The sequence below is a fragment of the Nakaseomyces glabratus genome, chromosome J (assembly GCF_010111755.1).
Source record: "Nakaseomyces glabratus chromosome J, complete sequence".
Taxonomy (NCBI): Eukaryota; Fungi; Ascomycota; class Saccharomycetes; order Saccharomycetales; family Saccharomycetaceae; genus Nakaseomyces; species Nakaseomyces glabratus.
In genome coordinates, this window is record NC_088960.1 from 1178048 (window position 1) to 1247563 (window position 69516).

The 69516-nt window shown below is 37.5% G+C and overlaps 15 protein-coding genes across 15 annotated transcripts; 7 read left to right on the forward strand and 8 right to left on the reverse strand.

The window, feature by feature from the left end:
* Positions 1–2231: 2231 nt before the first annotated feature.
* On the forward strand, positions 2232–4466 carry GVI51_J11473 (DNA topoisomerase 1; the record flags this gene model as incomplete). Its single annotated transcript, XM_448220.1, has 1 exon — positions 2232–4466. One exon carries the CDS (start codon positions 2232–2234, stop codon positions 4464–4466), a length of 2235 nt encoding a protein of 744 aa, XP_448220.1.
* An 872-nt stretch (positions 4467–5338) lies between these two features.
* On the forward strand, positions 5339–5818 carry MIX17 (Mix17p; the record flags this gene model as incomplete). The annotated part of the gene is made up of 1 exon (XM_448221.1): positions 5339–5818. One exon carries the CDS (start codon positions 5339–5341, stop codon positions 5816–5818), a length of 480 nt encoding a protein of 159 aa, XP_448221.1.
* A 928-nt stretch (positions 5819–6746) lies between these two features.
* Positions 6747–8276, forward strand: MVP1 (Mvp1p; the record flags this gene model as incomplete). Its single annotated transcript, XM_448222.1, has 1 exon — positions 6747–8276. One exon carries the CDS (start codon positions 6747–6749, stop codon positions 8274–8276), a length of 1530 nt encoding a protein of 509 aa, XP_448222.1.
* Positions 8277–8860: 584 nt separating this feature from the next.
* On the forward strand, positions 8861–9871 carry TAF4 (Taf4p; the record flags this gene model as incomplete). Its single annotated transcript, XM_448223.1, has 1 exon — positions 8861–9871. One exon carries the CDS (start codon positions 8861–8863, stop codon positions 9869–9871), a length of 1011 nt encoding a protein of 336 aa, XP_448223.1.
* Positions 9872–10234: 363 nt separating this feature from the next.
* PLB2 (lysophospholipase) lies at positions 10235–12322 on the reverse strand (the record flags this gene model as incomplete). Its single annotated transcript, XM_448224.1, has 1 exon — positions 10235–12322. One exon carries the CDS (start codon positions 12320–12322, stop codon positions 10235–10237), a length of 2088 nt encoding a protein of 695 aa, XP_448224.1.
* A 1550-nt stretch (positions 12323–13872) lies between these two features.
* PLB1 (lysophospholipase family protein) lies at positions 13873–15852 on the reverse strand (the record flags this gene model as incomplete). Its single annotated transcript, XM_448225.1, has 1 exon — positions 13873–15852. The coding sequence occupies one exon, from the start codon at positions 15850–15852 to the stop codon at positions 13873–13875; it is 1980 nt and encodes a 659-aa protein (XP_448225.1).
* Positions 15853–17365: 1513 nt separating this feature from the next.
* On the reverse strand, positions 17366–18898 carry RRN11 (Rrn11p; the record flags this gene model as incomplete). The annotated part of the gene is made up of 1 exon (XM_448226.1): positions 17366–18898. One exon carries the CDS (start codon positions 18896–18898, stop codon positions 17366–17368), a length of 1533 nt encoding a protein of 510 aa, XP_448226.1.
* Positions 18899–19275: 377 nt separating this feature from the next.
* On the reverse strand, positions 19276–20091 carry VPS71 (Vps71p; the record flags this gene model as incomplete). The annotated part of the gene is made up of 1 exon (XM_448227.1): positions 19276–20091. One exon carries the CDS (start codon positions 20089–20091, stop codon positions 19276–19278), a length of 816 nt encoding a protein of 271 aa, XP_448227.1.
* Positions 20092–20457: 366 nt separating this feature from the next.
* Positions 20458–22443, reverse strand: CAT2 (carnitine O-acetyltransferase CAT2; the record flags this gene model as incomplete). The annotated part of the gene is made up of 1 exon (XM_448228.1): positions 20458–22443. The coding sequence occupies one exon, from the start codon at positions 22441–22443 to the stop codon at positions 20458–20460; it is 1986 nt and encodes a 661-aa protein (XP_448228.1).
* A 2809-nt stretch (positions 22444–25252) lies between these two features.
* RML2 (mitochondrial 54S ribosomal protein uL2m) lies at positions 25253–26368 on the forward strand (the record flags this gene model as incomplete). Its single annotated transcript, XM_448229.1, has 1 exon — positions 25253–26368. The coding sequence occupies one exon, from the start codon at positions 25253–25255 to the stop codon at positions 26366–26368; it is 1116 nt and encodes a 371-aa protein (XP_448229.1).
* Positions 26369–26622: 254 nt separating this feature from the next.
* On the reverse strand, positions 26623–27411 carry VMA8 (H(+)-transporting V1 sector ATPase subunit D; the record flags this gene model as incomplete). The annotated part of the gene is made up of 1 exon (XM_448230.1): positions 26623–27411. One exon carries the CDS (start codon positions 27409–27411, stop codon positions 26623–26625), a length of 789 nt encoding a protein of 262 aa, XP_448230.1.
* A 676-nt stretch (positions 27412–28087) lies between these two features.
* AWP3a lies at positions 28088–31585 on the reverse strand (the record flags this gene model as incomplete). The annotated part of the gene is made up of 1 exon (XM_002999529.2): positions 28088–31585. The coding sequence occupies one exon, from the start codon at positions 31583–31585 to the stop codon at positions 28088–28090; it is 3498 nt and encodes a 1165-aa protein (XP_002999575.2).
* A 2228-nt stretch (positions 31586–33813) lies between these two features.
* On the reverse strand, positions 33814–37242 carry AWP3b (the record flags this gene model as incomplete). Its single annotated transcript, XM_065626635.1, has 1 exon — positions 33814–37242. The coding sequence occupies one exon, from the start codon at positions 37240–37242 to the stop codon at positions 33814–33816; it is 3429 nt and encodes a 1142-aa protein (XP_065482707.1).
* A 7284-nt stretch (positions 37243–44526) lies between these two features.
* On the forward strand, positions 44527–47403 carry EPA15 (the record flags this gene model as incomplete). Its single annotated transcript, XM_448232.1, has 1 exon — positions 44527–47403. One exon carries the CDS (start codon positions 44527–44529, stop codon positions 47401–47403), a length of 2877 nt encoding a protein of 958 aa, XP_448232.1.
* An 11076-nt stretch (positions 47404–58479) lies between these two features.
* On the forward strand, positions 58480–64815 carry GVI51_J11781 (uncharacterized protein; the record flags this gene model as incomplete). Its single annotated transcript, XM_065626636.1, has 1 exon — positions 58480–64815. One exon carries the CDS (start codon positions 58480–58482, stop codon positions 64813–64815), a length of 6336 nt encoding a protein of 2111 aa, XP_065482708.1.
* Between the last annotated feature and the right edge of the window lie 4701 nt (positions 64816–69516).

Genomic DNA, 69516 nt, shown 5'->3' on the forward strand with positions numbered 1-69516 from the left:
ATGATGGTCAAACCTGAAAAAAAAAAGAATAGTCTCAAGAATTCTTGTTCCTATTTATATGCCAGAAAATTGTCGACTTCAAATGGTAATTGAAGGGCGTGTCTAAAAGAGATTGTAATACTTTGACTTTTTATGTTTTTGTGTCCTCAAAATTCTAAACTCTACTTTATACTTGTGGGTAATTATCGCTTATCAAGTACTAGTCAGTGTAAAGCAGATAGGGACAAACCTTGGGTAGTCTCTTGATCGGTCACAAAAAGCTTGGCTTGTAGTAAAACTTCTTTTGTGTCTATTTTCTAGCACTGGTATGCTTTTTTGATCTAAACCACAAAACTAACAGGAAGAAAAAATACAAAAAAAAAAAGCCTGCTTTCCTGTTATTTACAGATAGGTATAATCGGGTATTGTGGGAAAGGCCGGTGTATGTTCTTGTACTCTCTTGTAAAAGACAGTTTCTCTTCAGATTATTGTTTTTGAAAAGGATCGGCAGAATGCAACAAAAAAAAAAGATAGCACACAATCCTGGTTTATTGATCAATACACTTGCAAAGTAAAAGTATCTTGGTGCGGTTTGCAATGCCTATACCTGTAGTCTCAGAAGTGTATCACAATACTATTCTGGTTGTTTTTCAGTTATATAGAACTAAGGAAAGCTATAAAGCTATCTAAAGTTTTTTTTGTTTTATTTTATTTTATTTTATTTTTGTCTTTGTGGTCGATTATATTTATTCTAACATTCAAGATATAAAAAGAAAATCAATTGCAACAAGCAGTAAAAAAAAGAAAATAATCCCTGTGTTTGCATTCCCATTAGTTATCATTTATCTCTTTTGAGTAAAAATATCAAGTGCCCTTCAAGGATTCAGCACAAGAAGGGGATCAACACAACACAAGAGATACAAAGAATTGATTTCGAAAAGCAAGAGTAAAAGCCTTTGTTGTCACATTTCCTCAATTGAACAAAAAAAGAGACCTATCCCAACTCCTTAGATCAGTAGCCTGATCAGTTGAAAACCCCTACTCAATAGCCAATATGCCAAAGTAGTTGTTAAACTACAATTGACCCGTTGTTAGCACATCGAGAAAAGTTATTTTTTTTTTTTTTTCAGTTCTTTGTTTGTCTTTCGGCTGTTGACAACTTCCCGTTTTTGGAAAAATCTTTAATTTTTTTGTTCCAGTTTTTGCCAATATTTCTATTGCTCTTCGAAGACAAACCATAAGGCCTGAATATTAATATATAATAGTTGTGCTACGGAGGCAAACTTGCAAGGAATGTATTTGCCGTTATATCTCTCTACAAGAAAGATCGGCTACCAGGGACAATATCATGATGTTATATCCTCCTGTTCCTCGATTGCACAACTCCTAGACCCAAACTAAGTTGTTCAAAGGGTTAGCATGAAACTGTAGTCTAAAGATGTTATAGCAAACGTGGGTGTAGCCATTTTATCTGTATCATTATTTAAATCCTTTCTATACTACTTTTTGTTCTTACATTTCGAATTTACATTAGTTGCTTACTTTTTTTACGTATTGGTTGAATTGAAAGCAGATAAGAACATATAGGTAAAAAGAAAAAGTAAACTCGAAAAAAAAAAAATTATACAGAAAGTAAACCTAAATCAAATCAACCCTAAAATGTCAAACACCTGTGCTGTCATTTATGAAACACTTGTTGTTATCCCAACTTGCCCACATCACCTTTCCTAATATATTTATATAATACTCGCCATCCCTTCTTGATCCCCATTGTTTTCGGAAGTATGGCATAGAAAGATACGTAGGTACCTTGAAATTTGTCCATTTTGGTTAAGCTCAAATTGCTGGAAAAAAAAAAAATTCAAAATTTTGATCTGAAAATTTTCTGAGATCATCGAAAGTTGAACAGCTCGTTAAACCCGTATTTAAAGGTAAAGTGGAGCATTGCAGTTTTGAACAGATTTCAGCTAGGGCTTTGACGAGGAAGACGCACGTTGCTATACAGATAGTTGTGCGCTATAAAAATAAGTTGTCTCAGGGTTACGCTTCCTACAAATTATATATCACGCTGAGTTAAGAAAAGCGATCAAGAAAAAAAAAATCTACAACAGAACTTGAGTTGTCAAATAAGGGAGGGAGATCGACGTTATTGTATTTCATTCCAATTACAGAATTTGGACATCCAATTTCCATATATTATAATTAATAGAAAGACTGTAACTTTTGGTGCATAGATTTAAGTACTAGAGAATATGACATCTGATGAGGTTAAGCCTAACAAAGGTAGTGGTGGGGAATACAATGAGGATGCACCATTGTCCCAAACATTAGCACAACCAGTCATATCCGATCCAGTTCCTAAGAAAGATGAGAAAGAGAAGAAACTGAAGAGATCAAGAGAACTTTCATCAACGAGTAAGGAAAAGACCAAAAAAGTGAAAAAGATCAAAACAGAAAAGCCTGCAATTAAGTCGGAAAATGATGAAGATATCGATGAAAAGATGTCTCTTTCACAAGTAGCTGAGTTGAAAAGGGAAAATAGCACTTTTGATGATGAAGAAGAGAAGTACAAATGGTGGGAAAACGAAAAAAATGATGACACTATAAAATGGGTATCATTGAAGCACAATGGTGTTTTATTTCCACCCGAATACGAACCTCTACCTTCTCATGTGAAACTATACTATGATGGTAAACCTGTTGATTTACCCCCTGCAGCTGAAGAAGTTGCTGGTTTTTTTGCAAACTTACTACATACTGATCATGCAAAGAACCCAGTCTTTCAAAAGAACTTTTTCGAAGATTTCTTGCAAGTACTCAAGGAATCTGGCGGCACCAGGAATAAAATAAATATAACAGTTTTTAAGAAATGTGACTTTTCAAAGATGAATCAATACTTTGAGCTGAAGAAAGAGGAGAAAAGAAACATGTCTAGGGAAGAGAAAAAACAAATTAAATTGGAAAAGGATAAATTTGAAGAAAAATTCAAATTCTGTGAACTAGACGGTAGAAAAGAACAAGTCGGAAACTTTAGAGTTGAACCACCTGACCTTTTTAGAGGTCGTGGTGCACATCCTAAAACTGGTAAATTGAAAAGACGTGTATACCCGGAAGATATAATATTGAATTTAAGTAAAGACGCACCGATACCGCCTGCTCCTCAAGGCCATCACTGGGGAGAAATAAGACATGACAATACCGTGCAGTGGTTGGCGATGTGGAAAGAAAATATATTTGGTTCTTTTAAATATGTTAGATTGGCAGCCAATTCTTCACTTAATGGTCAAAGTGATCTGAAAAAGTTTGAAAAAGCCAGGGAACTGAAGAAGTATATTGGTGATATAAGAAAAGATTATAGAGAAAGTTTTAAAAGCAAGATTATGCTCGAAAGACAAAAAGCAGTGGCTACATACTTTATTGATGTATTTGCCCTTAGAGCAGGTGGGGAAAAGTCAGAAGATGAAGCAGACACAGTAGGCTGCTGTTCATTGAGATTTGAACATGTAACATTAAAACCACCAAATACTGTAATATTTGACTTTCTTGGTAAGGATTCTATTAGATATCACCAAGAGGTCGAGGTCGAAAAGCAGGTGTTTAAGAACTTGAAAATATTTAAAAGACCACCAAAGAAAGATGGCGATGATCTATTTGACAGATTGGATCCGTCTATCTTGAATAAATATCTACAGAACTATATGCCCGGATTAACCGCTAAGGTGTTCCGTACATATAATGCTTCGAAAACAATGCAGGATCAATTGGACTTAATTCCCAATGAAGGTACTGTGGCTGAAAAACTACTTAAGTACAATGCTGCCAATAGAGCAGTTGCCATTTTATGTAACCATCAAAGGTCTGTCACGAAGGGGCATGCTCAGTCTGTTGAGAAGATGAATCAGAAGATTGAGGAGCTCTTGTGGCAAAAGATACGACTCAAGAAAGGTATCCTCCAATTAGAACCATCAAGAGCACAAAAGAACAAGAAGTATTTCAAGGAGATAAATGACATGACTAAAGTCGAACAAGCAACGATACATAAGCGAATTGTTGACAGAGAGAGGGAAAGACTCAAGAAGAAGTTTGAGAGAGATAATGAGAAACTTGTTGCTGAGAAGAAAGATCCATTGCCGAAAACAGAATTGAAGGAATGGCTGAAAAAAGTTGATGATCTGGAGAAACAGTACAAGACAGAATTAAAAACTGGCAAAGTAGAGCTTAAGGCAACCATGCAATCGGTTGAGAAACTAGAGAAACAAGTTGAAAAGCTAGAAGAGCGCATAAAAACTAGCTCAATTCAATTAAAGGACAAAGAAGAGAATTCTCAGGTTTCTCTAGGTACATCTAAGATCAATTATATTGACCCCAGATTATCCGTCGTTTTCTGTAAGAAGTATAACGTTCCAATAGAGAAAATTTTTACGAAGACTCTAAGGGAAAAATTTGCTTGGGCCATTGAATCTGCTGATGAGAATTGGAGATTCTGATCATCTATATTTATTCAAGCATAGCTATTGCTTTTGTGTTCCTTATTTTACTTGTTTTTACAAGAAGAAGTTCAAGTTCAAATGCAATACAACAGCATCTAACGATAAGGTCTCGTTGACCTTTTTTTTTTATAGCATATTACCTATTTAATATATCCTAACACGTTGCATAACTTCTCATTTCACTTCCAGATATGAACGCATAACCGCATTGAAGTTACTTTACACCTAGCGATAGCAAACTAACCGCCAGTCTCATCCATAAGACTGTTATTCCTTCAATTAAACATGAATACCTTAATAGGTCACTATCAGAGATCACAGTTCACGGTGTAATAGACTCCGATAACACGGGTAAGGAGGAGCGACAACAGAGTCTGAGGCCTGCGACTGCAACAGGAATTGTTAGGGCCATCCCGGGATGCTGCCACCAAGCACCGAAGAACCGGAGATATCGACTCAGCTCGCAATATTCGCGGATGGGAGAGGAAAACAAGTGGCTCTTACCAGAATTTCTCTGCCAAGCACCATTGCAGAGCTTCCGGAACGTTCTAAACTTTCACTCGCTGATCAACCTGACCAAAGGTCATATCTCACAGTAAAATTATTGTTAATGCGATGTGTGGGTGCACGATAGATTCTTGAGTGGTATGTATGGGTGTTCGCATTTTATTCGCCACAAGCCATATTGTGCGTACCTCAGTGCCATCCATTCTTTCGAAGACATATAAAGCACGCATTGGATTAACAGCTTCCCTAGTAAGAAAAGTAAATATATTAGAGGTAGCGGTAATCCGATTTACAATTACTTGCATAACGAGTACAGAGAAGGATACTATTAACTACAACAAATACTACAAAGAATAATAATAATGGCACGTTCTAGAGGAGGATCAAGACCAGCTGGTAGAAGCAGCGCATTCTCTCGCCCACAACAGAGCCGTTCTGCATCTACCGCTGCTTACCCAGCTGCACCACCTCGTCAGCAACCTGTGGCTCCGGCCAACGCTCATCCGCAAGCTGGTGCTCAACCGCAACAACCAGGTTTGTTTGCGCAGATGGCATCTACTGCAGCTGGTGTAGCTGTTGGTAGTACGATCGGCCACACCTTGGGTGCTGGTATCACTGGTATGTTTTCTGGTTCTGGCTCTTCTGAAGTGAGTGATCAGCAACAGCAACCAATGCAGAATTTTGACGCTGCTGCTCAACAACAACAGCAACAATTTAGAACATGTGATGCCGATGCAAAGAATTTCACACGTTGTTTGGATGAAAATAATGGCAACTTCCAAATTTGCGATTACTACTTACAACAATTGAAGGCATGCCAGGAAGCTGCTCGTCAATACTAGCTGTGCTACATCTATTGCCTCTAGCTTTCGATATTATTTATTCCGATAGAATGGACGAAATTGGCAGTATATTCCTTTTTTGTTACACAATAAATTATCATTTTTGAACATATTCTGAAGAAAAGAAAAGTTTAAATATTCACAGTCAAGCTTATCAATGTAATTCATTTTGAATTTGTTTGTGACCACTTCGTAGTGGCTTCACTTTACGCTCGCGAGAATAATAACTGAAAACATGATCAATTATTTTTAAGGTAGAGATGATCAGTTGAATGCTGTATTCCATATTCAAAAAAATATGAATACGTAACTATCTGTACATATGTGATCAAAGAACTGATGATCGACCGATGCGAGAAAAGGAAATGATGTGATGCCAACTTTATTTCCACTTGACAATAAAATTCAAAACTAAAACTGCTTGCAACCATATATATTTTCTATATCAATACAAAATTTCATAAACTTCGACTCATAAATAACTTTGACATTTATACTCTTTCATTTCGGTGCAACTTCTGGCCGAGTCGATATAATTATGGGACATGGATAATTATGCTTAACAAATGCCAAAGATACCGCAGTATTATTTTCATTGTATTATTGAATAGTGTGCCAGCACAGCAATGTCTATGATAATCAGATTAGGATCAGCTAAGTGCTCCTGGTTCACAAGCGTATGTCTCGACATATTATAAGAAGTCGTACTCACGTGATGAGTTTAACCTTCGTGTGTGTCTGAGGCTGAAAATCTAACTTGTACCTCCCCTACTAATTCTATATGATAGTAATGACTGAATGAAGACTGGATCAGATGTTTACTTGCTTTTTATTAGTATTGCAGTATCCCATCAGGAGTTTATTATTACTTTATTCTTAAGGATTGATTAGAGACATCGGCGAGTCAATAAACTGCGTCACTATTGATATGGATACTTACAGCGGCCAAAACGGTTGGGCTGATACCAGTAATGCATCACCATGGGGTGATACTAATGACACAATGCCTATAGATAACTCGTTAAGTAATTCATTAAGTGGTTTACAATTAAACGAGGATATTAATACAGTAAGAGCCAATTTAACTGAAAGCATATGGGGAACTGAAAGGACAGGTGCTCCAAACAACGTTGAAACAGGATTGGAAGCAAAAGATTCTCTTAACGTGTCAACAAATTTTAACGAGCTGAACACTGCTATTCTTTCACCGACATCTTCTACAAGCAATATCGAAGAGCAGAATTCATTTACAGAATCTCTTGAATCGTGGATAAACGAAGTCAGAAAAACATATAACCCCCAGCAGTTGGATATAATATCAATCGAAGAGATTCCTGAAAGAGAGGGCTTACTTTTCAAGCATGCCAATTACTCAGTGAAACATCTGATCGATCTCCCAAATACTGAACCACCAAAAAATAGAACCGTAGTCAGAAGGTATTCTGACTTTTTATGGTTACAGGAAGTTCTTCTCAAAAGATACCCTTTTAGAATGATTCCTGATCTTCCGCCGAAAAAAATAGGGTCTCAGAATTTGGACCCGGTTTTTCTGAACAAAAGAAGAATTGGCCTGAGCAAGTTCATTAACCTGGTAATGAAACACCCTAAGCTATCAAAAGATGATCTTGTATTAACATTCTTAACAGTACCTACTGATCTTACAAGCTGGAGGAAACAGGTTAGCTATGATACTGCTGATGAATTCACCGATAAGAGAATTTCTAAGGACTTTGTAAAAATTTGGAAGAAGGATCTAGCAGAAATATGGAACAATACTGCCAATTGCATAGATGAGTTGATTGACAAGTGGACTAAAATAAGTATCCTGGTCGATAGACATGAGAAAAGACTTCAGATTATAGCCAATGAACGAAAGATTATGAATGACCTAATACACGATGTTGGGAACCTCACAAAATCTGTGTATCCAATTGATCAAAATCCAACCATATTAGACATTAATAGTGGCATGACGGTAATCAGTAAGCATATAGAAAAAACCAATGAGAACTACAACCAGCAAGCACTGGATACAAAACAAAAAGTTCTACCCAAATTTAGAATGTACACCGACATTTTGCGAGCTTTAAAGAATGTCTTTGAAAGATATAAAATGCTAGCTACTAATAATGTCTCCATGCTACAAAAACATATAGATCTCAATTTACAGAAACTAGAGGATATGAAAGGTAAACCGGATGCTAGTGGACAAGAGTACGATAGAATTAAGACTACAATCAGGAAAGATCGAAAAATCATGTATGAACAAAGCAATAGAGCCTGGTTAATAAGGGAATGTATTCTTGAGGAGTTTACAATATTTCAGGAAACCCAATTTATGATTACAGGCTGTTTTCAGGAATGGGCAAAAGTACAATCAACCTACTCTAGTCTCAACTTAAATGAATGGGAGAATGTAACCAATCATATCCTGGAAATGCCGCTTTCCAGAGAATAGAACACCCAAATTACTAATATCTATACACACAGTTAACCAACGCATTAAACGCAATTCAATTATCGGATATTGTACCTTGTGTAAACAAGCATGCAGTAAAATACTTTGATTTCCCAGTTCATTAGAGTTTTATAATAGCTGACTCATATAGATATGTATTCAAATATACTATGATAATACATTGGCTTTGCAGTGCTCTATTATTACCCGTCATCAATAACGTCAAGTAGGAATCCGTTAAGTACTCTCAGGAAAAAAGTTGGACATACAACAAATTTATAGTTTACAAAATGCTTATACATAAAGCAGTGACAACCAATATTTATAATTGGATTCTTCAAGATACTAAGACACGTTAAGATCTATTTATTCCTTAGTGGACATCAACCTGAATTCACAGAACCAAAACAAATTATCCACTATCTTTGCCAACCGAGCGAACGCCATACCCTTTCTGTTAAAGCAACAACTGTGCCGTTTTTTATAGAATATTGGTAACAAAATAACATTAAATCTACTATAGTTGTAATCTTTTTGAGATAGTAGACTTCACTAACGTGGACGGGATATATACTTGCAGCAATATGAGCTCTCAGAAGAGACCCTCGGAAGAGTCAACTGGCTCAGGTACTAAGAAAGTGAAATTAGAAGAAACTAAAACACCTTCACTCAAATCAGAGGCAAGTAATTTAGCATTACCGAAGATGAATGATAGCTCAAACAATATTAATGCTGTTCCTTTAGCGCTTCCGAAAGGAGGCGACAAGAAGAAGAAAGCTAATAGCAAAACTGCACAATCAGGAAAAAACGGTGGGAAAGAAGATGGAACAGGACAAAAGCAGAAAGCGACAGATCCAAATAAGATGCAAGATGTTTTGATATCTGCTGGTGTTGATCTGAAAGAAGAGGAAGCTTTATTGAGCTCAACCGTCAATGTTTCAAAGACTCAACAGAATGCGGTAGTGATACCTCCTCATCCACCTTTCTTACACCCAGATCAGGTCTCCAATTTTATGAAGAAGGTGGCAAAAACCCAAAACTTTAATTTATCATTTACAAAGAATACGGAGATATTAGATATGATGTCATCAGCATGTGAAAGCTATCTAAGAGATATAATAACCAACACAATAGTGGTTTCAAGGCATAGGAGGAAGGGAGTTAAGGTAAACTATGGAAGGAGAAGTCAAGTCGCGGCGGCTTTAAGATCAATAGCTATAAATCAGAAAAAGGAGGAAGAGAGACGCATGAAAAAGAGAATTGCTCTTGGATTAGAGAAGGAAGACTATGAAAATAAAATGGACTCTGAAGAAACCTTACACAGAGCATCCAACGTTACGGCAACCTTAAGAGCAGGTAGTAAGAAACAGTATGGTTGGTTGACATCATCTATAAATAAACCCGCCTCAATAGGTGTCAAATCTGCTGGTAAGGTAGCAACAGAAATTGCAGCTAGAGGTGAATCAGGATTGAAATTTAGAGAAGCACGTGAAGAACCCGGCATTGTAATGAGAGACCTTTTATTTGCCTTGGAACACCGAAGAATAGGTGTGCACAACATTATATCGAAAGGATATGCTAGAATAAGAGACTAAAACAGAATTAAAGATAGATTTTGTAGATTGGTACTGTGCATATTACATATTATGTCTGTAATAATATTGAAATTAGCATTTGAATGAATTAAGAAAAAAATTACCAATGCCGCCATATGCACACCACTACAAAACTAGAGAAGTCTATCAAGCTTCACAAAAATATCTTAAGATATCGGCGATATATTAAAATGAAAACCAATTTACGGTATGATGTATAATTATAGATATATAAGAATCTAATAATACAATTCAATCAATGAAAGACACTATGTATCTGATTAGAGATCAATTAATACAAAGACCAATGTAATTTAATGAAAAAGAAGGAATTGAAAATGCACGAGTATTAGCGTTAGGTCATTAAATCAACGATGCAACAGCTGCTGCAGCAATTGCAACCATTACTGAGGCTGATTTGGAAAACTCAAGCTTCAATACAGAACCAGCATTCTTCTTAGCAGTAGAAGAAGTGGAAGATCTAGCGGCAGTTGAGGAAACAGTACTATTTGAACTAGAATTGGAAATCAAAGTTCCAGTACTAGTAGCACGGCTCGAAGTAACTAGAGTGGAGTTAGTCTTTGAAGATGAGTTAGACTTAGTACCAGAACCAGTGTTCAACAAGGCACCAATTGGGGAGTCATCAGTTACAGCAGCAATAGCAGAAGAAATAGCAGCTGGATCCTGATTATTTGGTGTTAGAAGCTTTGTTGGTGTGTTGTCAATAGTACCATTCCAACAGTAGTTGGTGAAACACTTGTCACAAATATCCGGTAGAGTTAAGTTCAGAGATTGTTGCTTACGTCTAATGATTGCACAACCAACACATGTAACGTAGTCAGCATCTTCAGTCAAATTATTTCTGGTAGTGGCTTCGAAAGCATTTCTAATCATACCAACACGTTCACTGTAGTTATAGTTTAGTTTAAAGGTGGAAACGTTACTTTCAAAGGAATGATAACTGTTTGGAATGTAAACAATTAAAGGTGGGATATATTCAAGGTCAGTCAAATTGTTGGCGTCACAACCGTAGAAACTTGGCTTACCACCCAGACCTAGGTTAACAAAAGTGGTCATATCAGGGACGTATGGGAAAGCCATACCCTTACCTTGCTTAGAGAATTGACGTTCGTATGTCTTCATCATTGGACCACCGGCAGGATAATTATCACTTGTCTCAGTGTCTACATCAATAGCAAAGATAATATCCAGGTCACGCTCTTGCTTCAAAAGAGGAACAAATGGGATACCTTGAAGATCTTCACCACCATCCACCAAGAACAAAGAATCAGAGTCAACTATGGAAGTAGTATAGTTGCTGTCCACGTATTTGGAACCTTTGAATGGATTTGGAGCATACATGGCAATGTCGTTGTTTTCTTTATCAATACCTTTCACCAATGTGCTGGATAGGGTGTTCAAGTAAGTGTAAGCAACGGCACTATCGTTGCTCATGGTGAACTCGTTGAACAACGAGGATGATGTACCCATGATAAAACTAGCATCGTCGAAACCGTTAATACATCTTTCGGTTTCAGGCTTACCATCAGTGACTTGAGTACCCAAGTATTTGATGTCACTGAAAGCGTTTAAGGATGGATCCCATGAACCAATTTCGAATGGAGTCATTTCAAAAACAGTAGCGTTCAAGTTGATAACGGTGGTACCTGGGTATCTACCATCTGCGACAGAAATTGGCATTGGCATTTCACCATTCATGAAGATTTCGTTGTCTCTTAGAGAGGACCAAGTTAAACCAGCACCAGCGTTTGGCAATGTAGGGAACCAACCGTAAGCCAACGCACGAGACCACAAATCAGTGATGGTAACGTTAAAGCCTGCGTCCCTTTTACCTTGAACCTGAGAACCAATTGCAGTCCATCTGGCCAAGGTCTTCGAGAAATCTTTATCGTATGGATTCAAGAACGAGTTTGTGATATTCCAGATGGCATCGGCCTTGTCACCTTCCTCGAGGATCTGTTGCACTGAGGTGAAGTTGTTGTATGCCAAAGTACCAGTCAGCCAGTTACCACCAGAAAGACCAGCCATATAAGTGGCTGCTTGCAATAGACCACCTAGACCGTGTTCATTAGCACCATCAGTTCTGTTATCCATGGCTGCAAATGCACCAGCACCAACAAACATAGCACGGTAACCACCACCGGCGACAGCAATACCTAATTTTGGAACATTTTCGGTATCATTGAATAGTGCTGAAGTAATTTCAGTAGAGACATTGGCAAAAGCGCGTCTTAGGAAAGTTTGAAGGGCATCTCTGGTAATTGGGTCTCTTTTCTTCAACCATTCCTTCTCTGCTGGACTCAAACCATCAGCAGCATTTCTGATAAAATTAGCGTTATCAGGACAGCTCACATTTTGTGGGGTGTAACTAGCTGCATCGACAGCTGCACCAGCGGCAAGAACAGAGGCAATTAGAACTGACAATTGCATCTTGTATCTCAAGTTTCCCTTTTCACTTCGCAGTAATTAACAACTAACTGACTATGTGAATTCAAAAACAAGACCAGTGACCAAGATGGAAAAAAAATTGAATAAAAGGAATTGAGTTAAGATTTTATTGTTAGTTGGGGAAGTTTTCGAAGCAATAAGTACAAATTCTCTTGATTGACATCTTACATATATATATTTGTGCAATAAATGGAGAGAATACTGTCAAGCACTTACTGAACAAGTTGTATCAAGTAATTGAGTTACTCCAACATATCTTCAATATAAAATGGTTATAACAAACCTCTGTAGGAACTTATAATGTATATCACAGCTTGAACTAGTCAACAAAAAATGTGTTGGAGGTTTCCTTTCTTTTTGAGTACAAAGTTCAAGCTTAAATCAACAAAGACCATCGATATCTCCTCCTAAACTCCTAATGGTAGGCAGTTTTTAAAAATTTCCTCTGGTCTGTAGAACATAGGGCATGCGTTCTACAGCTACAGTTATGTAAAGCAGCACCTTCTGGATTGTAAACACCTTCAAAGCAAGATTCAAAGGAAGATTCCGATATTGCTGTTTGTTTTGTGTAATTTACTTAGACAAAGTGAGGGGGAGACGGGGGGTGGAGAAAGTGAAGACCTTGTTAAGAAACAGATCAATAAAAGCACTGCGATGATCGTAAAAACCTAGGAAAGGCCTCAACAATTGAAAAGAATCTTCGTGTTAGACCCTTCAAACGACCGGATTGCCCGAGTTGTATTTGTCATGACTGCCATGCTTGTACCGTGGGAAAACTTCCACTGGTGTGAGGACGTATTGGGCTGCTGCTGTGACAGAAGAACTTAGCTACCTATAGGTTCTACATACTAAAAAATGACGCGACTTCCGCATTACTTACCAGGGAAACAGGTAAAAAAAAAGAAAATGTAAATATAAAGAAACAAACCTGCGTAGATCAAACTTTTCTGGATGGAGGAAATAAGAGGACCCTCTTGAACGAGAGTTATCTCCTATTGCTGACCTTTCATACTACTGTTAACTAGACTGGAAACACGGAAATTTTGACATAACGATAGTGTGCTTTTTGTTTGTGATAAAAAAAAGTACTGAAAAAAAAAAGTATTTTTGTTGAGTTATTAAACTTTTAGTTGATGTAATTAAACGTCTAAGAATTAAAACTGGTATTATGTTTGATAAATGTTTGGTCTGCTTACGGGCTATTTATTTTGCAATTTAGATAATGCAATGTCACTACGTAATTGTGTATCTCATCTCATTGGTATGCTAAATCAAAAGACGTCGGAACATATACTGGGTAAGAACCCATGATATCACATTCTTTCCATCCTGAGAAGATATTTTATTAGAAGCATCTCCTAAATCTCATATTAAATGATATATATAATAAAAAATAACTGATAGACAATGTCACAGGGAATTCGGGTGTAGTAAGTAGATAATATAGTGCATTCTCCAACCTTCCCTGAAAATAACAAGTTTTTGGTCCTACTGATATTCTTATGATATCATCCCCAAGGGATTAGACTAGCTTAGATCAATTGGAAAACAGCAGTCATTGCAGTTATAATTGCGAATAATGTCTTGGCATTTACATCAACACTAACAGCGGCATTCTTTTTTCTGGAACTGGAAGATGCCGATGCAGCTCCACTGGCATCTTGCTCAGCCATATCAGCTGCAGCAGATCCAGAAGCATTGTCAAAATCGTTTGATGCAGTAACGCCTTTAGCAGGGGTGTTGTCGATAGTACCGTTCCAACAGTAGTTAGTGAAACAAGTCTCACATTCCTTTGGTAAAGTCAAGTTCAAAGCTTGTTGCTTACGTCTCATGATTGCACAACCGATGCAGCCAGCAAAGTTGCTGTCTGCAGTCAGGTTATTCATAGTAGCAGCTTCGAAACCATTACGGATAACACCCAAACGCTCTTTTTCGGAATAGGAAAGCTTGAAGGTAGATGTGTTACCATTGTAAGAATGTCTAGAATTTGGAATATAGACAATTAAAGGAGGAATATATTCCAAATCAGTCATGTTACGAGCATCACAACCGAAAAATGTTGGTTTCTTGTTCAAACCCAGGTTAACAAATGTATCTGTACCTGGAACAGATGGGAACGTAACACCTTGTCCTTGGAAACCAAATTGACGTCTGTAAGTGTGCATCAAGGATGCACCATCTGGCCAATTCTCCTCTGTATCTGCTGAGTTATCCAATGCAAAAACGATGTCTAAATCACGTTCTTGCTGAATTAATGGGACTAGTGGCACGTTCTGACCATCTTCACCACCATCAACCAAAAATAGATATTCAGATTCAGACAGACTCTTCGATCTATTGTTGTTAACATAATCTGCGTCTCTGAAAGGGTTTGGTGCATAGACGGCAATATCATCGTAGTCTTCTGATAGATCCTTTAAGAAATGTGTGGCTAAGTTACGAATAAACTTTGGAATGCTAGTATCATTGATTCTCAATAAAAACTGGTTGAACAAAGTAGAGGATGTACCCATCAAGAAGCCTACGTTATCAAAGCCTGCAATACATTTACCTTCTTCAGCAGGTTTACCATCAGAAACTTTGGTCCCTAGATACTGAACATCAGTAAAAGCGCTCAATGAAGGATCCCAAGAGCCCAATTCGAAAGGACTATACTCAAAAACGGTAGAGTTAAGATCTATGACTGCTGTACCTGGATATCTACCGTCAGCAACTGAGATTGGCATAGGCATTTCAGCGTTTTTGAATACATCAGACTCTCTTAGATCAGACCACAAATAAGCTACACCACCACGGTACAAGGTTGGGAAGAATTGGTATGAAAGAGCACGGCCCCAAACATCAGCTAATGAGACGTTGAACCCAGCCTTCTGCTTATCTTCGACAGCATCAGAGATGTGGTCCCATCTTGAACCGGTCTTGAAAATATTGATACCACCTGGTGAGACAATGGAGTGTGAGATATCCCAGATAGCACTGTCGTTATCTTGAGAGTCGACAATGTCCTGAACTGAGGTCCAATTATTCCATGATAGGGTTGTAGTTAACCAATTACCACCGGATAGACCTGCCAGATATGTGGCAGCTTGTAATAAGCCACCTAGACCGTGCTCATTAGCACCATCAGTTCTGTTGTCCATAGCTGAAACCATACCAGCGCCGGACAACATGGCACGATAACCACCACCAGAAGCCGCAATACCAATTTTTGGTATGTTGGATGAATTAGTGCTAAATAATTGATCTATTAGGTTGGAAGCGGAAGAGTTTGATGTGAAATTACTAGTTACACGCTTCAAGAAACTTTCTAGAGCTTCTCTAGTGTTCACATCTCTCTTTTTCAACCAATCAATTTCTGATTGAGAAAGACCAGTAGCATTTCTTAATAAATTTATATCATTTGGGCATGTAACATTTGCCGGCACATAACTGTTGGTTGGGGACCAAGCTTCAACACCTCCATTGAAGGCTGCGAGCAAGGAAACAGTAACTACCAAGTCTTGCAACTGCATAGTTATTTTGATACTTTAGTATTTGCTCGCTTGTATTAAAAAAAAAAAAGTAATCAAGTTAAATAAAATTTAGAAAGTCGACTATAATATATAAGGACTTATGTGCCAGAAAAATAAATTTATGCTCATAGTAATAAACTAACGATCAATATTGTATTATATATAATCGCATTAAATATAGGAGCTAAACATTCCTCTTTGAAAATCCCTCTTTCCCTAAATTACCATTGTTAGTATACTCAGAGGAGATGAAAAGAAAAATGATTATGAGGAGGCTTCATGCATTTACTTATTTAAAAAGTACTTCTGATATGATAAATACTAGGATAAAGAAAAGGGTTAATTTGAAATTGGCTTGTACTTTCAAGTAAGAAAGTTCCGGGCGAAGTGGCTCAATAACAGTAAATTTTCGCTGGGCCTTGATTATCACATCATCGTATGGTAGGTAAATAAATGTCGTAAAAATAAGTGTATAAACAGAATGAGGAGAGACAAAAAGTGCAATAATTAAAGAACAGGCATAGTAAAAAAATTGAGGGAGGGTGATGAGGTGGAGAAGCCCTTCTCAGGTTTTAACGTAGACGACGGAAAGGTTGACACTTAAAAAAATTACGAATCGCCGGGCCCCGAAACTCCCTCTTAAAGTTTTACAACTAAAGGAGGCATCCTTGATGGAAAATTGCTATCCTTTCATCTATTTACTTGTCCAGTTAGTAAAATTATTTATGTATTTCAAATTAATTCACTCCGTGGAATAATGGATCCAAACTATACACTGGGCAGTAAAACAGCATTATAGTTCCCTGATATGTTCAGTGATAATTCACGCCCTAACTTACAAATTAGAAGCGGGATAGTACATGCAATGGGCAAAGATGTAGATGTTTTTTATATAAGAAACCACAGGGTGGCTGAAAAGTGTCACGAATATGAGAAGGCACTCGCATATTTAAATGGCATATACAAAGCCATTAAGTAAATGTTACAACGACTCTTTCTAAACTCTATTATAGAACAGTTGTCATATAGCACACGCCAATCTCCTTAACAACTTTAATCATTGAAACACTCTATTTCGAATAATTGGCACTATTAAACACATCATAACAGACTTACAACAGACCTATTTAATCATGATGAGGGCTTAAAAAACGCAAGGCAAAGCCTGTTAAGTTGTTAAGTTATTGCCTTTCAGTTTACTCGTCCAGTTCTCATATTGAGAAAATGACGTCATTTTAAAATTTTGCTCTGGAATAGGAGGCGATGGATCCATAGCTTAAAAGATTCATAGGATTTTGCAACCATTATGAGTGAAATAAATATATGGTAACCAGATTTCTATTTTTTACATTATTGAATGGAGCCGGATTTCTATCAGTAAACTTATTATATCAAAATTGATGTTATATTATAATGCAAATATGAGTGCTTTACTCTAAATTATATTTATGTATAAATACAGATATATATGCTACAGCGTGAACGTCAAATAAGAAACAGAGTAATGTGTATATTATTCGCTTGAATCATCGGTACTGTTGTAATTAAATTTTAATGCATCCATGTTCATGGTAGGCTCCCAGTGCGTCTTTATCACTGGATCAATACCTTCCTCAACAAGGTTACCGAGAAAGGAGTTACTTTCATCAATTTGGAAAGGATTCTCCTCGTCATCTTCATTACTATATGAAGTATTATCATATGATTCTTGCAATTTCATATTCTCTGGTTTACTCTCATCTTCATACATACGTTTTTCAAACTCCTCCAATCTACTTTGTATGAACTGCTTTGGGTATTCGAAATTGCCCTTCTGTGAACAATTTTGTAGGTATGTCTTAACATAATGAATATGCTGAGTTACTTGGTTTCTAGCAATATCTCTTCTTGAACCAGATAGTCTTTGACAATTAAACTTCCCAGACAAGTAATCCGCATGTACCATATGGCACATTGAATAGATAAACCAAATTTCTGGGTCATCCAAATATGGTGGAACTAGCACCATTTCAGATATTTTATCAATCAATTCAGTTAATTTATCCATTGCAGATTGCTTTGACCCGTTATCATTTTCTTCTTCATTTGTGTTGACTCCTTTCTCTTCTTCGATAGATATGAGTTCAGTTACTTTTATTAAACAATTCCATAACCATGTCAGAGCATATTTTGGAGTATGTGTTCTTGATCCACTTCTAAAAACTGGTGCCTTTCTATGGCAATGGCTTTGAACAAAATTTTGCTTAGACGAATAAACAGTGCTCATCCATTTTAAAAACTCGAGTGACCTTGTCGTTTGCCCTCTTTCCATTAGAATCCTAGTGCCTAACCCCCAGATGTTTCTTATATCGACTTCTGGAATTCTAATCAGCAATGAAAATGTTCTGTAAGCAATATCCCAATTACCTTGCGAAACACTTGAAAATAATATTTGAGTTAATATTTCAATATGTTTCAGTAGATAACTGTCAATGTCTACCAGCGGCTCTAGCACTTCATATCCTTCACTCTTTATGTCAAAATACCTTTTGTTAACTAACGGCATATGCACAACATTCTTTTCTACTCTTTTTTTGGCAATTCTTTCTACTCTATTAAGACGTGTGTAATGGATATGTGTCTTCTTCAACTCATGTTTCTTTTTCGTATTGACGCTGTTTCCATCATACCAGACTTCAAAACTATGCTCGGGCTTCTCATACTTTCTGTAAAAGAGCTTCTCAAACTTGTTCATATCATTAGCAAATTCATTATCATCTTTTGTGGTATCTTCACCTTCACTGGACGTTTCAGCTTCTGAATCTGAATAGTCTTCTCCAAGTTTCATTTTCTTTTCTTTGATTTGCTCCCGGGAAGGTAGTTGTGATTCTGATTGATCATTCTCAACCGCTGAATTCTCAGGTGTTGGGAGGCTATTAGCCTGCCTTCGTCTTTTACTCCTCCTTTTGGCATGATATTTCCTTGATAAAATATTAATGTATTGGTATCTTACCCTTCTTTCAACATTAAGACGCCTACAGTTGTAGGTGATAGGGACTTCAAACATAGAGTACACAACTGTTTGATCAACAAACACTGCGATAATACCCTATAATATATGGGATAAGGGCTCCAGATACCTGACAGTATGCGTTTCAAGACAAGTTCGAATATTCTTTTAAATAATCAAAGACTAATCTGATTAAGTCGTTTTTGAATTGTTTGCGATGAGCTGTTTACCTTTATTTTTTTCAAAAATTTTTTTTTTTCATCTCATCGCAGCATCAATCATTTCTTTCCTTTTTTAGTTTAGAAAGTTGATCTGTGCAATATAGTGATGCAAAGCACCACATTATGAGTTATAAAGTACAAACCCAAATGTAAAGGTACGAAGAAATGCTCTTCTTTTAGAATATTATTAATTATGTTATCTATTTAATTATGCTATCTACCTGTACAACGTGTTTCATTATGTGTTCTGTAGCAACTTACTGAACAAATTTTGTCACCGCATGCTACACAATTTGATAAACTATCGTACCCTCCACAAATAGAACATATAGTTATCAGCGGTAATACCTTAAAGTATTTCTTATTGTAAACATTATGGAGAATGATGCTTCTATTAACATGATCCAGTGTATCCAAATATGTATGAAGTTTACGCTTCGAAGTCAGCACCTTTCTTAGAATCAACTGTCGATTGGTGGAACTCTTTTTCTTTGCCTGATCCTTTGATTTTGGAGGCTTTGTAGATCTGTAGGACATAAATACGGAGCTGTTAATCTCAAAACGATTGTTTGAAGAGCCTCTCCCTGCTGAGACACTATTATTGGTTTGGTCACCTGCATTAGTAATTGCAGTTGTGACGGAATCAATACGATCTCTTGGGATTCCAGAAACACTACTTAGTAACGTAGGTACATCGCCAATATCTTTTATATTTTCAGTGTCAAGCTCCATAAACCTTCTTTTCGATTGTATAAGTTCAGTCTCGCTAAACTTGTTAGTCTTTTCTGCAGATGATTTGTCCTCATTGCTATTCTCCTTATTTTGGGCAGTATACAGCCGGGCTTCCAAATCAGCCAATGAGTAATTTATACGCTTCGCATTTCTTGAAGAGGTGATTTTATTACTATTCTTCTTCCTCTTCATCGCATTTTGTGATCGTCTCTGCTGTTCCGCATCCAAAGCAGAATAGTAAATGTTCGGATTGTAGGTTCGTGGATCAATTTCCTGCACACTAAACGGTCTCGGCATTATAGGTTGGTCTTTATCTATAAATTTATTTTCCTTTGGCTACAAATGTATTCGACTTGGTTGGTGAAAGCATAGTTATAGTCTAATATTCTATAGTTCCTCTTCATCTCATATTTACATAATGGCTAAACAACGAAGGGTATTGTGGTCCGTGCGACGTAATAAGGAATTGAACGTGTGATCAATATTACGACTATTTAGTATAATACCAACACAGCAGTAACTTTGATAATCCATAAAGTGGTAATTATGCCATTCAATGTTTTTAATGCAATAGAATTCAATTATAAAGTATACACAAAGTTTTAAACATAAATCATTTTAGCGTTACATTTGCTGCTCAGCTGTTGACATCAACTATATATATTACAACTTAGCTTTAATAGTGGAAGTAGGAGATCTGTTCAAGGTATCGGCAATCTCATCCGCAGCTTCACTTAAATAATAATGTAATTTATCAACAGAGAGCATACTCTTTTCAGGCTTAGTAACGATATTAATGTGCATCCAGTCCTTATTTAGCATATAAGCAAGGCCTACACCATTGTCATTGACTTGGGACCATCCGTATCCATCAAAGTATTCACAGGATAGTTGTGATGTTGAAACATACCATGTACATGAGTACTTGAAAATAGGATCCTCGAATAATGCAGGAACTTCTTCCCCATTCCTGATCATATTCTTCAAACCAAAAAAGTGACGGTCAATAGTTTGTCCTTCTGCAGCCATTTTCAAATATTGAGCATGGTATTTTGCAGATGCCTTCAATGCTTCGATTCTTTCCTCATCTGAAGCATTGGTCGATTCCCATGTCTTGACAAAATTAGCGGATGGTTCAGAAACTGATCTTCCAGCTTCCGTACGACCTTTAAAGTACTTTCTGGTCGAAGCAGCCTCATACGTTGGAAGTTGTCTTCCCAAGTATTTATAAATAGCTAATTGAATAACTTGGTGAATAAACGCATCAGGGGACATGCCGTTCTTCTTCATGAACTCCTTACCATACCTATTATAATGCCAGACGCGCAAATCGTGTTCCTCAATAACGTCTCTGAATTGAATTTGAGCAGCTTGTACACTTTCTGAAATTCTTGGAGTGATTACAAAAGGTAATAATTTTGGTTGATGGTAGTCGGTCTCACGAACAGGTTCAAATACGGAATTAATAAACTTACTTTGATCAATCTTCCTCAATTGCTGGCAAACAAAAGTATTCAAAAATAATGTTGGAGTACCATCCATCTTAGAATGCTCCGCCAAGAACCCTGAAGTACCATTACCAGTAACAAAAAACTGTAATGGCTTGTCAAAGAACCTATTAAAACCGTCCCCGTGCCAGCAGTTTCTAGACTTTTCTTCTAGAGTAACAGGGCTTTTGTCCAAATCTAGGCAAAGCATAAAAGAAGCACGATGAATAGTTTCGAGTGACTCCTTTGCTAATGGATCTTTGATCAATTCTGCATGAACTTCGCGCCATTGATCTCTTGGTAGTGACGTCAACGAACCAACACCTGAGTTGATAGCAGTGGCATTCTTAGAAAGGGGACCATTAACAATGTTGTACAACTGTTGCCAGATTAGATTGACAGGCAATGGTTTATTAATAGCTTCTGTTTTGCTTTGCTCATCCATATCATTTTCCTTAAAGTGAGTGAAAACTTTATAGAAGTTACCTTTGTAAGTAACAATCATGAAGTTGTTTTCATATACAGAGTAGAACACGTTTGAGTCTTGGGTAGTGTCTGGTATACGAGAGTTGTTAAACATTAACTGGAAACTGTTCATGCAAAATGGTGTTCCCTTGATAATTTCTGGTGGAAGTGATTCATCCTTGATAGATTCAATGAACTTGATGACAGTAGATATTATAGCTGTAGCCTTTAAGAGAGGATCCTTATCAATCTTTGCCAATTCAGCAGGTAACTTGGCATGCGAGTAGAAATAAGACACATAAGGGATGACAGGATCATCATACTGCAGATAGGCTTGGTTATCCCAAAATTCAGACATCCAGTTACGTTTGTCCCTTGCAAAATCTAGCAAACGTTTCTGCAAAACAGAACCAGTACCATTAATGAATTCTTTGCAGAGTGCCTCCTGCGAGCTCAAGTCTTTAACATAAGGTTTAATGGACTGCAAATAAGTGTTTATGGTCTGCTCTAATTCAGGAACGGGCAATGGAGGTAATTGCTCTTGTGTACTGAAAGTTTCACCTTTGAAATTCTGTCTCTTATTTTGATAGTGAGAATTCGGGAATTGTGCTAGATACACTTCGCCATTCTTAGTTTCAAATGGGAACCGCTTCAATGACGACATTAGTCTCTTAATGGTTACCAATCTAAAACTCATACTCTAAATGGTTAAAAATAGCAAACTTTGACCGTATTTCTTGAATATCTTGTTTCTATATCGTAACTTTTGTTTGTGCCAACTGCCTCTTTTCTCCTGTATGTTGTATATTCAGAACAGTTCGATTAGTTGGTGTTCTTAGAAGCAAATATCTTAAATACGTTCACAGTTTCACAAAAAAAAAATAAAATTCTTAAAAAGCTTCAAAATCAATCTCGACCAAAGTGTTTATAGAAGCTAGGTGAATCTGCTGGTTGTGTCTATGATACAATGCCTAGAAATGAAGAATCGTTGATATCTAAACCTATTGTTTATATACAAGTATTACTACGATTATGGATTTACAGAGCATGCATCTTTTGCACTATCTGACCCGTATTTAAATGAATAAACACCGAGTCTTCCAAGAAGGATAGATGAAAACGTAGGTCTCATAGCTTAGCATTGGTTAATGACCCTTTCGTGGTGTTTCTAGTCATAACTCCACATGTCTCGATGGTACAAATGTTTGGCCAAGTAGTGTAATGTTTGGTACATCAACTAATGAAAGAGAACTGGCAAATGAGCGATGAGAGATGATCATGAATATGGTGTTGTTTTGTTTTTCAAGGAAATGTGTGACTTCCCTCCCATTTCAGGAATGGGGTTCTTAGGTCACGTCGAATTACAACTTGTTAGGCGGAGACATAGTACTGGGTAGATCATACTTCTCTTCACACTCCCTTCCCCGGTACCAATATTGATTGGCTCAGTAACATTCCCCCAGAATCAATGCATTTTATTGAAGAAAGCATGGGATGGGCAATTTCAAGCTGAACAGCGATGACTACCAAAACCTTAAGGGGAGATGACGTTTCCCCCATTTGCACTCCAGAAATAAAAATGCACAACACAGGAGTTAGTGATTATTTCTCCGTTACTCCGAAGATGTTTACGTGAACGATTATCACCTGCTTAAGAAGATGAGATCATTGTCTATAAGGCATATTTCTAAGGATTAATACTAAAGATCAAGAAAGGCTCAGTTTAAAAAAGTTGAATATACGTTTATAATCAAGCGATACATCTATTGTATATCTTCATGATTAGCATGGATAGTATAAGTTTAGCATCTTAGCCCGTTTTTTATTTCAAAAATTATATACTCCTTAAGAAAAAAAACATGCGCTTTTTTTTTTCCTTACTTTATATCTTGGTGAAGATGAGTTCTAATTCCAAAATATCTATGTCCTCACATCAAGACAGATTAATGCTCGACTATTGTAAATGTTTTGTCAACATACGATTAGACAATGCATAAAAATTCAATTCAAAATTTTAGAATGAAAAAAAATATAGTTCAGAATTTTCAGTGTTTTGGTTGTAGTAGTCTGTCATAATAACGGGTTCCATTGTCGGTGAACCCTTTCCGCTTGGGGCGACAACTTAGTCATCATAATATTTTTTTTCATTGGTTATTCTTAAAATTTTTATTGAAAAATAGCACGACTCCCATCATATTAGTTAAAAACAAAAAAAACATTAGAATCGCAAAAATAATCCAGTCTTAATAACTTTTGAGGTTCTCTGATATTTGAGAAAAAGAATATTCCATTATGTAGATGGAAGTTACATCTTCAACAAAACGCACTACACCTGTAGTGCAAAGCACACATGTAAACCACAAGGACAATATATGTCCATTTTTTTTGATTCACACAGTGGCAGAAAAAAAAGCTGCAAGTTTAGTCTTTTTCTTTACAAAGTCAAACTTGTACTTGTTTTATATTGTTCTGTTTTGATTATGGTTACCAATTAATTCTATCATAGATAAAAAGAGATCATATTCGTAATGTATTAAGAAACTATAACTTGTATTTTAAACTTACCTTTATATATGTAATCTTAAATGATGTGGGCCTAGAGTTCAAAAAAATCAAACAGAAAATTTTTCGCCTAGCAATCAATGTTGGGTGCTTCGCTGGCCTTACTCTGGGTTACCTGACATTCAAGCTGGCTTTTCTCTTCTCGAAAGACTGAAGGTTACCCTCCTGGGATGGTTCGAGGGATTAGGGCCCTTTCCCTTTCTCGTTATTAGTTACCTGTTCCTATTCAAAGTGAATGGTACCGTACCCAATGATATATGTGAATATTCGTCATTTGCGATATTTCCATCTCTTTCCAAGTCAGACAAAAAGGCCGGGTAATCTATTTAGGTGTGGAGAGGAGAGGCAGAGCGGTGGAAGCGGGAGGAGGGGGGGGATGGATCGGAAAACCTGGAAGAGCTTCTACACTCACTGCTCCTCTTCGGTAACAGTCGGTTACTGAGTCGATCGTATCACACATCATTTCTCTTGTAAAGCTGCACTCTTGGACTCGTTGGAAATGTCAGTCTATGCTCTCTTAGCAGCAAAGTCTTTGTATAATGTGGAAGGAGAGAGAAAATAGCGTAGTTTATTTGGCGTTTAATTGTCATTGTGTATATTCTCTTTCGTATAAGCCCTTGAGTACAGAGAGCTGTTGGTCCACGTATCTAGTATCTGCTCAAAAATTGTTACGGTTGCAGGGTTTTTCGTTTTAGCAATTCAGGAATTGTCCATAGTTAAAAAAGTTGCTATCCAAGTAGCATAACTTTATTTACAGAAGAAAATCTCATCGAGAATATAATCTTCGATTGTTATCTGCAATATATTGACTGCTCTCTAAAGTTGGTTTTTGTTGATAGCTTTATAACATAGGAAATTCTTCAAGGTTGGGACTACTATCCGAAATCGAGTCCTTCTTCTATACCAGCGAAGGGAAGATCCTGAATAATAAATAAAATCTACCGATGCTGTCCAGGCTCTTTGGGAGTGGACTGGGCCTCAGTGGGCACGTCACTCTGTTACAAAGAAGCCTATTTAGTACTCGTACACCTTTGCTAAATGAGATCAATGCCAAGTTGCTGACCATTGTACCACATGATGAGGATATAGTAGCTTTGGAAAGACAGGATGAATTGATAAGAAGGAGAAGGAAACTGGCGAAAGAAACTACAGTAATGAAGAAATTAAAGACTGTGTCACCTGGTCTAAGATGGTGGAGAAGACCAATATATCCTTATCTTCACAAGGGAAAGCCCATGCGTTTCTTAACTGTAGCGAAACGTGGAACAGGTGGTCGTAATCATCATGGTAAGATTACCGTCCGTCACAGAGGTGGTGGGCACAAAAGAAGAATAAGACTGGTTGATTTTTATCGCAGGAAAGCAGGGAGCCAAACTGTTCAAAGGATTGAATACGACCCTGGGAGATCTGCGCACATAGCCCTTTTAAAACATGATGAAACGGGAGAGCTATCTTACATTCTGGCTTGTGATGGTTTGAGAGAAGGTGACATCGTTGAGTCATATAGACAAGGTGTACCAGAATCCTTGCTAAAAGAAATGCACGGTAAGTTGGATCCAGCTATCTTGAGTGTCAAAACTGCACAAAGAGGCAATTGTCTGCCTATTTCAATGATTCCTATTGGTAGTGTGGTACACAATGTTGGAATCACACCTGTTGGGAAGGCTAAATTCTGTAGAGCTGCTGGTACATACGCTAGAATTATCTCCAAAATACCAGAAAAAAAGAAGGCAGTTATTAGACTACAAAGTGGTGAGCATCGCTATGTTTCTATCGAGGCCTGTGCTACCATGGGTGTAGTCTCTAATATTGAACATCAAAATGCCTCTCTTGGTAAAGCAGGTAGGTCTAGATGGTTGGGTATTAGGCCCACTGTTAGAGGTGTTGCCATGAACAAAGTTGACCACCCTCACGGTGGTGGCCGTGGTAAATCTAAATCAAACAAATTGTCAATGTCTCCTTGGGGTCAACTAGCCAAGGGTTACAAGACAAGAAGAGGTAAGAACCAGAATAGAATGAAGGTGAAAGATAGGCCTAGAGGTAAGAAGGAAAGAACTTGATTAGGAGGTAGTGTTCTGTCTGATATTATAAAATTGACATATGCCTGGAACATCATAAATGCCATGTAAATATTAACATAATGCAGCCTGATTTTTAGGAATATGAAAGCAACGCTTATAAATAGTTGTTTACAACCAATTGCTGCCAGGTATCAACTGTATGTATATATTACGATACCAAACTATTCAGTATACTAATTTTAAAAATTCATTTATCACAAATATGAAGAATATCTTATTATGTATGACAAATACTAAAAGATGACATCGTCCTCTTGCTCATTGACTAAAGCGTTAACTTCATTATCGTCTACAGCTGCTTCCATCAAGTTTTGTTTATTAGAGATTCCTTCTTCTCGTAATTTGTCCCGTTTTAACTTCATTTCTGCATCAAGTAAAGCCGTTTCTCTCTGTTTCTTCTCTTGAACTTTCTTTAACCTGTAAAATTCCTCTCTATCTAACTCGTCCAATTCACTATTGATGTATGCTATTGTGTTTTCTGTTCTGGGTATAATAACGTGCTCGATGGCATTCACTCTTCTATTTGTTACTTTGATGACTTCATCAAGAATGATAAAAGCAGTTTGAAGGGATGCCAATTCAACAAGAGTCTCTACTGCCTTTGAATATATGTCTTTCGCCCTCTGAACTTGTTGACCACCTCTACCAAGACCAGTTAGCTTGAAGTCATTGATATCTGAGTCAACATAAGACTCAAATTGAGGTAGATACACACCACTAACATTTTCTTGTCGAGCTTTAACCTTAAATCTAGCATTCAACACGCTCTCTTGGACTTGGTATCCGATATTTTCACCAGTGGCATAGGACACTTCCGCTAAGGAAAAGGCTGCCGTTTGCATCACCCTACCCATCTTCTGTTTAGCCTCATCTATTCTCTTTGTAATATCCCTAAATCTCTTCGTTAAAGCTTCAGATTTCCTTTTTAATAAAGAATGACCTTGGTTAGCACCCTTTAACTTAGTTTTCATCAAACCTAAGGTCATACGTGTGGGAAATACTTGTTCCCTATTTCCAGACATTTTGAGTTAATAGAGAATAGTATTTCGAGAAAGAGCTTGAAGTTAGAATTAATAAGACCAGATAATACGATTCAGATAGAGTTGTTATAATGCCACCAAAACAATGCTCTAATTCTATTCTTAATTTCCGCAACTTCTTCACTCCTTAAATGGCCTCTTAAGCAATAATCCTTTTTGAACTGGATTGAGATAGTATTCTCAATTGGTAATTATCACAGTATAGCGTCGATTGAGTACGAGCAATTGAGCACACTTGTTAGATTCAACTAAAGTTATACCATGCTAATTTGCGAACATTTATCTAATCTACTGAAAGAGGTGATGAATGACAAAATGAAGGGAGTCTGTTTGTTCAAAAGCTATGCTCGTTTAATGCGACTTCAAATAGTGAGTCCTCACATATTGTAACTGCGGACATGTGTTATTAGCATACATATTAGTGGTTATTATGGTTGACGTTATAGCATTACTGTATATAATTGATACCATAAGTGGATTAATGATACAATATGAAAGTATATTGACTTTTATGTTATTTAGTTTAGGGTGTTACACTGCAGTATGTGCGATACACCAGAAATGCAAGTGTCTATAAAATGGTAATGCAAATTGTGCACAGTGAGCCTGTGATTATCATAATACAGTAAGATGATGGTGGTCGCCTTAATTGCAATCATTATAACAGAACTAAAATGATTGATATGAATAACGAAACTAAGCTCACTCTACTGGTAGATGCGGCGCCTTCTTGAAGTTCGATAGCAACAGGTGGCTGTGGTTGTATGAGACTTCTAGATGACGGTTTTGGAATCGATGACATTTTGTTGGCCAGCGATTTACCATCTACTGTTTGAGTGACTGTTTTTTGGTCAACAATTGTTTGGTAGATATAGCTTGTTATAACCTCACTTGAAATATCGTGAATGCTATCCGTTATTGTAATTCTGTCAGTTACAGTAATTGTGGTAGCAGTTAAATTGAAACTTATTTGGGTGCACAAATCATTTGTTGCTGGAGAATTCCAATTGTTATTATCGCCTTGGCCGTCTTCGGTTAAGGGAATGGATATCGATCCTGTTGGCGAAAGAGGGTTTACGTTATTAGTTCCATATGTGGAAGACTGTTGGATGCTTTGTAATAACCTTGTATTATTATCTACTTCGTTTTCTGAGTGTGGTCTTGTGCTTTCTAACTGTAAGTTTGAAAAAGTTTGTTTATTATTTCCTAGCTGAGAAGTAGATGATTTGTTAACCTCTAAGCTGTTTGTAGTAAATTCGGGCCTAGAATATGCGCTCATACCATCCGTGTCAAATGAACTTGTATCTGGAGTAGGTCCCGAACTAGTCATTGTGGTAGATACCTGTTCCGATCTCTTTGGTGTGGTCGGCTTATCGCCTGAATTTGTAGCAACAGGATGTGACATGGTGGTTAATATATCACTAGATATTACTGAATTTTCAGAGCCTAAAGCAGTGCTAGTGTGGGATGAAGACTCTGGGATGAAATTGGAAAGCGATGCAATCGAAGTGAACGGATTGGTTCCAGATTCGTTGCTGGAATATGACTCCGTACTATGAAGCACTGAATGATGAATGTCTGAGTCAGAGATACTTGTACCAAGATCTGATAACAAGGATCTGCTTGAGTAACCGATATTCGAACTTGTGGATAGTATTATATCTGTTTTTGAATCTGGTAAAGAGGCTGATTGAGAGATTACAATGGTTGAAGATTTGGTATTTGAAAAGGAACTTCTTGATGAGGTCGAACTTATAGAAACTGAAGAATTGGAAGTCATTGTTGTTCTTGAAGTATTGCTCAATTCTGACTCTTGAATGGTACTCGAACTTGAAGAGTATATGGATGATTCATACAGGGTTGTTGTTGTAGTTCCTGTGATAGTGTGGCCTGGAGAGTCTGTTGTGGAATAGAAGGAGACTATTTCTGTGTCGATGATACTGCTTCCTGATGAACGGGTAGTTGTGTAAGGAGGGGGGATGATGAAGAGAGATGACATTGACGATGACATTGAAGATGACAATGAAGATGACAATGAAGATGACATTGAAGATGACAATGAAGATGACATTGAAGATGGCAATGAAGATGCAGATGAAGATGAAGAGTCGACGATGGAGCTGGAGTTGATGACAGAGCTGGAGGCAACTACCGAGCTGGATTCCATGATGGAACTGGACTGCACGGAGGAGGAGTCAGTGGTTGGACTCGAAGATATGGTGTTGGAGGATGGAGTGATGGAAGACTCAGGTGTTGATGAGACGGAAGTGTGTGGGAGGGATGAGCTCTCGATAGATGAATTGGAGGTGGTTGATGATTCAGAGGAGGAGGATGGAGTTGAAACTGAGCTGTGGGCGTGTGGACCATACAGGGTTGTTGTTGTAGTTCCTGTGATGGTGTGGCCTGGAGAGTCTGTTGTGGAATAGAAGGAGACTATTTCTGTGTCGATGATACTGCTTCCTGATGAACGGGTAGTTGTGTAAGGAGGGGGGATGATGAAGAGAGATGACATTGAAGATGACATTGAAGATGACAATGAAGATGACAATGAAGATGACAATGAAGATGGCAATGAAGATGGCATTGAAGATGGCAATGAAGATGCAGATGAAGATGAAGAGTCGACGATGGAGCTGGAGTTGATGACGGAGCTGGATTGAGTGGCCGAGCTGGAGGCAACTACCGAGCTGGATTCCATGATGGAACTGGACTGCACGGAGGAAAAGTCAGAGGTTGGACTCGAAGATATGGTGTTGGAGGATGGAGTGATGGAAGACTCAGGTGTTGATGAGACGGAAGTGTGTGGGAGGGATGAGCTCTCGATAGATGAATTGGAGGTGGTTGATGATTCAGAGGAGGAGGATGGAGTTGAAACTGAGCTGTGGGTGTGTGGACCATACAGGGTTGTTGTTGTAGTTCCTGTGATGGTGTGGCCTGGAGAGTCTGTTGTGGAATAGAAGGAGACTATTTCTGTGTCGATGATACTGCTTCCTGATGAACGGGTAGTTGTGTATGGTGGAGGTATACTAAAAGTGTGTGTCGTCGAACTGGAAATGGTGGAGGTGTGTATACTAATTGTCGAGCTAGTTTCTTCGTGCACCTCAGAAGAGTATATGGACGTGTTTCCTGGGTCACATGTATGAGGTTTGTATTCTTCGGAGTACGTTAACATAAAATACTGACCTGAAGTATCATAAAAAGAGCCAGTGACATCTTTAGCAGACAATTTAGTTGGATCATACCCACACCCAATTTGATAACTATAAGTCCTACCATCAGTAGTACTCAACTTAACTATACCTGTAGCAGGATTATACGTAAATCCTTTTCCCATACCTTTAACAGCAATGGTGGTTATTGTATGAGCTGCTGTACCAAGGCCATTAATGACCACATTATTGCTTAATGGATCACTTGTTTGTATAAAGGAGCCACCATTTATCAAATTTACTACTTGACCACTAAAGGTATTGGTATTTACAAACATGTTGCTTCCATCTAGATTTATTTGTGCTGACCCACTAACTGGACCGTTTATCTGCGCATTGACTGAACCAGAATATTGCCAAAGGTTATTATTGACTGTGATTTTTGTTGACGTACCAACAACTAGCTCTTGTCTGCAGGAATTATACAAAATAGAACCGGTTCCTGTGGTGACTTTATAAAAAAAATTACCATTATTTAAAAAGTTTTGAGGGGCAACTATCGTTGACGGTTTACAACATGTTCCCTCGGAACCGCCTGTAATAATTTCAAAAGTCCCATCATTTTGAAAATTTGTTGGATATAATTCAATATTCGTATTACCACACGAATCAGAATCCCTCTTAACACTATCAATTGTGAATTGGCCGTTATTTTGAAGATTGTTTGTGTATTTGACTAGAAATGAAAAGGTACCATCATCATCTTTACCGGCATTTTGAGAAGACGAAAAGAAACTCTCTTTTCCGATGTATAGCGCACCTCTTCCTACCTGTATATTGTTACTGAAGAAATAATTGCTTCCTCCATAGTAATTTAGGATACTATTGTCGCCAACAGAAACTGGATCAGTTACTTGCTGATCACCAATTATACTTCCAACATCTTCTTTAGCAAATGCCACAAAAGATAGGTAACAAAATGCGAGCACAGATGTCCCTACTTTCATCTCGATGGCGAAATTATTTTCTTGATAAATTGTCCTTGTTATAATTCTACGATTTCGAACCTATACTGAATACAATAATTAATCATTGTAAGATATAAATTATATATATACCACAATGTATAAGGAAATATTTGGCATAAGAGCAAAAATATTTTGCCTTTGCTATTATCTAAATTTTAAAAAAGAAATTACATTTATTCATTGATCTAACCATTTTAACTTGACAGTTATCAGATTCTAAGACTTTTTCTGATCTGGTTTGCATAACCATAACGAAGTCCAGAACGCATGCGGAACAAGTTGTTATGATAAATGTTCTGACATAGATACCAAGGTATAAAAATATTGACTATTGAATAGTGGTGAAAAACTTTTACTTTTAATATTAAACAAAAGTATACTAATTTGCAATCAGTGAAAATTAGAAGTAGAAGGCATTTTTGTTTGAAGAAATATTACAGTAGTCTTAACTCTTTCGGATATTAATAAAATAATTACTTCTTACTGTCATGTGTAAACTGTAAATAAATTTTAGTAAAAGAGTAAAGCAGAAAAAGTCAAACAAGGATATGTAATTCACATAATCTAGAAATAGAGATAATCTAGTTCTACGTCAACGTACCGCAGTTCGAAAGACCGTTAGAAAATAACAAATGAAGGGCTTGAACAAATACATTGACCCTTTTTATGATAGTTTAATAAAATTAGGAAGGAAAGGGCATCTCATCGCCATTACAAATGTTGAGAATATGACACGGATCGGGAACATACGATATTTATCACCTACAAAAAGTAGGTATCTTAGATAAGTGATGTCATGAAACGCATATCCGCGGGAGTGCTCACTCTGTCGAACCTTCAGGTATGGATAGGAATTCACAAAAATATGCAATAACGTTGGCATTGAAATGCCGCACCTTCATATTTCAGAAACGGGAATAGCAAAATTCTGCTTGCCAGTGGGGAAATCCCCAGGGTCCCTGATGCAATTATGCAGAACTTCAGTAATCGAGTTTCCTTAAGCACCTTCACAAAAACGTCAGCCACAGAAGTAAGCATGAACTAAGAGGCGTGTAGGTAGACCCCTCCACCTCCTTTTCTCCCAAACAGGAATCCGCTCTTAAGCAAAAAATACTGTTACGGTATTGATTACAAAAAAAAACAAAAAAAAAAGAAAGAACAGCGTTATCTTGACATAAGCAGTTTCCTTGACACAAATCTCGCATCTCCATTGTTTCCATTCCAAGAATTATTTCTTAGATCTCTTGTCCCGGGGATTTGCTGATTTTTTCTTTTTCTCCACTAATTCCACTATGAAAACGGTGTAAGAGAGTATTTGTTCTTGATTTCACCTTTCTGTTTTCCTTCTCAATTTCTGCAGGTTTTTCTGGGCCATGTCAAAAGGCCATCGCAAAAACTAAATTGAGTAAAAGATGTTCAGATATGGAGCTTTTCAGTTACTGTAAGAGAATGCAGAACTGGTATTGATAGGAAGCAAAACAAACGGCTAGAGCCGTCGCGGTGTTCTCTTTGCTACTCTATTCTATTTTTAAATGTTTCCTGTTCAAGTGTAGAATGTGGCCAGAGCAATCTTTCTTTTTTTTATTCGAATTCTTTTCCGAAAAATTCTTCACATGTTGTCGATGGAAATCTACCTCCGTTATTTATCCAATTGGGCCGATTGTTTTGTCTATTGGTTTTATTGACTGGTGATGAGGGAGCCAAGCTGTTTGTTTCGATCTCTACACTGAATAGTTTTCTTCTCCTCTGACCAAAACATTAAATATATGGTTTGTGAAGATTACAATCAAACTAATTCCGGACAAGTAAGAGATTTGTATAATTGATCGTATTACTACAAGATATTTGTATAATTGATCGTATTACTACAAGATATTTGTATATATTCATATGATAAGTACACATCTACCGCCACACAATTTATAACAACCCACTCACAATTATATATGAATTTCTTTTTATGCTTATGTTGGTTCACAGAATGCCTGTCAAAAGTGACAATAATCCAATTTCAACCAAACTCAACCAAACTGTAACTTTCACTTGGCAGTCTTTGACCTAATTGTAAAATAGATGGCAAACATGTTCTTCAGTAAATAGAGCACTGAGATGCAGTTATGTATTAATCTACAAAGCAATTGCTAATGCTCATTATTTAATATTGCAAATAATCTCAACAAATAGATAATGCTAACTTGATCTGTTAACTACATTGCTACAAGAGCAATCGACAGGAGTAAAAACGATAGACTGAATTTACGAGATGATGACTCACCCTTTTGCTCATTCAACGATTGCGAAGGCATTAATACCGAAGTGCTCTCCCTTGAGGCGTGTTTGAACGTTGCTGTACTGCTAGGTTTGAGGTTATCAGCAGACAATTGGGATTGTTTCAATATTTCTGTTTTTATACTTTCAGAATCATGTTCCTTTTTTGTTGTCATTGTACTATCCCAGTAGCTAACATCACTGAAATAGAAAGTGTCTACCGAGCCGCTCACTGTGGTAGTCGTACTAGCTACAGCCTTATTAGTCAAAGTAACTGATTGTACGTCCACCCTTAATGTAGATTGACTTACATGTTCAGTTTCCGATAAGCCTCTATTTGCATCAGTAACAAGAGAATTGACCGATTCTTTTACAATAGATGAATTTTCATAGGTCGATACAACTATTCCTTCCTTTGTAGTTCCTGTGATGGTGTGGCCTGGAGAGTCTGTTGTGGAATAGAAGGAGACTATTTCTGTGTCGATGATACTGCTTCCTGATGAACGGGTAGTTGTGTAAGGAGGGGGGATGATGAAGAGAGATGACATTGAAGATGACATTGAAGATGACAATGAAGATGACAATGAAGATGACAATGAAGATGGCAATGAAGATGGCATTGAAGATGGCAATGAAGATGCAGATGAAGATGAAGAGTCGACGATGGAGCTGGAGTTGATGACGGAGCTGGATTGAGTGGCCGAGCTGGAGGCAACTACCGAGCTGGATTCCATGATGGAACTGGACTGCACGGAGGAAAAGTCAGAGGTTGGACTCGAAGATATGGTGTTGGAGGATGGAGTGATGGAAGACTCAGGTGTTGATGAGACGGAAGTGTGTGGGAGGGATGAGCTCTCGATAGATGAATTGGAGGTGGTTGATGATTCAGAGGAGGAGGATGGAGTTGAAACTGAGCTGTGGGTGTGTGGACCATACAGGGTTGTTGTTGTAGTTCCTGTGATGGTGTGGCCTGGAGAGTCTGTTGTGGAATAGAAGGAGACTATTTCTGTGTCGATGATACTGCTTCCTGATGAACGGGTAGTTGTGTAAGGAGGGGGGATGATGAAGAGAGATGACATTGACGATGACATTGAAGATGACAATGAAGATGACAATGAAGATGACAATGAAGATGACATTGAAGATGACAATGAAGATGACATTGAAGATGGCAATGAAGATGGCATTGAAGATGGCAATGAAGATGCAGATGAAGATGAAGAGTCGACGATGGAGCTGGAGTTGATGACGGAGCTGGAGGCAACTACCGAGCTGGATTCCATGATGGAACTGGACTGCACGGAGGAAAAGTCAGAGGTTGGACTCGAAGATATGGTGTTGGAGGATGGAGTGATGGAAGACTCAGGTGTTGATGAGACGGAAGTGTGTGGGAGGGATGAGCTCTCGATAGATGAATTGGAGGTGGTTGATGATTCAGAGGAGGAGGATGGAGTTGAAACTGAGCTGTGGGTGTGTGGACCATACAGGGTTGTTGTTGTAGTTCCTGTGATGGTGTGGCCTGGAGAGTCTGTTGTGGAATAGAAGGAGACTATTTCTGTGTCGATGATACTGCTTCCTGATGAACGGGTAGTTGTGTAAGGAGGGGGGATGATGAAGAGAGATGACATTGACGATGACATTGAAGATGACAATGAAGATGACAATGAAGATGACAATGAAGATGACATTGAAGATGGCAATGAAGATGACATTGAAGATGACAATGAAGATGACATTGAAGATGGCAATGAAGATGCAGATGAAGATGAAGAGTCGACGATGGAGCTGGAGTTGATGACGGAGCTGGAGGCAACTACCGAGCTGGATTCCATGATGGAACTGGACTGCACGGAGGAAAAGTCAGAGGTTGGACTCGAAGATATGGTGTTGGAAGATGGAGTGATGGAAGACTCAGGTGTTGATGAGACGGAAGTGTGTGGGAGGGATGAGCTCTCGATAGATGAATTGGAGGTGGTTGATGATTCAGAGGAGGAGGATGGAGTTGAAACTGAGCTGTGGGTGTGTGGACCATACAGGGTTGTTGTTGTAGTTCCTGTGATGGTGTGGCCTGGAGAGTCTGTTGTGGAATAGAAGGAGACTATTTCTGTGTCGATGATACTGCTTCCTGATGAACGGGTAGTTGTGTAAGGAGGGGGGATGATGAAGAGAGATGACATTGACGATGACATTGAAGATGACAATGAAGATGACAATGAAGATGACAATGAAGATGGCAATGAAGATGACATTGAAGATGGCAATGAAGATGCAGATGAAGATGAAGATGAAGATGAAGTACTCGTTGAAATAAAGTTTGAAGAGAATATGGAGGAATTTTCTAATTGACAGGTCTGTGGCGAGTAAGGTTCACTGTATGTCAATACAAAAAAGTTGTCAGCTGATTCATATGATGCTCCGCTATCATTATTGGTTATAAACTTTTTTGTATTATAACCGCAGCCAATTTGATAAGCATAAGTCTTACCTTCTACAGTTGTTAATTTCACTATTCCACTTGATGGATTATATGTGAAAGACTTTCCTTTGCCTTTCACAGCGATTGACGTAACACCAGTATCAGAGGTCCCTAGGCCGTTAATTACCACAATATTACTTAACGGATCACTTGTCTGTAAAAATGAACCACCATTTATTAAATTGACTACTTGACCACTAAAGGTATTGGCATTTACAAACATGTTGCTTCCATCTAGATTTATTTGTGCTGCTCCGCTTACCGCTCCATTGATCTGGGCATTGATCGAGCCTGTGAATTCCCATAAGTTGTTATTGACTGTTGTAGTCGTAGATGCTCCTATATCAACATTTTGCATGCAAGAGCCTGAATAAATGGAGCCTGTATCAGTTAGAACCTTATAATAAAATTTACCGTTGTTCAGAAAATTCTGCGGAGCAATAACACTTGTGGGTAAGCAGCATCTTCCTTCAACACCCCCACTGATAATTTCAAATTCACCATCATTTTGAAAATTGATGGGAAATACTTGAATACTTGAGTTTGAACATTGATTAGCGTGCCTTTTAATGTTTTCTATTATAAACTGCCCATTATTTTGAAGATTGTTTGTATTTTTGATTAATAAATGAAACGAATTAGGAACATCTGTGGGGGCGCTCTGAAAGGATGAAAAATAACTTTCCTTTCCAATATACAAGGTACCTCTACCTATTTCAAAATTATTACTGAAATCGTAATTACTGCCGCCGTAGTAATCTAGAATACTGTTATCACCAACAATTACCGGATCTGTTACTCTCTGATCACCCGCTACACTTCTAACAGTTTGATCAGCCCAGGATATTGAAAGCAGTCCCAATATGGCTAAAAGTGTTACAAACGAAATCATTTGGCTATTGTGATTATCTTACTTTTTGAGAAATAAACAAATGACTATTATATTGATGTTGTGACATTATATGACATTATGCTTATTATTTATATACTATTTTGGATATTTGGGTAGTATTGCTGACATTATCAATTTACAAGATCGAAAGAACAACACTTAATGTTATAAAACTAAAATTTTACTTCAGCAGACCTGAACTAAAAAACCAACAAATAGGATATCCATAATATTTTTTGCAGAACCAGTTATTTGCCATTAAGCATCCTAAGTTTGAAAATTCTGTTAAACAAAATAACAGATTTTAAGATATCAGAAATGGCCATGTATTTCTTACTTCTCAGAAGTATTGCACTCGCGAATTTTAGTACGTCATTTTGGCAATTTAAGACAATATCATGCAAATAACGCTAATATGTTAAAAGTTTTTTTGGTTCAATAAGATAGAAATTAAAACCCGGATCAATGGAAAGCAAATGCTTATTAATTTAGAAAAGAAAGAGTTTAAGCAAATAACCTTCTGTGAAATGGGATCGCGAGAGCAACATTCATTGATAATGATATTAATGCCGGTAATTCTCGACTTTAGTATATGACGAAAGAGACTAATCAAATTGGAATTTCTCTACTTACAGAGTAACCATCCGAAAGTTTAACGAATATAATACACAATAATTAAACAAATATGTTGTGCTTATAATAATGATGTCATGGGTTTAATATTTAGGAACATGTTGTATCTTTTCCCAATGAGATATGCTTGAGTGTTCCTATATTTTTGCAATGTTGTTGCCCATTTAGTCCTCATTACTCAACACATACTATAAGATAGATAATTAAAAAAAAGAAAAGGAAATTATCCAATAATTGTTTTCATCAAACAAGGTAGCTGAATGAACTTGGATTTCATTGTGCTTTGTAAAGACCCTTGAAAAATGTTTCTAACTTCTTCTTACTTAAGTCGGCTTTCTATCTATGCCTTGGTTATCTGAGATAGTTCAAGCTGCTGAGCTTAAAATAAACTAGAACATTTAAAAATAGCTTGGCATTTTCAATCGCAGTAATGCATTGACACATCTTTTGCATATATCATCTGCTTGCTTATCTGAGGTTTACTGATTAGCGAAAGGATTGCCGTGTAAACTTTGTTAACAAAATTTTTGTTTTTCTCCACGGAAAAAATACGGCGAAATTAGTAAGAAAATGGAAGAAAAAGTAAGAAATTATAAGTTACATCGACATACATACATCATATGCTGGTTTAAATCAAATCGATTGCGCTATTTTCTGACATACGAAATTTCGACTAGGATTCCAGTTTACACTACTGCCTTTTTCAGCTCTGCTTATTCATTCTTGCCAGCATATTGCTTACTGCCAAGACCAAACACTAACTTACTTTCCCGGTTGAAGTGTTACTACCTTGATTCATGTTGTTTATACAGATAGTAACAGGTAGCTTTATCACTTAAAATATTATACCTTCAATAAGATGGATATGCTAAAAGGTATTAGCCTCACAATTCCAAAATATATCGATGTAGCAAAGGAATGCTAAACGAAGTTAGACGAATGGACCTACACGCAACCACAATAACCAATGGGCTTAAAAACATTTCCTTGTCACAAAGATTTTTGCCTTGTACTGAATACAAATCCGACTTCAACCATAATATAAACTCTTGCCCAGGTAACTTGTATTTCGTCTTTCTAAACCTACTTCTGAAACGAGGTAAATTTTTGAATTCGTAATGCAGGTTAATGAAACTACGGTAAAGGTAATGAACTTGTAAAACCCACGCTAAAAATAGAATTTTACTTTGTTGAAGGGGCCAAAATTTTACATAATACGTACTTTTGAAGGGTCTTGGGCTCTGGATATATGCTTAGATATGGAACTGATTTATTTGAAAGTCCCTTCCTTGAACAATCCTATCGGCTCAATTTCTAGATCTGGAAATTGGGTATATTGTAAAATTAGAATTCTAAGCATCTTTCTGAAATGATTATCATGGCACCAATAGTCAAATTGTAAATTTAAAAAAGCTTCAGAAGGTTTTTACAAACACATATCTATTACTTGTAACCACAAATACACTTCTGTGTTCTTAGGCAATGAAATCAATTATATCCGTTTGATGTAAAATCTTATAGGGAGATACCATCCATGTATTGACAAGTGTATAGAAACACTTTAGAATAAAAGAGGTGATGAATACTTTGACATACAATACATCTGAGGTAAACTTCTATTAAAAAGTGTTTGTTCTATCTTTATTAAAATTTTTCAATATGAAACCTCCCCAAAGTAGAAATTCTCATACTGTAGTTAGATAATTGAGCCTTACCTTTTCATTTCTACTACTTTTCATTAAATTTTGTTATCTATTCGAATTAAAATTGAAAGAAAAGCTGAAAATGAACGTGACATAAACTTCATTCATATTATCGAGATTTGTATCCCTTACAGCTCCCTCACAAAATTGTGCGTCATAGGTAACAGATTAAGCAAAAATACCTACATTTATTAACATTATGTATTTACCTATATACCTAAATATAGAAACAGGACCCAGTATTCAAAGTTTATTTATCCCTTTCACTCAGTAATAGATGCTGTTTATTTGGAAATATTTCTTAACTCCGTAACTATTATATATTATCTTGTTGCAAGGAAGGTGAGGGCTGTTCAGCTGTTAATCTATTAGACTGCTGCATTTGGGAAAAAAACAAAATAAGGCATACCATGAATCTGAAAAGAAGAAAGAGACACAACAATTTTGCATAATCACAGGCTTTCTTGCTTTATAAATTCTGGACTAAATTCTAATTTCCAGCCAGCATTGTTAAAGACTGCAGTGGCTAGTTAAAAACTTTTTCTTTTTACTTTACAACGTTTGAAAGTTAACATTATTTCCTTGTAATATCTAACATATGCCAGACTTATTTTTAGATGAAATATTGTTAATATGTTTCATACTATTCTTTATTAACACTATTTCTTACCCTATAACGAAATCAAAACAAAAAGTACCAATCACTCTGCCTGTGCAATGTTGACTATGAGATCGCAAAGCAGCTCATAGCCACCTCCTTTTGTTCAATACATTCCATAAAAAAAGACAGACATAGTTTGCGAATATGGGAGCAGATGCAATCAAAAAAATCTCATATCTCTTTAGATAACATAGAAGTATAAAGCCATTTCTGAAGAATAGAACTGCATTAACAGAATTTCTCTCTTTAACATATTTTTTTTGAAGAGTAACTTCCAATACTAGTTAACAAAGTTATATATAATAATTCACCGAATCTCACAAAATACCTGATTTAAGATTCACAATAGTATATAATTGAGTTTTTTAACAAACCTATAATAGTATCTATTTTACTTTTATATTGGTATTTCATTCTTAAATTCATTCTTTATCACAAAAACTTTACCAAAAGTTGGACGACCTCATTACTGCAATCTTTCACCAAACAACATAGCTATGTTCTATTTCCTAAGCAAATACAGTGATCTTCAGCAAGGAAAAATGATTTGAATTAAGTAACTGCTGTTGATAATTGGATTAAGTTATGAGTGTCAACTATATTCCATAATAATTATACTTTAAAAATTAGCCTTTCTATTCGCTCATCCTTGAACAGTTAAATTCCTTAGACATACAATATATGCTAATACTATAAGAATACTTTAACAATACAAGTAAACTGGTTTACCATCCAAGAAGGTTCAACTGAAGAAATTGTTTGAAGTGAAGTATCAAACACCTATCAAAATTCGTTGGATCAGAAAATAATCCTTAAAACCAACAAAACACATTATCAAAGTGTTGCTATGTTTCAATATCTGTTCTTTATTCAGTATAAGCCAAAAAAAGTGTCAAAAAGACTACAGCATACTATTAATTTAATGTCTCGAGCTTATAGGTAATTACCCAAGAATATTGTACGCTTTTGGAACTGAGACTCACATTTTATGTCACTCCTGGAAGTGACTATCCTGCTGTATAGTTTGCCCATAGCACCATTTAGATTGCCTGTAATATAAAACCCATCCCTGTACATGCTTTTGGTACTGTTTGATATATCTTTGGACCCACCATTATTAATTAAACATTGATATACGAACCTAAATGGCAGTTAATGTATGGGGTATTTAGAGTAAATATTTTAACGGCTTGAAGAAACCTCAAGTTGAATTATAAGGTACTGATGTATGAACAGGAGATATACATTTTTGATTTCACGATTCCAATACAAATTATGGCATCATCACCCTTTCAAAGCGTTATGTCTCATATAAGACGTATGGTATCTTTGTGTATTAAAAGTATTGTCTTTCAAATCTGAATAAAAAAATGTAGAATCAGTTCAGCATATTACACAATAAATAACCATGTTCAAATCAACTTAACATTTTCTTTCTTACATTCAATTGAGGATTTGTAGGAAGGTTCTTTTTATACTTTCATGATGGCTCATCCTTGTGGTGAGATTATATTATAGCTATGAAAACAATATTTGTTCAGAAGATTAACATTCTGATATTTAATACCACGTATTCAATAAATGCACTTGTACAGTAGTTGAATATGAGCCACCTCTACATGCCTAACAAAAATGTATCCGAGAAGCCAAGAATATAAGAAGCTTGATATTAGTATTCACAACTAGTCTACCAATTCAATCAGTAATATAATAGTTTTTCAGTTTCTCTCTAAACTTTACTGAATGTGGCCTCTGTTTCGATGGTCAAAAATTCACAGATTCAATCAACAAATAAGCTAGAAGAAAATTACTTCCATTGACCCACCAACAGATTATTTAAAATACCATATTGGAGTACTATATAGCATATCAGACAACAAAAGATTGACTTATTACATCAAAGGATAAAAGATTGAATGAAAAAATTTATTACTTGCCAAACAAAGAAAAACATGTATAGAATCAACAGTCAAAAGTATTCAAATTTTTAAGCCTAACTTTTCCAACAGTCCTAGATACTAAAAAATCTTTCCAAATCCCTCATCTAGAAAATCATTTCAGTTAATACTATAACCACAGATTTCTAAAATCAATGAATCAACAAATATATCTTATCAGTGCCAAATAATTGTAGAAATTAATCAAAACTTCATCTTTATCTTTTGCTGCTAAAGGAATTCTGACATTGGAAAGCTGGAAACAGCCAATGGTTTTGACATGCCAGCTTACTGAACTGGACCCGAACGCACAAGCCACCAACACTATGAAGACTTTTGTATTGATTTTTGAATTAAAATGTTAGCTATTGGATTGTTGAAAGAATGAATTTTTAGAATACTACAACTTCAAATAACAATAAACGTACTAAAAACTTACAGAATTACTTTGAAGTCAGGATTCCTTATGTACTCTTTAAGACGTCATTGTACTAATCATTAAATTAATATTATTCTATCAACAAGACTTATATATCTTTTGGTTTCCCTTTCTCAAGTATCCAAAATTTTTGCCAGGATTGTGTTCTGTTCAGTACACAATTTTCAATATACTATCATATGATAAGGAAGATTGGCATCTTTGTTTCAACAAAATCAATGAGTGAAAACGAATTCTTCGCCATAAATTACTGTGGTGCAAAAATCATTCATGTAAATTGATAATGCTGTCATTATAATGCTAGACTGAGTTATCAGCAACTGTACAGTATATAATTTATCGAGACCCTCCAATGTAGCCAAACAGGTCCACAAAACGCTTCTGGTAATTAAATAATGCTAGCAAACATGAACAGGAAGTCAGAAAAATAGATGAGCTACGGTATCTTATTTGTAAATGCATCTATGACGTAGATTATATGGCATGATAGCCTACATCGAGAAAAAATTAAATTAATTTTTATTAGGGCAAAGCTTCTCCAGGTTGAGATGTACAAATTTTTTTCAGCTTAAGGGTTGAAGACCTCCCGGGGCGTACTTTGCTATCCGTTGTGCATAGTTTCTTTGTTTCTTTGTCAATCCAGAGCGAGATAAACGTTATCAAGCTGTCAAGACAGGAAAGTCAAATTATGTAATTCAAATCATAATGACAAGAAAACTACAGTACGATTTTATCAGGTGCCTTAAAGACTGGCCGTTTAGTATTCTAAAGACCTTAAGGGATAAGGCCTTGTCTGGGATATATGCAAGATATAGCTGTAATAACGATTATCTGCAGATGTACAAAAAATCGTATAGACGGAAATGGGATTTCGAAAATGTCAACCTATTTGATATTTTCATAATATCAAAACTCTGCACACATTTAACATACTAAATTGAAAGTCCAGATTGTGTTGTATGAGAATTGGACATAAAAGCCTATAAGAATGCCATTGAATTTACTTGCATTTCCAAGAAGGATTTGGTATAATCCTACTATAATAGCTGTTTTATTCTTTTGACATATCAATGAAGATCGAGAATCAAAGCTTGCAATATACACAGCAAAAACCTACGAAAACTTCAACAAAGTCTATTCTACCTGACATTTCTATTTCATTGCATACATGGTTTCACGACTACATGGGCTGGTTTAGCATTAGCTCCGTTTTCTGTAAGTTTCAAGATCCTTAGGGACATATATGACACTCAATCTACTTTCAACACACAGAACAAATCAACTCAATCTAGAGATCGAATTGTCCAATATTTTCAAAATATGCAGTGAAGAAGAAAAAACGGCCTCACTATAACCTTACCTTTAAAATGTACACGAATATGGCATTACTATAATGCAATTACATCATGCTACATTAATTTCTTCGCAAAGATGCGGTATATGTGCAAAATTTTCACTGACTCAGTAATATATTTTCAAAGATAACTGTAGCAAGCTGTATCGACTACCCTGTTAAACCTACATATCAACTGTTATCATTATCTGGACTTTGATTTGAAATCTAAAATGTTGACTGGAATATTTATGATACACTTGACTGTAGAATTGAACTGTTAGTATAATATTAAATTGGAAAGACCTATTTATGATATCCTATCACTTATTCTACTGTTTTTTTTTACCCATTTTGAAAATAAGGCTCTGAAATAACTTAGTATTCATGGAGTTGTGGCTAGATAATATAATGAAAGTCAGTATTACCTTTCAATATGATCAAACGATATGGTGAATATATATATATAAATCTACAAGGATAAGTCACCACCCGTTTTTGTACTTAATAAACAGAAGAGGTTCGAGCATGTCTTATCATAAAGTAAAGAAGGTTCAGTACTTTTGTGAAATACGAAGATGAGAAATATCCAAATTCATTGGCAGTACATCTTGTTCCTTCTTTTTTCGTATTTTGACGTTAATATGGCTGAGTTTCTAACTGACAATACTAATTCACTATTAAATTATGGATATCATGATCCAACGACATTTCCCCTCGGATGTTCACCAGAATTTACAAAGACCAAAAAAGGTCTATCTATGGAACTATACCGATATGATTATCTGCCGCCAGGATCGTACCCTTGCTGGGACTCAGCGTATCTCAATCCCAGCTACCCTAGAACAGGTTATAAAGCCAAAAAATTAATTGCCACAGTTGATGGAGTCTCTGGTGACATTAACTTTAAATTTAACCCAAAATTTGGCTGCAAGGCAATACCTGATTATCTTCCTTCAAACTTTAATTACCATGAGCCAATCACAATTACCAACTTCACCATGATTCTCTATGGATATTTCATGCCAAAGACCACTGCTTTTCATACCTTCTATGTAACGGCTGATGATCTATTATTTATGAATTTTGGTGCTGGTAATGCTTTTGACTGTTGTAGGAGGGAAGAAACTGCTGACAAATTTGGTAACTATGCAGCCTATTCAGTTTGGGGCAAAAAAAGCCTCAAAAATGAACTTACTGTTTATTTACATACGGGTGTTTATTATCCAATCAGACTTTTCTACAATAATCGAGATTATATTGCTCAATTAGACATCAGATTCAAAACAGAGCATTCAAATGCAATAATAACCAATTTTACGGATTATTTTTACTCAGTTGATGACAGTTCACTCGGCTGTCCTGGTTTAATTACATACGAGAAACAATGTGCAGATGTACAATCACCAAGGATTGTCGAGACCAAATTCCTGACTGTCCAACCTGGAGATGAAATTCTTCCAATAACAAAAACAATTCTGTATGTGGGTGTACCTTGCAGCTCGAGTGAACCTCTATACCAGTCCTCTCCTTCCACATCATCGAGAAGATTAGACTGTCCATCAGATCTGTTTTTTGATCCGTTGGCGGAAGAATGTGTTACCATATCCACACCTTCTTTCCCTCCTATACCATCATCGTCATCATTGCCAACTTCATCACAAGAATATTCATCTAGCTCTCACCGACTCCCCAGTAGTTCTCATGCTCTGATTCACAGCTCAAGCGTCGTAATATCAACTATCTCAAGTTCGATGCCAAGTTCGATGCCTAGCTCAGTGATCAAGCCATCGACAGTTTCGAACCACTCGAGTTCGATGCCAAGTTCGATACCAAGTTCGATGCCAAGTTCGATGCCAAGTTCGATGCCAAGTTCGATACCAAGTTCGATGCCAAGTTCGATGCCAAGTTCGATACCAAGTTCGATACCAAGTTCGATACCAAGTTCGATGCCAAGTTCGATGCCAGGTTCGATGCCAAGTTCGATACCAAGTTCGATGCCAAGTTCGATACCAAGTTCGATGCCAAGTTCGATACCAAGTTCGATACCAAGTTCGATGCCAAGTTCGATGCCAAGTTCGATGCCTAGCTCGGTGATCAAGCCATCGACAGTTTCGAACCACTCGAGTTCGATGCCAAGTTCGATTCCAGGTTCGATGCCAAGTTCGATACCAAGTTCGATGCCAAGTTCGATGCCTAGCTCGGTGATCAAGCCATCGACAGTTTCGAACCACTCGAGTTCGATACCAAAATCCTCTACTCCCACGGGAGATATCCCAGAGCCACGAATTCTTAATATTACTACCACCATCACCAATCATAGTAGTGAAACACCACCATTTAGTGGACATTATTCAATGCACTCTGAAAGGTCAACGCATAACTTTACCTCTTATCCAAGATCTCGTCACGACACTCCATTTTTTTCCACACCTACTAGATCTAAAAGTTTGAGTTCAATTAATCCAACTAGAGCTTACCATAGTAGCATTCCGCTATTTTCAAGCTCTGACAATAGCTCCAACATCGAGTCAAGTATTATCTCTAGTTCTTCATCCTTTGAGTTGAGGTCGGTCTCGACCCCGAAACTAATATCCTCAACAATGGTACCAATTTTCAGTAAGACTAAAAGCTCCACTCGCTCACACATTTACTGGAATAGGTCAACTATAGAAACAGCTTCATCACGGAGTCCAAGTCCAAGTCCAAGTCCAAGTCCAAGTCCAAGTCCAAGTCCAAGTCCAAGTCCAAGACCTGACCCTCAACCAAGTCCAAGACCTGACCCTCAACCAAGTCCAAGACCGGACCCTCAACCAAGTCCAAGACCTGACCCTCAACCAAGTCCAAGACCTGACCCTCAACCAAGTCCAAGACCGGACCCTCAACCAAGTCCAAGACCTGACCCTCAACCAAGTCCAAGACCTGACCCTCAACCAAGTCCAAGACCGGACCCTCAACCAAGTCCAAGACCTGACCCTCAACCAAGTCCAAGACCTGACCCTCAACCAAGTCCAAGACCTGACCCTCAACCAAGTCCAAGACCTGACCCTCAACCAAGTCCAAGACCTGACCCTCAACCAAGTCCAAGACCTGACCCTCAACCAAGTCCAAGACCTGACCCTCAACCAAGTCCAAGACCTGACCCTCAACCAAGTCCAAGACCGAATCCTCAACCAAGTCCAACTCCGAAGCTACTGTCCGATTTTTCATCATTGCATCATTCACACTCTCTAAATGCCATTTTTAGAAGCGCCACAAGCCGGCATGATACTTACACCACTATTTCTGCTTTTTTTACCCCACGCTTATCACTACAAATCACTACACTAGTACAACAACCAACAGCGTCGGATGCTTTGAATAGCTTGTACCTTGGTGGAACATATCGTCTCAATGTTAGTTACTTTTTATTTCCAGCGCTTTTAATATTTACAATTGCCAATATTCTTGTTTAGTTACTTCATCTATATCATCAAATATTCGTTTTCTACTGCAAGCAGTTTTAATTATATTTTAGGTAACGTTCTCTAGATAGATACGGTTTTAATATTTTGATGACGAAAAAAACATTCAATGCGTTTACTTATAGTAATAAATTTTTATGCCATTGTTGTGAATTCTACTAACATATGAAACTTTCAAAAATTAAGTAAAATATGCCTGTTTATACAATTGCTGGACAGACTGATGTTTAAATGTATATTATAGTTGATTCAGTATTATAATATGAGTATCTTGTCATAAGTATTGGGCTAGACTGTTTGGATTAATCCTGCTGAAGATATAACTATCCTACTAGCACGAAAAAATGAAGAATAATCAATATCGAAAAATATTGAAATACAAAATTCACCTAAGAGGTGTACATCATGAGATTTTGTGGAATGGACTAGTTTGTAGATTAAACTCAATTTGGCCTCACTACTACCAGCAACTACTATCTCTTCAAGAATGACAGTATTTTGGTAGAAATTTTCGCACTCCATTTCTTCAGTATGACAGTTTTTAAGACATAACACTGCAGTTTGAATCAAGATCAAAATGTTAGAGGCCTAGATTGACAGTCCACTTATTAAAGGATCATAAAACTTAATAAATATAGGTAGTAATTGATAGATGATATTGTTCTCTACTTTTTTTTTTTTTATATTTAACTATACATAAAAGACGCGACTGTTCAATAGTGTCTAGAAAGGCCTCGACCATATTGCGACTAATGAAGTATCTCTCCAAACACAAAGCTTAGTTTGCTACACTAACAAGAATACTTGCAACAGCTTGATTTATATTTTGTCACAGTTTTGCTATAAAGCAATATGTTCAAAAATATCTATTAAAAGCTCCATAAACACTACACATCATTTGTAACTTTCCATGGGATTTCTATTTGAATATAGTGTACTAGATATTTAACTTCATTAAAAACTAGTATAATAGACGGAGAGAAAATTGTTTGCTACTATTGTTCTATTAACTATAACCTGTGAATGATGAATTTACATATAGTATGTCATAAATGTATGACAGTAAAAGCAAATTTAAGATGGAGGCTTTGGCCTTATGACAGTTGAACCATACCGTAAACCAAACTAAACAACTCAGTAACTATATTATTCAACAGAAATAAAGACAAAGTAGCTACCACCAATAAGTGGCTAACTATTCTGCTTACTGTTAAAACACAGATAATAGCAGTTTACTGGCAATAATGGAAAAACAAATTTGTCAGGAACTATTATCGAAGCCAAAACATTCTATGGTTCAATAGCTCAAGGTAGATTCTCTGCTATTACCCCAGTTTTAGAAGATTTTAAATGCAAATAGCATTACTCTTATAGCACAATCTGACGTTCAAGTACCTGACCTCTTACATTCAATATATTGATATCCAGAATATCTGGCTTTGATATGTCTCAATGTTGATTTTACTACATGTTTATTTTGAAAGGTATTGGATAATCCGACTCTATCTTCTCATCTGATATCAGTCGGCCATGTATAAGATAGTAAAACATAATCTCAAATTGGAGAATTTGAAATTGATTCAACTGTTAATAAGGTGAATAAAAAATACTATGTCCTGGATTATGCAAAAGTATATAACATGCTTATTTCAGCTGCACATAGACTACTAAAATCCCAGTGTAATTTTTACACATGGAATACAAAGTAATATTACATTTGAACAAATAAAAATCATTTTCAATAGGAGTTCTTTATCATTCATTAGTTACGAGTAATTAATGGTAATAGCAAGATGGTTTACCCATCAACAAAGATATGTCTTCTTAGAGTCACACCAATATTGCATTGGTTAATATCACTTAAGGCATGTTTTTTTATTTGAAATTGATCAAAAACAAACCAGGTTTATAACCCAGACAGTTACTTTTATGTTACCATACTTTTATAGTTTTGAATGTAAGTGACAAACAATATGTATAATTTCAATAAGTTGTACAGAAGTATGAAAATTGTAACAAATCAATTCGGATTTAACTACTGATATCATGATTAACAGATATAGAAAGAATTATTTATCATCCATCCATTTCATGAAAGTAATATACTGTTTATCACTTTAAGGTTTTTACTGAAGATATCTACTATTGTTAACAGGCTAATCCAACAAGTCTCTTAAAAATATTCATCCAATATGTCCAATATGAGATTGCAACAAGGCAATGTTCATCAATATATCCCGTGATATTAATTTTGCCCATATCGGCATGAAAATAAAACACTCTTTCAAATACTGTGAGAATTCAGATCCATCAAACTTTTGCTAGTTTGCAGTAGTTTACAATACAATACTAGTAACAACAATGTTCATAACAAGCTATACCAGTACTGACCACACATCAGAGACCACAAATTCTAATTGCTACAGGAAATGACTACTCTAACTTGTATTTCAATTCTGATATATATTCAACCACCATATTCTATAGTCCTGGGATTTCCCAAAAAAGAACTGTCTTGAAAAAAGTAATAGTACTAATTCTCATTCTTTTAAACGTATAGTGAAAGATTTATTTTAGAATTAACATGATCATCAAAGACATAGCCTTCCGATCATAACCTTGAACATGGATTCTCAAAAATCCTATTGATATATACCGAAAGGTTCCCCTGATAATCACAGGCATGGAATACTTGAAAAACACTTCAATTGTTCACTTCTTTTGAAGGGCAATCAAATATATTACCATGTCGCAGCACACCACACTATCATTATTGTAAAAGCTAAGCATAAACCGATGGCAGATTTCTGTATAGAAGTCATGCTGTGTCTATATCAGGATTCAACTAAGCTGACCCGTATCAAAGCTTTCATAATGCAGCTAGGCCCAAGACACTACAAGTATATGAGAACCATTCAAACAGGTCTAGCTTCTTCGAATAAGCCAAAATCATCGATATTAGAAGGCAAACTATTCCTCAAGCTAATTGTTTATCCATCTTAAGCATCTTCTACCAGTATTCTAATTTAGCAAACCTAATTTACTCGAACGGATTCCAGGGTTATGGATTGTATTCCTTACGTTCTAGGCTATATTGCTACCGGGATAAAGTTTGTTTATAATCAGTACACTTAGATTATTATTTGTTTTGTTGTACTTTCCAGTCAATTGCATTAATTCCATGTTTAGAAAATGAGGCTATATTAATCCAAACTGGAACTGGTGAAAGACTTTAAAAAAAGCCAACGAATAGGATCAATGCTGTGGCAGGGTAAATATTAAGGAATTCAATGTTACGCGAAAAACAAAATGTTCTGCTAACCGGTACTTTCAAGACATTTGGAACGATAAATTATAATTGGTTAGTAAAGGTTGAGAAAGTATTATTTTATGAGAGGGAGCTCATAAAGCCACAACCAAAACATTGGAGATTGTTTGCCAAAACATTAAATCTTAAAGCCATTGTATCAAACCCTATTCTCGTTGTAACTATATTCCAAATATTAACCGTTGATCCATTAAATTTCAAAACAAATCTATTAAAATTGGATTAATTTAGAATGTGTCGAATAGAATTAACCAATTATGGCTTATATAACAAACTAATAACTAGATAGAAGAGTGTATATGATACTTCGTCGACCATTTCAATTCATATTGGCATTTTGTGACAGCGATAATATAAAATCAACAAAGAAAAATCAGGAAATATTGGATATTGTGTATTAAAGTCACTTCAGTCAGTGCTAGATTTTTAATATTCTCTTCCCCTTTTCTTCCATTGTGAATAGTGAACACTAGACAACTAACAACAAACAAATGCTTCATTTTACTTGATCAATTCAGAGCGCATTGGATCATGTTTCCTGAACTACATTGTAACATTAGTATTAAATTTGTAAAAAATCAGTTAAGCTAATCAAAAATCCTGAGTAGTGTTAGTATACTAACTTAGGTTTTATGCTGGAGTCCTTTTCATTGTTAAGTAGTCTAAGTTTAAAAAGTTTCTTAAGTGTTATTTACAACAAAAATATAGATGCTAAAGAATAGTGTTAAAAAATGCTGAGTATAATGAAAACAAACCATGTATATAATTAGAAGCTGCCTTTTCATCAATATCTATTACTCTAAGTGAAGATCCAATACGGATGAAACCAATAGGGCAAGTATATGGTGAAATGGGTATTGAAGGTAAACAAAAATACAAGCTACATTTGCTATGTCTATATATTAGTAGAAATACCTTATTAAGCACTTGTGATATCAGTAAATAGGTTCTCCATAACTTTTTGTTGCCTATGTAGTACTCTTAAAATCACTAGAGAACTGTTTGAGGAACGTTCATATGCACTCAGCACAAATATGGAGCCATGATTTACTGAAGTACAAAGCAAGCTTGAAGTAGCCGTTATCAGTATGCTCCAGACTACGACTTTCCATGACATTTAGGTCATGAAATACAATTTATTTCTCACGCGTTTGATACTAGAGTCAGTGTCTTAAAATGACCACAACAATTGAAATGTTTTATTGTTTAGTTTTCTCTAATACCCAGTTTTTAACAATATTGTAACGAATAAACAATTATTACAGTTATCTAACTTTAGTATACACATTATAGTATTATCATGTACCTAACCAATATACCAACACAATACACCATTGGTCATGATCTAATAATCGCTGTGTAAATGGTCACAAAATATATAGCATGTGCATTATCTAGCATCTATAAGACGGCCACATAAGTAGAATATCATAGAACAAATAGGTACATAAAAGTGTTTTATCAAAGACGGTAGGTTTCATTGTATTTAGTAATCTGATTTTAATAATACGATGCAAAAAGGCAGCCGAACACCCTCTATATTATATCAGAAACATCTGAAAAAAACAAACAAACTATATAGTAAGTAGATAATAGGGTGCCATTAAATGTAGCAGTGTTTTCAATATCTACCTTCTGCAAAGGTAGACGAAGTATTTAAATTAGAATTTTTTTGAATCAGTATGGCTTTTCATATTTTTATATAATTTCAAAAATTCAAGGAGTAAACCACAACTTATAAAAAAAGTGCAAAGATTAGTATGAATTGTGAAAAAAACTTGTCATATCATAGGAAAGAGTTCTTTTACATATTTTTGGAGAAGGGCTATTTTTGATCGATAATTCCAATCAAATTGACTACATGAATAAAAAACAATCATCTGCTAATCTCATCATTACTTCATAGTTGAACAATCATACTTTGTAAGTCTACAAGAGCTGCTAAGCTATCCAAAAAAATTTAACACCTTATATATGATTTTCAAAATGACCCTTTATAAATATATGTAAATAGTTGGTATTGAACAATAGTAAGCTATTATTTACCAGATTACCTATGTGATAACCAGATCAGTAAAAAGCTGAACTTGAATTTTGTTCTTTATGCAAAACAGTTTCAAGGTATCTACAATAAAGAGAAAATTATTTTTTTTAGAGGGACTGAACTGTTGTATTACCTATGGCAATTGGAGTATTGATGTTATCTCATATAAATGAACTATTCGATTAGACTTTAGGGGAAAACTAGCAACATAAATAGGAACCTGCCATAAAATTGTCAAACAATATGCATGAAACAATCCTATCTTGATCTATTTCTGCTACTTTTCAATTGATATGTGATGATTGAGAAAAAACAGTAAGTAATTTATCATTTATGGGCAACACACTTCTTTTGTTTCTTAATGATACAGAAAATACTTATTTAATTTGAACGAAACAATTACGGTGATATGTAGCAGAATAATGGAAAAAGGAATCTTTTTTTTGAAACCATGCAGCAAAATTAAAAAGGAATCAGCTATGATATTCTAGATATTATAACATTATTAATTATTTGATATATGAAAAATTAATAACATACTTCCAAACTACCAATCAACCAAACAAACATGAATCGGTCAATTCAAGTTTCATTAATCCTAATACGGAACTACATGACCTCCTGATATATTAAGTGCTTCTAATCGAATATGTTGTAGAACATGAGATACAAATTTGTTAGTATTAAACATAGTTACTGAAGCTTGGTTTTTGGTATTCATTATTCTTCTTGGGGAACAAGAAGTCAAAAGATAAGAAGTTTTTTTCAATGAATTTGATTTTGAATAAAATCAAAAATAAGTAATATAAATATTGAACTCAATTAAAAGTAATTAATATTAATTGTTTTTTGATGTATTGAGTTTCATGTACAGAATGATAGTAATATCTTAATATTTGTCTACTCAGGCTTAAAAAACATAGTGAAATTATATCAAAGTTGTTTATCTTCTGTAATAAGAATTTGGAACATAACTAAAATGTGATTAAGTTAGAGTACCATAATAATACCGTTTCATAAATAAAAGAAGTTCCAAGACACGATTAGTTTTTTATGAAGACACAAGAAAGGATAAAACAATTAATACATACTTTGTTATACCTATCGTAGTTATAATCGATATCACAATGTCATTAAAAATGTAAAGAATCACCAAAGCCATTCAATATCTGATTTGAAGGATTGCATCTGGAAATATTCAGAGTTGAAAAATGGTATTAATCTGAGAACGTCATAGAAAACCAACACATTCACCACTATACGTATGCCAACACGATTATGTTTAAACTTGATGGTTCTTCATACCAAAAAGCGATCAGTTTTCAAAGACAGAAAAACATATAGTAACAAAACTTGTTCTTAAAAATTCGATACAAAATCGGACGTTTCAAGATTATATTAAATCTCACATGATTTTTAAAGAAATAGTGATTAATGATGCATTTTTAAAGAGAAAACTATAAATTCTGAGGTATATTACCTGATAATGTTTCATGTTACTATTATTTTTAATTTTAGTGGTAACATATTTGAACTATATGTTCTTTTAGCCCATTTTTCCCATAATATCTAAAAAAACACATCTATGGCACTTCAAATATTTCTATTCATAAAATATAGACATATTACATTACGATAGCAGATATCACCGCATACCAATTTATTGGTTAGATTTGCTCTTCATAAAAAAAAAATAGAATATCATCAATGTTTCATTTCGTCATTATTAGTATATTTCGTCATTATTAGTATATTTCGTCATTGTGATAGATGGGAACCAAACAATCACAATACTGTCACAAGCCTACTATGAATTTGCACTGTTATATTCCATAAATATTGAAAGTTCTCAAAATGAATACAATTATCTATTAATGTTAACTGCCATAATTAAATATAAAAAAGAGCTCCAATTTATATATCGAAACTTATATGCAAACATGAAATATGCTGCTATATTTAACATATGCAATACAATAATAGATAAAATCCACAAGCTACAGTAGAATAATGCAATATTAATTGATGTTGTGATGCCATTTTTGATGATTTATAGAATGTATTGTTATAGGCCACAAAATTAATACGATCGAAACAACAACCAGTACAATGCAATTCAAGTTTAGTTACTTTGATTGTTTTTGCTGCATAACGACAATATAAACATATGTGCTTTTAACTGCTATGTGACCATGTTATATATAGAGTCTTGCACAAGTAATGAAACCCCTCGAATATATACCAATCTTTTTAGAAAGTTACAAAATATGTAAGTACAATTTTAAAAACAAAAAATCGGATAACCTAGAACCTACATTGTTTCCATTCCTGTTGTAATATGCTTCTGAGTATTCTCCATTGCTAGACTATATTATCGTCGTAGAAATATGGTAATCTATTATTTACTGCATTTATTTCTGGAGTGCTTCCTTCAACCACAATTTCATTATTAAAAAGAAAAAAACAAATTCCTCCGTATGAAAACCAGAGTATAAGAATCGTATGTTTTTCCATTTGCTCTTCAACTCTAAGATTATGACGTCATGTAAATATATGACGTCATTAAAATATGCACCAATCGGCTAATATCAAAATGAAGTATAATTTATCAGCCGCACATAAAACACGGCTGATAAGTTAAAAATTTTTCTGAACAGCAACTCTACGATGAAATATAATGACCCAACAAATCCCACTTTTTACCAAAGGATATATTATTTTTCATGTAGAGTCTCGACCGTTTGATATACTTTCAAAGAGTATACCTTTGCTAATGAAAGCCTATTATGCTGCAATTAGTAGAATGACAAAAACAGAATTCAGCACAATAATTAAATGAGCAAAAAGAATATCCCAATCTCCCATTGATCCTGTAGATATCGATGACAACATATAATGAGAATTTTTTTAAAAATATGTAACAACCATTAATTATCTTTGAGCCTAGTTAAGTTTTATTGTTCATTATATTGCCATCTCAAACAAAAAACACAAAAATTCTATAAGGAAAGTACTTGAATGAGAAGTAGTTATTATACTAAATGAAGAAAAATCCTTATTCAATTACCTGATATGAGTTCATGAAAAGCTTTGGCTACAAAGTGATAGGTAAGCAACTTCATAGTATTTATCAAATTAATTGTAAGTAGATAGACTACTGTTAATATCGGAGGAATGATAAATAAGAATGCACATTTTAATTGACAAAAAGTGACACAATTATCCTCATAAACATATTGTGAAAGGAATCTTAATGATGCCTTCTAAACTTCCAATATATAGTTAAACCAAACCATCAACATTAATGATCAGGTAAATATTACAATGAGTGTATAATTTTCAATTTAACATTGTTTTATGACTAATCATATAGTTGTTTCTAATTATTCAGATGTAACAGTCCAATTTATTGAATATACTGATTATAGCATAATATATTTTGTACCACTCATTGACTTGTATTAAGTAATATGATTTATATTAGTCTACATAGCAACAAAGTAGAAAGTTACGTACGGCTATTATGCTGCTGGAAACAACAACAATAGAATTTATATAAATGTTCTTTTTATAGTAGTTTTCAATGGGGTAACCGGTGTGAAAAAAAAAAAAAAAAACAAAAAACAATTCGTGAAAAAAAGCGCACCTAAAAAAGAAAGAAAGAGAGGCAAAAAGAAAGAAAGAGAGGCAAAAAGAAAGAAAGAGAGGCAAAAAGAAAGAAAGAAAGGCAAAAAAAGAAAGAAAGGCAAAAAAAGAAAGCAAAAAAGAAAGAAAATGAATGTAACTAGAATGGATAGCTATTTGAGAACGAATTGATAAAAATAAAATAGTTCAAATTAAATAATTTTTCTTTATGAGTAATTTTTATTTTTAAGTTTTCTTTTTTTTTTCCTGGCAAAAATTTTCTACATGAAACATATTTTTTTATAAATTTTATAGCAGCATTAGAGTCTAACACGGCAACACCCAACTAAAGAATGTATTTCCTTACTTTATTTATTTCTTTTTATGGTTAAGAACACTTGAGCGCACATAAATGTGCTTCTAGATTAATTGTTATTCGCTTGATCTATCTGTTTCATGGTTTGGATTTTTTTCTCGTTATTTGTCTTAGTTGCTTATCAAATGCATTCACTTTGTTATGATAATAGAATTAAAAAATCAAAGACTAGGCATGCATAAAAATGCTTTAGTTTCATTGATTTTATTATAGTTTTAAAGCCAGTAATTTGGGTGTGTTTGATAATTTAATTACTCAATATCATAGAACATCAAAAAAATATGCAAAGAGGCACTTTTCTTTTTATAATTTATGGAAACTGTCCATTGATATGTTTATAGTAATGCACTAGATTTTACTTCAAACAAGTAGAAAACAAAAAAGCCCACAGATTAATTATTTTGTTTTGCCTTAAAAAACTGAGGCTTTACAGTAATTGTTCTTTGAAGCATGTGGTCTATTTCATGCAGCACAGAGTTTTGCCGTTTTATTATGTTTCATGCGTAGTTCTTAATGTTCTTAAAGTATTATCACTCAAGCACTTCCATTGAAAAAGAACGCGTTGTACCAATAAAAACTAACATATTATTAGCGAGTTACTTATTAAGTTTTGGTCACAATTACCATATCTTAATATCTCTACATAGTTTTGAGTTATAGAAAAAAACTCAGAGGCATTTCTGTGTTGTAGTTTTAAACCATTTAGAGTACCCCATTTTTTATTAATTCTAAAGCACAAATTAGTAGTTTCTTCTGGAAAATAATGTTTAAAAATATATCACAGAATAATAAATATTTAGAGTAATAATTATTATTATCCACAATTTACTAACAAAAAAATTTAATTCGGTATTTGCTATGAAACTTCAGTAATGGTAAAACTCCTCTCTAGTAAATATTTATTAGATAATTATGTATGTCAATAAATTGAGCCAATGTAAGATTTCTTTTTCTAAGTGCCTATTCTTCTATCTTATTCTAAATCTCTTTTTAACAACTAATAATAGCAACAATGTAGCTAGCTTTCTTAACTTCAACCATATACTACATCCTCTTATGACAGACAATCAAATTTCAACCGCATCAATTACTAAGTTTCTAGATTTATGATAACAAAAATTGTGTGATAAATCCTAGCCTTATTGTTCTCCTTATTATACCAAAGATTGAGCTACACCTGCAAGGAACAGAAAAAAAAAGTGATTTTCTGTTCCAATTATTCAGTACTTTATAGAGGTACTATTGATTGTTCTAAGATCAAATGAATTATTTATTTGTTTTTTATGAGTACTTAATTGTTTTGAGCAGTGAATATTAATTTAATATAACTTGCAAGAACAAACAAATCTGGAAGGACAAAATGGCGTTTGTCTGTTTGAGAAATTAAAGAGTATCATGAAGGTTGTTTTCCTTGGCAACGTGTTAGGTAAGAAATTTACGACAAACATTTATGATCAAGAAACAAATAATGTTTTTGTGAGATATATAAGACCCACAATTACGACAGAACTTTTTTAGATGAAATGGACCTCCAATTACCTTTATATTTTTATTACGTTTAACATTTTACTAAACCACACCAATCAAGAAAAAGCCTTTAGTTTGAGCACTTTGAACTAATAGGTTTATTTGGTAAAGTAAGCTCTTAATCAAATTTTAAAGGTTCAGATCATTTGCCATTATCACTTATCAGCAATGAGGAGAAAGCCTCCATTTACAACGTTGAAGTTGTGGTTGATTGGAGCTTTATACATTATCAGAAATGTTACAGCTCAAGCCGTTATTCAATCTGATACCATTGTCAACGGTAACAATCCCAGCGGATATGAAAATGGTTATATTGTTTTAGGAGGTGCATATCTGGCATTCCAAGATATGAACAGTGTTCCAATGTATCAAACGGTTAGAGTCGACAAAGGTGGTGCTCTTTACTATGTTAACAATAACATGAAAGGATTCTCTATATCATCAGCTCATGCTTTCACCGTGCCATTCGTGTTTCGTAATGAAGGAACAGTGGTAGTTGACGACAGACATAGTACATCTCCTGGTTCCTGGACAGTTAATAGTGGTACTTTTACTAATACAGGGAATATGATGTTTACATCCAGTCAAGGTGATACAATTGGAATTTATGCAAGTTCAATAACAAATACAGGCGTTATCTATTCTAAGGGTACTAGCTCAAGCAAGCCACAACAACTCAAAATAAGTAGTGGTAATAGTTGGATCAATACAGGTACAATTTGTCTTGCAAACAGTACCTATAAGTTAAGTAAGTCCATTCAAGGTGGTGGATGTATATCAGTTGGTGAAGGGTCTGTTTTCAATATCTACAGTTATGATATGCAACAACAAACAATCTATTTATCGCACCCTTCCTCTGTTGTATCCTTCAGTAACGGCCAGAATGTTGCTGTCCATGGTTTAGGTAATGGGAATGGGTTTTTGTACCCAGGTGCTCCTATTCAAAAGGTCACATATAACTCCTTGACAGGTATTGCAACATTCACAACTGGTATAGCAAGTTTACAACAGTTTACAGTACCTATTGGCTTAGGGTATAACCAATCTGAATTTGAAATTATCAAAAGCATTAATATACAAGGAACAAACTATAATAACTACAACTATGTTATATACAAGGGACCACCACCAAATTCAGCACCATCGGTATGCCAGCCATGTGTGGAAATTCCTTTGTTTACCTTTAAAGTTCCTGAGGCTTATGAAACCACCAACGACATTGGATTCACAGAAACAGTATCATTTTTCTCTACGTATAACTCTAACAACCTGCCCATGATTGGTACCACAACAATATATTCACCCCCTAATGTGTACACCTTAACAAGATATAACGAGAGCACAACCGAAACTGATATAGTCAGCAAGGTTACTGGTGTTGATTTTAACGGTTCCCCATTTGCTTATTACACGACGATCACTGTCAAAGGAAAACAACAACCTGAAGTTGTAACCAAAACAATTACAATAACAAATGATGATGGAAGTAAAAGTACTATTACTACAGTACAAAGTAACAACGATACTATTAACTCATCTACATCTTCAGTGCCATCTGCGTCTGTGGAAACAATTTCATCAATAGATGGTGAGGGGATGGAAGTTACCGATATCATTTCCCCAATCATTACAACAAATTCCGATGGTAAACCAACAACAATATTTACCACCTACCCATACGATGATGGTGTAGATAAGACTGTCATATACACAAATGGTGATGCTTTACCTACTACTGTTATAATTTCTCATATTACAACCACTGGTGCTAACGGTCAATTAACAACTATAGCCACAACTTATCCAAGACTGCCAAATGAAGGTCCAGATTACACCACAACAACTACCAACAGTCAAGGTCAGGTTATCACTGAAATAATTTCACATATCACAACAGAAGATGAAAATGGACAGCCAACAATAATTATAACAACAATAAAATCCTCAAAAGAAACTGATGATTACACCACTGTCGTGACCAACGCGGACGGCTCTGTCGAGACCGACATTGTCTCCCACATCACCACCACCGACTCCGACGGCAAGCCTACCACCATCGTCACCACCTTCCCAGCCCCAGCTGCCAGCGGTGCTGACTACACCACTGTCGTGACCAACGCGGACGGCTCTGTCGAGACCGACATTGTCTCCCACATCACCACCACCGACTCCGACGGCAAGCCTACCACCATCGTCACCACCTTCCCAGCCCCAGCTGCCAGCGGTGCTGACTACACCACTGTCGTGACCAACGCGGACGGCTCTGTCGAGACCGACATTGTCTCCCACATCACCACCACCGACTCCGACGGCAAGCCTACCACCATCGTCACCACCTTCCCAGCCCCAGCTGCCAGCGGTGCTGACTACACCACTGTCGTGACCAACGCGGACGGCTCTGTCGAGACCGACATTGTCTCCCACATCACCACCACCGACTCCGACGGCAAGCCTACCACCATCGTCACCACCTTCCCAGCCCCAGCTGCCAGCGGTGCTGACTACACCACTGTCGTGACCAACGCGGACGGCTCTGTCGAGACCGACATTGTCTCCCACATCACCACCACCGACTCCGACGGCAAGCCTACCACCATCGTCACCACCTTCCCAGCCCCAGCTGCCAGCGGTGCTGACTACACCACTGTCGTGACCAACGCGGACGGCTCTGTCGAGACCGACATTGTCTCCCACATCACCACCACCGACTCCGACGGCAAGCCTACCACCATCGTCACCACCTTCCCAGCCCCAGCTGCCAGCGGTGCTGACTACACCACTGTCGTGACCAACGCGGACGGCTCTGTCGAGACCGACATTGTCTCCCACATCACCACCACCGACTCCGACGGCAAGCCTACCACCATCGTCACCACCTTCCCAGCCCCAGCTGCCAGCGGTGCTGACTACACCACTGTCGTGACCAACGCGGACGGCTCTGTCGAGACCGACATTGTCTCCCACATCACCACCACCGACTCCGACGGCAAGCCTACCACCATCGTCACCACCTTCCCAGCCCCAGCTGCCAGCGGTGCTGACTACACCACTGTCGTGACCAACGCGGACGGCTCTGTCGAGACCGACATTGTCTCCCACATCACCACCACCGACTCCGACGGCAAGCCTACCACCATCGTCACCACCTTCCCAGCCCCAGCTGCCAGCGGTGCTGACTACACCACTGTCGTGACCAACGCGGACGGCTCTGTCGAGACCGACATTGTCTCCCACATCACCACCACCGACTCCGACGGCAAGCCTACCACCATCGTCACCACCTTCCCAGCCCCAGCTGCCAGCGGTGCTGACTACACCACTGTCGTGACCAACGCGGACGGCTCTGTCGAGACCGACATTGTCTCCCACATCACCACCACCGACTCCGACGGCAAGCCTACCACCATCGTCACCACCTTCCCAGCCCCAGCTGCCAGCGGTGCTGACTACACCACTGTCGTGACCAACGCGGACGGCTCTGTCGAGACCGACATTGTCTCCCACATCACCACCACCGACTCCGACGGCAAGCCTACCACCATCGTCACCACCTTCCCAGCCCCAGCTGCCAGCGGTGCTGACTACACCACTGTCGTGACCAACGCGGACGGCTCTGTCGAGACCGACATTGTCTCCCACATCACCACCACCGACTCCGACGGCAAGCCTACCACCATCGTCACCACCTTCCCAGCCCCAGCTGCCAGCGGTGCTGACTACACCACTGTCGTGACCAACGCGGACGGCTCTGTCGAGACCGACATTGTCTCCCACATCACCACCACCGACTCCGACGGCAAGCCTACCACCATCGTCACCACCTTCCCAGCCCCAGCTGCCAGCGGTGCTGACTACACCACTGTCGTGACCAACGCGGACGGCTCTGTCGAGACCGACATTGTCTCCCACATCACCACCACCGACTCCGACGGCAAGCCTACCACCATCGTCACCACCTTCCCAGCCCCAGCTGCCAGCGGTGCTGACTACACCACTGTCGTGACCAACGCGGACGGCTCTGTCGAGACCGACATTGTCTCCCACATCACCACCACCGACTCCGACGGCAAGCCTACCACCATCGTCACCACCTTCCCAGCCCCAGCTGCCAGCGGTGCTGACTACACCACTGTCGTGACCAACGCGGACGGCTCTGTCGAGACCGACATTGTCTCCCACATCACCACCACCGACTCCGACGGCAAGCCTACCACCATCGTCACCACCTTCCCAGCCCCAGCTGCCAGCGGTGCTGACTACACCACTGTCGTGACCAACGCGGACGGCTCTGTCGAGACCGACATTGTCTCCCACATCACCACCACCGACTCCGACGGCAAGCCTACCACCATCGTCACCACCTTCCCAGCCCCAGCTGCCAGCGGTGCTGACTACACCACTGTCGTGACCAACGCGGACGGCTCTGTCGAGACCGACATTGTCTCCCACATCACCACCACCGACTCCGACGGCAAGCCTACCACCATCGTCACCACCTTCCCAGCCCCAGCTGCCAGCGGTGCTGACTACACCACTGTCGTGACCAACGCGGACGGCTCTGTCGAGACCGACATTGTCTCCCACATCACCACCACCGACTCCGACGGCAAGCCTACCACCATCGTCACCACCTTCCCAGCCCCAGCTGCCAGCGGTGCTGACTACACCACTGTCGTGACCAACGCGGACGGCTCTGTCGAGACCGACATTGTCTCCCACATCACCACCACCGACTCCGACGGCAAGCCTACCACCATCGTCACCACCTTCCCAGCCCCAGCTGCCAGCGGTGCTGACTACACCACTGTCGTGACCAACGCGGACGGCTCTGTCGAGACCGACATTGTCTCCCACATCACCACCACCGACTCCGACGGCAAGCCTACCACCATCGTCACCACCTTCCCAGCCCCAGCTGCCAGCGGTGCTGACTACACCACTGTCGTGACCAACGCGGACGGCTCTGTCGAGACCGACATTGTCTCCCACATCACCACCACCGACTCCGACGGCAAGCCTACCACCATCGTCACCACCTTCCCAGCCCCAGCTGCCAGCGGTGCTGACTACACCACTGTCGTGACCAACGCGGACGGCTCTGTCGAGACCGACATTGTCTCCCACATCACCACCACCGACTCCGACGGCAAGCCTACCACCATCGTCACCACCTTCCCAGCCCCAGCTGCCAGCGGTGCTGACTACACCACTGTCGTGACCAACGCGGACGGCTCTGTCGAGACCGACATTGTCTCCCACATCACCACCACCGACTCCGACGGCAAGCCTACCACCATCGTCACCACCTTCCCAGCCCCAGCTGCCAGCGGTGCTGACTACACAACTGTCGTGACCAACGCGGACGGCTCTGTCCAGACCGACATTGTCTCCCACATCACCACCACCGACTCCGACGGCAAGCCTACCACCATCGTAACCACTGTTCCATGCACTGTATGCTCAAGCAACGCAGACTACACCACAGTTGTCAGGAAGTCCAACGGCAGTGTTGAGACCGAAGTTGTTTCCCACATCACCACCACCGACTCCAACGGCCAGGTTGTAACCATAACTACAACTGCTCCATGTACTGAAAACAATGGTAATGGTGACTACACGACTGTAGTGACCAACTCCAACGGCAGTGTTGAGACCGAAGTTGTGTCTCACATCACCACCACCGACTCCAATGGCAAGCCTACAACTGTTGTCACCACTGTTCCATGCACTGTATGCTCAAGCAACGCAGACTACACCACAGTTGTCACGAAGTCCAACGGCAGTGTTGAGACCGAAGTTGTTTCCCACATCACCACCACCGACTCCAACGGCCAGGTTGTAACCATAACTACAACTGCTCCATGTACTGAAAACAATGGTAATGGTGACTACACTACAGTTGTCACGAAGTCCAACGGCAGTGTTGAGACCGAAGTTGTGTCTCACATCGCCACTACCGACTCCAACGGCAAGCCTACCACCATCGTCACCACTGTTCCATGCACTGTATGCTCAAGCAACGCAGACTACACCACAGTTGTCACGAAGTCCAACGGCAGTGTTGAGACCGAAGTTGTGTCCCACATCACCACCACCGACTCCAACGGCAAGCCAACTACTATAACCACTACTGCACCATGCTCTAATTCGGAATCCCACGTTGAGAACCAAACAACTTCACCAAGCATGCATACCACCTCACTTGTTGGTTCTGAAAACGGTGTTAGTGCTAAGACTGTCAATGACAAGCCTAACCCAACTAGCGTTACAGAAGTTGCTCTAAGTCAAGGCACCACATCTAATGCCGGTTATTCGACAGACCAAGGTAGCTCTTTGGAGATGTTTGCTCCTACAGGAGCTTCTGCTGTTGAAAGTGGCAATAAGGTGTCCCAGACCCAAACTGCCTCCATCTTCCATGGTGCAGGTTCTACATTCAAGATCAAATTTAATACCATTCTACTATCCACATCATTGACTATCTTGATTCTGTTAGGCATGGCTTAAGCCGACTATTATCTGAATTAAGATAATAATTGTGCTAAATGCACGTTCGTTGAATCATGGATATAACTTTACATGATGTTTGTTTTATTAATTAATCACACTACTATTGGGGGAAAGCAATGGCAATGCTATTATAGTCTTAAGGTCATATAAAGTTGGAGAGATCCCCTAATTATCTAGTTCGTTATGCTGCAACATTCATTTACTCTGCTGGGTTTATTGTAATCCAGTTAGAATTTGAATATATTTTTTAAGGAGTTTTTATATTTATGTATTTGTTATAATAATAGATATTTTCTCTTTGATAATATGTTTTTCATGTGTTTCTGGACCACTGCTGCCGAACATGGGCCTCTGTTTAAATGAAAACTGACAAGTTGCGAAAAACGCGAGATGTGAGCAGTGACGGTAATCATGTGAGTGAGAGTATGTATAATTGTACGAGAGGGAATATTTTTAAATATGTTGGCATTTCTCGTAGGTGTTGAAGTTCCCTAAAGTTATCGAAACACAACTGGGTGACACTTTAAGTTTCATTGACGTTACCAAAACATGTAATTTATTTAATACACCTTCTTGCCTCACCCATATCAATACTATAATATTAAGAAGTGTATTTATAGGTGTCCAATTAATAATCCCCATACTAAAAGATATGTTTTAAAACAATCATTTTGATCAATGATATGTCTCTATCAAGGTTCGGTGGTCAAATTGGTTCATCATATTTATTCAAGTTACTCTAAACAAATCAGTCACATTAAAATATACAACCATACATCCCAATAATGGATGCCGATCTTGTTGTTCAACTATTTCATAGCATGTTGATATTCATTAAGATGGCCAGTATATACAAACAAATTAGCTCATTATCGCTAGGGCAACTTGACAAACTCTATATTTAATAAGAACTGGCATCATAAAGGTTGTATTTATAGTTGGTTCTACCGAACAATTGATACAGATTCGAAGTCCACAGTACTCTGCAGTTGTTCAAGATTGCATCATTCAATACTTACCACAATTGTTAAATCGAATCGAAGAGAGTGGAGGTATTTAGTTTACAGTGTGTGAGCTATAGGTATTATTCTCTTACGCACACATGGCTTAATATAAACCAATAATAGTTTTGAAAGACTTGTACAATGAATTTACAGGTCGTGATACTATTCATATGTGGATATTAGAAAGTTTCTTATTTGAGTTCGAGAGTACATTGTCGATGAATTGAGAGTTGTGATTCCAGACATAGTATATTGTTTTGCTCAAGGATTTTGATGTGAATTTCAATCCAAACATTGTACATTATTCTACGGAGATTGCATGCATTGAGTCTGTATTATATGAGTAAAGTAAACTACACGGCATATTTCATATAGATAACCTAACCTGATCTCCGTGCAACTGAGGACAGCTGATTGGCATGAGGCATGTATTATCGAACAGTAGCTATAAGTGTGAATTGTTCTGAATGGAATAATTACTAACCTGGTAAGGTATTAATGTCGTGTCTGAGAAGGGTTGTACAATAGAGTTATTCTTTAGTTTCGCTGTTAAAATATGGTTAAACATCTCAATTTATACATCAAAAGGATGCCACTTACTTATATCTTTTGCTAACTCTCTTAAAGTAGTTGATATACGGAAACCACGACTGTTTTGCAAATGTTTTAGGTAAAGCTGTGTGTTTCCACACCTATCAAGTTTACGGACGGAAATTCAAAAGTAAAACATGTTGATTAAGTATGTTCAACCTTGAACATTAATGCTTTTAATTTATACCATGTATAATTATCTATCTCCTCATTTACCTACCCTCCTACAGAAGACCTTTTGTGAGATGGTGGAATCACAGTAGCATGCCACTGTCACGTACTTTGTTCCGGGTAGTAGGCCAAGCTGAGCCTGCAAGTCCAGATATCTAAGTTGCGAAAAACGCGAGACCTTGCATTCTACGAGACAGTCGACAAAGCAATTTGATTTACCCAGCCCCGTTGAGAGTTGCGAAAAACGCGAGATGTTGTGTTCAACGAGGCGTTGTTGAAGTAGAACAACCACTCTGTTCTAGAACAACAGTTCTTCCTGAAATGTTGCAGTTCATCTGAATGAATCTGAACTCTGACCAAGATTCATTGATAGGATTGATGGTGGGAGTTAGACATACAAGGTTCACATTGAGATGGGATAAAACTATCTATATATTAAAATAGTAATGTATTACTGTAATCTTGTAAGAGTGGAAACCTTTGAAATACTCAAGACTTTTTCTACTGTAATATATCATTGGTTGAATACTATGCAGGAGGATGAAATGAACAATCCAGTCTATTTTATGAGGTTTTCTTGACTTTCCCATATATGCCTTGATCACTTGTCACCAGTATTTACTTTATCAACATTTACTTCACAATGATCATGAGATGACGTTGCTATCATGATGTAGTTATTATGACTTGGTAGGATTCCCATATATATTCCTGAAACAATGAATTCCTCCACAACACAACACACATCAATTCAATATCATGTGTGAATTTATTGCTTATGAATACGAAAATATCTGTGCAGTACTTTTACCAGACTGTTACTTTTCTGTGAAGAGCATTTTTGTTCGAGACAAAAACATCTTTGGAGAACAGATTTTCATCTTTTTTAGGGTTACATAGGGTATGGTAAAACTCTTAGGGCTATATTAGGGTTTGTGTTTCATTCATTTGTCTGGGTAAGTAGGGTTTATAGTTGTTACAGTTAGGGTTAATTAGGGCTGTGTAGGGTTCCAGAAATATATATTTTGGTAATGAGGAGAGGATTTTTGGTGATAACTCTAAGGTGAGCTATCATGAACATGATAATGTGCACCACAATGAGTCCTGAATATCATGTAGATAGATTAAAAAGTTCACTGTACATATTTCATGCCGTATATCTACATTCATGAAAAGACATTTGTAGAGTATATGATATGTCCATATATATCTAAGGCTCCACTATAAATAGGATTCAAAGTACTAGATAATACAAGATCCAAATGACATATGAAAGAGAATAAGAGCTATAACAATATCAATCTATACCTTTGAATAAATGATTAAATGTCTTTGTAGAATATAAAACAAATATAATACACAGAAATGTCCCTAATGATAGCATTAATCTGTTCAGTAACAATAAATGACAATGAATACCCAAAGAAATGGTATACGGTGTATATTTCAACTACATGATGAATGATAATTTAAAACTACCAAATATAATTTAATGAAAGTGTATTGTTTATAGTTTAGTATGTAAATGGTGTCACATATAACATCTTTGGGATACCTGATATTTGTGTAAAGTAACTGTCATATGATCAGTACCAATTACCAGTTATTTATTAGAATAATAACTGAAAAACATATAATAAAAAATATGCAAAATATTATGGTTCTAAAGCAACCTAAAATATAGGTAATGGAGTGTGTTGTGTATTCTGGGTGGAGTGTAGTCTGGGTGGAGTGTAGTGTGGGTGGAGTGTGGTGTGGGTGGAGTGTAGTGTGGGTGGAGTGTGGTGTGGGTGGAGTGTGGTGTGGGTGGAGTGTGGTCTGGGTGGAGTGTGGTCTGGGTGGAGTGTGGTCTGGGTGGAGTGTGGTCTGGGTGGAGTGTGGTCTGGGTGGAGTGTGGTCTGGGTGGAGTGTGGTCTGGGTGGAGTGTGGTCTGGGTGGAGTGTGGTCTGGGTGGAGTGTGGTCTGGGTGGAGTGTGGTCTGGGTGGAGTGTGGTCTGGGTGGAGTGTGGTCTGGGTGGAGTGTGGTCTGGGTGGAGTGTGGTCTGGGTGGAGTGTGGTCTGGGTGCTGTGGGGTCTGGGTGGAGTGTGGTCTGGGTGCTGTGGGGTCTGGGTGCTGTGGGGTCTGGGTGCTGTGGGGTCTGGGTGCTGTGGGGTCTGGGTGCTGTGGGGTCTGGGTGCTGTGGGGTCTGGGTGCTGTGGGGTCTGGGTGCTGTGGGGTCTGGGTGCTGTGGGGTCTGGGTGCTGTGGGGTCTGGGTGCTGTGGGGTCTGGGTGCTGTGGGGTCTGGGTGCTGTGGGGGGGTGCTGTGGGGTCTGGGTGCTGTGGGGTCTGGGTGCTGTGGGGTCTGGGTGCTGTGGGGTCTGGGTGCTGTGGGGTCTGGGTGCTGTGGGGTCTGGGTGCTGTGGGGTCTGGGTGCTGTGGGGTCTGGGTGCTGTGGGGTCTGGGTGCTGTGGGGTCTGGGTGCTGTGGGGTCTGGGTGCTGTGGGGTCTGGGTGCTGTGGGGTCTGGGTGCTGTGGGGTCTGGGTGCTGTGGGGGGGGGGGGTCTGGGTGCTGTGGGGTCTGGGTGCTGTGGGGTCTGGGTGCTGTGGGGTCTGGGTGCTGTGGGGTCTGGGTGCTGTGGGGTCTGGGTGCTGTGGGGTCTGGGTGCTGTGGGGTCTGGGTGCTGTGGGGTCTGGGTGCTGTGGGTGCTGTGGGGTCTGGGTGCTGTGGGGTCTGGGTGCTGTGGGGTCTGGGTGCTGTGGGGTCTGGGTGCTGTGGGGTCTGGGTGCTGTGGGGTCTGGGTGCTGTGGGGTCTGGGTGCTGTGGGGTCTGGGTGCTGTGGGGTCTGGGTGCTGTGGGGTCTGGGTGCTGTGGGGTCTGGGTGCTGTGGGGTCTGGGTGCTGTGGGGTCTGGGTGCTGTGGGGTCTGGGTGCTGTGGGTCTGGGTGCTGTGA